At 36.3% G+C, this 54884-nt stretch overlaps 4 protein-coding genes across 4 annotated transcripts; 1 reads left to right on the forward strand and 3 right to left on the reverse strand.

Annotated features, from left to right (window-relative positions):
- Positions 1 to 1233: 1233 nt before the first annotated feature.
- Positions 1234 to 2013, reverse strand: LOC113274259 (bidirectional sugar transporter SWEET5-like). The gene has a single exon (XM_026523701.1). The coding sequence runs from the start codon at positions 2011 to 2013 to the stop codon at positions 1234 to 1236; it is 780 nt and encodes a 259-aa protein (XP_026379486.1).
- A 286-nt stretch (positions 2014 to 2299) lies between these two features.
- On the reverse strand, positions 2300 to 6589 carry LOC113321434 (WD repeat-containing protein WRAP73-like). Its single transcript, XM_026569346.1, has 6 exons — positions 6183 to 6589; positions 4282 to 4770; positions 3943 to 4164; positions 3768 to 3840; positions 3348 to 3458; positions 2300 to 3121 (listed from the first exon to the last, which is right to left on the reverse strand). The coding sequence occupies exons 1-6, from the start codon at positions 6297 to 6299 to the stop codon at positions 2703 to 2705; spliced, it is 1431 nt and encodes a 476-aa protein (XP_026425131.1). The 5' UTR covers positions 6300 to 6589; the 3' UTR covers positions 2300 to 2702.
- A 7608-nt stretch (positions 6590 to 14197) lies between these two features.
- LOC113321441 (ribose-phosphate pyrophosphokinase 1-like) lies at positions 14198 to 19412 on the reverse strand. The gene is made up of 9 exons (XM_026569353.1): positions 19169 to 19412; positions 18897 to 19076; positions 17580 to 17828; positions 16863 to 17006; positions 16377 to 16544; positions 16121 to 16190; positions 15542 to 15623; positions 15139 to 15298; positions 14198 to 14755 (listed from the first exon to the last, which is right to left on the reverse strand). The coding sequence occupies exons 1-9, from the start codon at positions 19295 to 19297 to the stop codon at positions 14717 to 14719; spliced, it is 1221 nt and encodes a 406-aa protein (XP_026425138.1). The 5' UTR covers positions 19298 to 19412; the 3' UTR covers positions 14198 to 14716.
- Positions 19413 to 24106: 4694 nt separating this feature from the next.
- On the forward strand, positions 24107 to 27064 carry LOC113274269. The gene is made up of 5 exons (XM_026523709.1): positions 24107 to 24121; positions 24220 to 24618; positions 24699 to 24993; positions 26227 to 26710; positions 26878 to 27064. Exons 1-5 carry the CDS (start codon positions 24107 to 24109, stop codon positions 27062 to 27064), a joined length of 1380 nt encoding a protein of 459 aa, XP_026379494.1.
- The last annotated feature ends 27820 nt before the right edge of the window (positions 27065 to 54884 follow it).

Consider the following 54884-nt stretch of genomic DNA (forward strand, 5'->3'; position numbering starts at 1 on the left):
ACGAACACATCCATAAATAATCAAAAAAAGAAAACACAAGAAAATTGGGAATTATCGTGCCAACATCGCATTGATGTTAATGGAAATCAAATTCTTCAGAGAGTCATTTCAAGTCGTTTTTCAACTTCAACAACACGCATCTCCGCCCGTTCATCAACTTCATTGCCAAACTCCATGAAAGACTCTTGATCATGATCAATGTCTTTCCAATTTTGAACATTGAGAAAGAAGATTTTCACATTCAAGAGCCAATTTCTGATTCGCCTCTCTTCACAGCGCTTCACACCGAGACATTGAAAGTATAAGCACAAAGATTTTAAGATCCGGAAACATAAACGGGGTATTTCTGGTAAAATGAAAAAATCCGATTTTCTGGATCGAGAGAAGTTTGGACTAACTCGTCCATATTTGGACTAAACTGTTGTGGGCGGGGATTATTTGGACTAGAGAGTACTAGGCCTGAGATGAGTGGACTAAAGCGTCCAAAGCCCAGTAACTTTGGGACTAAACGTCAATTTCTACTTTTTATTTTGGACAAGAAAAAGACTATGTTGGTGAAGTTTGTGAGGAAGAGGGGTGCTGCGGCGGACGGACATCCTGGTTTAGTCAACATTTGACTCCGCCCTGCTAATCTTAGTTGTATAAGTTGTTGGATAAATATCATTAACTGTTCTAGAAAATGTTGTGACAAGCTTGGATAGTGTAAGATCTTACATAATTATCAGAAAAAATTGGAAATAGCAAATATCACAATTTTTTATATTCAATCTTAAATTAAAATATTTTACAACCAGCATGGTATCTCGGGTGTTATTTTTCCGTAGCCAAAAACCGGAGGAAAACACCTAAAATTTTTGAGCTACGTACTATTTTTCACTATGTGAAGGAAGGGTTTTCATACCAATATATATAGTTCATGCGATTTATGAAAAAAAAATGACTACGAGTATGATATCTAAAAGTTTATCGAATCTGGAAAGATAATAGGACATATAGAAAATAAAACAAATAAACTCTAGTAATGTACTTTGGTTTAACAAAATAAAATAAATGCATTTATTAATATAAATTTGCAGGATGATCAAAACAGAATCCAACAGATAGAATTGTACATGAATCAAAAAGCAATAAAATCAATAACCTACTAGTAGAAAAAACAATGTAAATCCTAAATAAATAAAAAATACTAATTAATCAACCCTAAAGATAAATAAACAAAGTGATGACGCAGATTTAGACCATATCCGTGAGCTCTACTTTGCCACCTCCACCAGCCTTCTCATCGACAGTCTTGTTATTCATCTTGGATTTCAGGAACTTCCACCAGTTTGGCAAGTTTGGCCAGGAAATGTAATCTTTTGGTTGTGGGTACTTGAAAAAGTAGTACCCGATAACAATAATCTGAATTAGTCCCAAAACCAAACCAATACCATTGCTCGTAAGAATATATTTATCAAAACCTAGCAACGAATATGCTAACCAGCAGAGACCATTGAGAAAACAGGCTAACGAAAGCCAGAACGGCATGTACTCTAGACTCTTTGTCTTATAAACCTGGCGCATCGCCAAACATGGAATAGCATACATGCCGATGTTGACGGCGACACATAACCATCCAATTACCACACCTCTCCATGACTGTGGATTCGGGATCAAAGAGCACAAAAGCACCACCGCGACCAAAAAAACAATCTCAGCCAGACTCCAAATACATGGGCGCTTTCTTTGTTTGTTATCGGCATAGAAGAAATAGATGGCGACATAAATCAACTCGATCACAAGACCACCCCCATTGATCGTTATAACTAAAAGACTGTTGGGAGTTACGAAACCATAAAAAACCCATAAAGCACAGTTGAGGACGGTTACTATATAAGGGTAAGGAGAGAAATCCTCAACAGCACCTTTCTTATAAATACTGAAAAAGGTTGGTAAAGGAGAAAGAAACAGAAAGAACGAAATTACATTACCGACAATTCCAACAATTCTACGAGCTGCAGCTGCGCTAATCATCTTGAACGGCTAACTAGTAAATCAACTAAAAAAGAGCAGAGAAACTATGAAGAATTGGAGAAGAAGTTCACGAAGAAAGGTGTAAGTTGCAATCATATATCTATATATATATATATATAGATAGATATAGATTATCGGGGAAGTTATCCGAATCCAATTCTAAAACGGATATTTTAGAAAACTTCATAATGATAAAATTATATTCTTGCCATTTCACCGAAATTTGCCCTGGATACAGTTCAACTTGTAATTAAAGTCTGATTTACCAATTCTATTAAAAGGAAACTTCATAATAATAAAAGGAAACTTCATAATAATAATAAAAGGAATTATGATTTCGGATTACGAAACTCCTAAAAGGATATTTTGGTCCGACAGAAAACACAAAACTTGACTCACCATAGAATCGACCTAGTTAAAGAGTTAACTCGACGATTTTAGCTCTCCCTTTTAATGGCCTAAAAAGGAAGCCAATGACACAAGGTAATTTCTAAGGCTCTTAGACCGAATAAAGTACATAACAACTTTCAGTCACAGAAGCAGATCATAGTCTGGCCCTGAATTTGCCTCAGGTAATCTCATTGTATAGATTTTGAGGGAGTGCAACAGCAAGCAGTTGAAGGTACAAGTACCTCGTCAAAGGAAAACTTGTTCTGTTCTCCTACATAGCTAAAGAGGACAAAACAAGCTCAGTCAATGTCTGAGCTATCATCATCATAATCATCTTCATCTTCATCTTCATCATCTTCTTCTTCTTCGCCAGAATCTGGTACTAGGGGAGGGACAGCAGCACAACAAAATGAGTCTTTATCTTTGAGAAGAACACAACTTCCATCCAAATTCCATTTTAGATCAGTAATTGTAAACTGGGGCAATGGAATACTGACGCAATAAGCACCCGTTGGTGTCCACATGTACAAGTGGGAGCTACCAGTACACAAAATTACACGTGGACATGTAGGATCCCATGCCGCTGCGCGTATTGCTTCCTTCTGCACCAGTATCGCTGCAAGCTCCAGGCGCCTCATATCCCATATCCATAGAACAGTAGGCATGCTGTCATTACGAGTGAAGAGATATTGGCTGTCACTGCTCCATGACAACAGACCTGTGAACAGTTGGAATCATTATACACCGTCTACATGCATTTAGAGCAGCGTGGTTAAGTTCTATTTGACACCTAATGATGGTATTGGTTATATACTATACCAAGGGCACATACTTCCAGAGTTATGATTAGATTTGTAGATTGGGAGACAGAATAAAGAAGAGCTCAATATATGTTTACTTTATTATTCTTAGCTAACAAGAGGGAGGATATATAGTTTGCTTACCAACGCCCTGTTTTGGGTTTGGTTTGTCTACAAGAGGCTTTAACGAAGGCAAGCTAATAGGTAGTTCCATAATTTTGTATCTCACTGTAACAGGTGCCTCTGGATGATTATCTGAAACAGGACAACAAAAGGGAGTTAAGCGGAAAAAAGTTTGGACACTACCCAGGCATTATCATGACAATATCCATAAAAGAATGGCCTATGTAAAAAAGTACTGTATTAATGGAAGCATGGGCGACTTATATCACAATCAAAATGTGCTGAAATAGCAAAACCCGGCTGGGAAATTGAATTATGCAGCTACAGATGACTCGTACTAAGAGCCTGTAGATTTTAGTTAAAGCAATTTAGGCAGAAGTAGTAAACCTTCTCTAAATTTAGGTCCAAATAAAAACAGAGTGAAATGCCAAGGATATTCACCAGAATTCCCACGAATGAAATCATCGCTCAGACGTAATCCTGACATATCAAGCTGTAAAACTTCGTCAATCTCCTGTTACATTGAGACCCAAGCAAAAAATGTCATGTAAATGTTAATTGCGATACACATGCTAATAGGCAAGACTGTAAGAGTAATGGTTAAAACAATACTAACCTTAAACACGGTAGCAGCGCAAGGACCACGAACAGTGGATAGGTGTATGAATTCTGCAAAGTTTTTCCATGTTAAGTGATTCAGAACCCGCAACATCTGGTCATAGCTACCGACTGCTAGAAACTGACCACAAGGAGACCACACAATACTTTTCACACCCAATCCACTTTCATATGCTTGGAACTTAAATAGACACCTCCCATCTGGAGAATATACTAAAACCTGTATCAAGACAAGTCCATCTCAGTTTATTATTTGCAGGATTAGCTGGAGCCATCAATGTGGTCCGCATTGTTAAAATTAACGCAGAGAACAATGAATAAAACTAACAGTAAGTACCTTATATTCAAGAAAAGAATCCCAAACCACAATCGCACTATCATCAGGAGACCATTCGACATCCGCTAAGTCTAATGTGTCAACAGGAAAATCATCCATTATCTCCCATGTGTGACAAGACAGAAGGCTAATATAGTCTTTACAATCACGTCTTGTGCAGATTACAGCAAACTTCCCGTCCTTGGTAAATGAAACACCTTTAGAAGCATGCTTTGGCCATTGCACATGAACACAAGCTGTGTTTAACAGAGACCACACTGTTAGTCGCAACTGGAAGTCTGATGTGGTAAGAATGTGGCGACTATCAGGGCTCCATCTAGCATATGCGATCCCAGCTTGACCTTCATCTATCTTGCATGTCCACTCAGGCTGGGACAATGACCAGGCCTGGATCATTGGTCGCTTGTAAAGACCACATAATATGTACTCAGAATCGCGGGCCCATTCAATATAGCTTATCTTATCTAAGCAAGAAAACAGTTGCACAACCTGCAAAAGAAGAAAGACGTTAATACCCGCAACCATAACCAATGAATTTCGCATGTCAATGATACAAAGAGGTGGAATTGGTAGTTCATTTTACAACAAACATAAGCAAAAATTAAACACTCTTTGTCCTATAAACTGAATTATGTGAAGAGCAATCGCGTATTTACATAGTATCAGTTATAAGTGACATCATTCAAATCCTGGCAAATTGAAGTGAATAATTTCAATCATGTTAACATTCTGAAAGATTACAACAAACTAATTTAAAAATCCATTTACTATCACAGAGATCAGGAATTTCAGAATCACATTAAATAGCTCCTCATCCGAGACAACAACTTCAACTGAGTTCTCACAAAAGGGCTCTTGTTTGCCATTACTAGTACATCTGAAGTAACATAGTACATCTGAAATTGACCTCTAACTCAGTCTCACACCAATTCTTTAGTGTACCAGCTTTTAAAGCTAGGCAATTTGTATCCAAATCACATGGGACTATTTTACGGTTCAAGATGGCGAAAGAGGGGAGAACTACCTTAAGCACGTCCTGAAGTTAAATCATTGTACTCTAAAACATTAAAAAAAAACATTGCGTGCAGAAAAGAGTTCAAATTTTAACTCAGACTGGGTAGTTGTAACTCATACTCAAACAGTACCAGCTTTGAAAGCAGGATTCTCTATATATACATTATGTTGATGCATATCAAGGGAATACTATGGATTCCAATTAACCCAAATGAGAAGAAAATACTATCATCAGCATGACCTAGAGTGAAACGAAAGTCTTTAAGAAATCCACACAAGTGAATGTCAGTCATCCAAATCCCAGTAATTCTCTGCCCCCAACCCAAATCCAGTTGGTTCGAGCCGTGCCAAGGATGGGTTTACTTTACACTCTATACTGCTACTAGCTCAAACTAGCATTTCAATTTTCACCTAATATCTCTAAATTTCAATGGTGGTGGTGGGTGGTGGCGATGGGTGATAGTTGGACCTGCCTGGATCACCACCATCACCCATTAACACTCTACGCCGCCACCACCACCACCACCAATACCCACCACCAACAACATCAAACTTGTGGGTAAACTGAGGTGTTACTTTTATGACTATGGGGGAATGTTTCTTTTTTAACACCTACTAGCCCTAAATTTTAACGGTGGTGGTGGTGATGGTTGATAATCGGGCCTGCATTGACCGCCATCACCACCATGACCACTCATCAGCAACAACACCCATCAACACCACCAGCATTACCACTTACCCATTACTAATCTGGGTTTATCCGACATTGTGAGAAACCAATTTAGGGGAAAAATCTAAAATCCATTGAATATTCCACGAAATTGAAATTTATTTGGAAATGAAACCTAATTTCAAGAAAAAAAAATTTGAATAAAATGAATGATTACCTTAAGGGAGAAAGAATCCCTGATAACAAGTCGATAATCAACAGCAACAGCAAGATAACGAGAATTTGGTGAGAAACAACACGGACCTGTTTGTTTATACGACTCGGTAAACTCCATAACCCTAGATTTCTTCTCTTTAGAGGGGAAATCAGAAGAAAAAAATGAAATTCAGTGAGTTCTCTGCTACACTCGTTCTACTCACCTACATTTGTTGAAACCCTAGAAGATTTAGGGGTCAATTTGTTGAAAATCGAGAATCTAGAGTGAAATTCATAATTTAGGGAAAGAGAAAGGGATCGATCTGCGCGCCAAATGGTATTGAAATTCAGTCGAAAACTCAAGACTTGACACAAGAAAATAAAGTGAAGGGTGTTTACGGTAAATGAAATTCACTCGGTGGATTTCAAAACTCAGCCCTTGAACTCCCCTTGAAAGGTGCAAGGATAATACGGAGCCTAGTTAGCAATTCGGGATTCGTCAAACGTACGGAACGACAAACGTACGAGTATTATACGGTTTGGTAAAATCCATATTCGGTCCAAAATTCGGTCAACGGAACGTGATTTGTCATTAATTCGGAACGGCATACGTACGTGTATAATTCGATTTATAAATGTGAGTTCGGCTCTGAAAATTCGGTATCTATATATAACAAATAATTTGTATTTATAAGGTCATAGACCAATTTTTATGCATATGTGTGAGTTATTTAAGGAAAAAATAAACTCAATATGATGATATTAATAATATATACAACATTAGTTATCCAAGAGGACGTCGTATGGTGGTTTAGATGCTTGGTTAGTGAGTTTGAGATCTCTCTCACCTTTACCTTCAAATCTCTTCAGTCGTTTTGGTTTCATAAAAATTACAACACGTCTAATATTCGGTCGTGTATGTTCGGGAGGCAGTAAAGCCCAAAAAATGGAGTCTTTGAAAAGTAAAAGCTAAAGAATTTATGGCGAATTAAGCGGACGTATCATTCGGGATACGTAAAATTCGTGAACGATTCGCGAATAATCCGGGAATGCCACATAATACACGACTTGGGTTCGGAGTTGCAAATGTACACGAATAAGACGGTAAAATTCGTGATACGGAAAAATTCGCGAATGATTCGTGAATCATTCGCGAACTTACTAACTAGGATACGGAGTAGTACGGGTAGATTGTGTTAAGTAATACCAAATTTTTTTTAATCTTTTTTTGGAAAAAGAGGCAAGGCTCAAATATATTGACCACGAGCTGATTCCACATCAGAAGTGTTTACGTGACCGGCACGGTCTCAGTCTGTTACAACAAATTAAAAAGAAAAATAACAGACAGTAAGAACAATTGTACCTGTTTACGTCATAGTCCCGATCCCAAATATGAAAATTGATTCCTACCATTCCTAACCAGTTCCAAAGTATAAAAAGTAAAATAATAAGTTTAAATGGTCTTGGTTGGAGTAAGATTAAGTCATCCAAACCATATATCACCTCTACAAACTGTATAGATGTAAGGATCCAAAGATCCAACCATTTCTCAGGGCTTTTTTCAAAATCACAGTAACACAAGTGACAAAGGTATAATAGAATTCATAGATCCATCCTTTTGTAAGTGATCTTTTTCACAGGCAGTAACACAAGTAATAGGTATAGTGAGTAATTGTTTTGCTGAATCGGTCTGGAACGGTTAAGATTTTCTTCGAAATCAGTCTTGGTGTCTTTGGTGTCTTAGTAATTTTTCGTGTCTGAGTCTTTGGAATTGTTGTTGTTGTTGAAGGAGGGATAACTGGAACCTGAGTCATAGAGCCTGAAGATGCTGCTGAAGAGACTTTGTTGTTAAAATAAGTCCATACCGTATAAACGGTCAATTTAAACTATGACTATTGATCTCGGCCATTAAGAATTTTGGTCTTGTTATTATTTTTTTCTCTTGAAATGATATTGGCTATGGTTGAATGATGTTTATCTTTTGTTCAATTTGTAGTACCAACTCGATTCAAATATATTTATTTGGGTTTTAAAAGTACTTGAGCACCATTATTGTGTATTTGATATTTTCCGCCCAAATTTGAATGTTCTGTGGGATGTAATCCGCTTGCTCGACTATTAAAGAGTCGGTAGTTTTAAAAGATACGTTCAAATAAAATCACATGTATTCCAATTTTTTGTGGAAGAACTCACAAAAGATTATATGAGTTGGAAATTTTCCATTTATTTACTTCATCCATGATACAAACGAACCAGTATATGTTGAAGTATGGTAACAAGAGAACTATCTATAGTAATATATCAACCTAAAGTAAGTGGTTGACATGTGTTGTGAGATTCTCTTGTCCTGTTGAGATAAAGAAATTTCTCAAATTAAGCTAAATGTAGAAAAATTGGAAATGGAAAGAACCCCGAAGTAATGAGGGTTAGACGTACTGACTCATATAAAGCATGTGAAAAGGGACACATATATCATGAGACAAAGATGTACGTTTGTCTATGGTAGTAATAACACCAATACACAAGTATCAACCGAGTATGGGATCAGCTAAAATGTAATACTAGCTCTCATCATAAATGAAAGAATTGGAAATACACCTGGTCACAGATGTTGGTATATATGATGTAATGTATGTACCATAATAGCAACCAATTTTCACATCAACTTTAATGGCAACAAGAACTTTGCCGGGCCAATTGACTATCTTATTCAGTTGAACTAGATCCAATATCTACACCAATGGAATGAAAACACGAGACATAAATTCTCTAAAGTACTTGAGATATATTGGGTGAAAGGTAATATATATTCAATCTAAAGTACTTGAGTTGAATCCCATTTTTATTACGTAACAAGGTCACGCCACTTATTACGACTCTCAAGACCCAAATGTCTAACTCATAGTTATTTTTCTTCCACTAGCTTAAGGAACTTAAACTAATTGTTGAACTATTTCCTTATAATGTGACTACGAGGATTGGATCATTGAGCGCAACACTGCTCAAAATTTTGTTTTCAAGATAAAACAAAGACGTCACAAAATCTCTATATGTACCGAGAGATAATCACACCTTGTTAAATTCCAAAGAAACCCATGCAAATGGATATCATGTGAAACCTGACTGTAATGATAATGTAATTGATTGCATCTTTTATAGTCACTAATGTATTTGGAAAAAAACATACTTTAGAGAGACTAATGATTCAATTTAGTGAAATATAAATCACTATATTATTAATTTGGAATATTTAATCCATATTGACTCCGACGACGAAATGTTGGAAATTGACTCATACAGACTTTGACATAACCATAAATGCACTTTGGTTGTGACATGATGTTTCGTTTTGAAAGGACTCATACGTACATCGTTGTGTTTGAGTGGACGAGACAACGGGAAAAAGATTGACAGAATGCGAAGTAACGGCATATCTCTCAATAAGTGTTTTCTAAAGTACTAGATGCACAACCCCCTCCTCCCTCCCATTATGCTTTTAAGTAAGAGAGCATATCACTCATTTTATAAAGTCTTCAGTAAAACAGGATCGAGATCATCCTAAGATGCAAATGGTAAAAAATTCCATATTACAAAGAACACAAAGTGAAATTTAGAAAAATATTCATGAAGAATGCGGACCATTAAAGTGACTTATGGCTCTGGTGAATGTTTTAACATTTTGGACTAGTTATAGTTCCCAAGAAATTTGCGTTTAAAAACTCCTAGCATATATTACACAATACAAATTGCAAAGGCTCACCACCCTTATTAATGCTAGAGAATTTACATCAAAGGGACTTGATGAATATTGCATGTTTAATAGGATCAATATAGAGCATCTTATCCCAATGGTTTCGCAGAGGCTACCATCAAAGGTTATATATGGTGCCTAAGGAATAGGTTATGTGTACCAACTTATATTTTATTGCTTTGGGGATATGAAATATTACACGCATCTTACTTAATTCCTTTTTAGAATCCAATATTAGTCAACCTTTTCTGCATACCCGTTGGTAACTGGATTTAATCCTGACATTCATGTTCTTACGCATTTTTGGTTGCACTAAAACTGTTAAGTAGTTATGTTGGAAATGAGTTCCCAACAATTATCCGCGTTTTAAAACTTTTGGAAGGAGATCTCTTACCACTAGATTTGCGGGTTATCACTTTAATGAGACAGCCTTCCCGTCGTTAGGGGGAGATAAGAAAAAGTATTTTCTAAGGGAACGACAGGAATTATCGTGGTGTGTTCCCACTGTGTCTCATATTGATTCTTGTACTCCACAAATGTAAATGCGAAGTGATAAAGAATATTCGATTTTCAAAATGTACACTGATGTTGCTAAAGTGATGAGATCACACATACCAGCTGCAAACCTACCTGCAAAGTTACAAATCCTCAATACGGGATATACACCATAGACTAAGGTGTTGCAACTACACTCAGTGGAAGTGTGGTTGAGGCCGTGGCTCCATAAAGGAAGTTGGAAAGACCACTTGGTTCGATCAATCCTCACCTAGAAAGGAAGTAGGTGAGTAAGGCACAACTTATTTATATCATCAGAAATCATCTCATAAGATTTTCTCTGAATATGTCCATGAATCAAACTGGAGGACGCTCCGAAGTTTTAAATGATTCTAGAGAACAATGAAATCCTGACGGATTATGAGAATGCATATATGAGTCAATGAAAGGATCATGCGTGCACAACGATGATATAATCCATAAGTAGTTGCTCCGGAAGTAGAGCACAATGCGATCGAACCATGATTTATTTTGATTAATTTCAAATAAATAGCATATTTGTCCTACGCAATCCAGGTAGAACTTATTCTTTGACAAATATACGGGTATTTGGTGTGGTAGTGCTAACGAACCTAGTGTAAAGCCTGTGGGACATATGTGTTTATTTGTCACAAAGTGTAGTGAGAAGAATGAGGTCTTAAAGTATAAAGAATCACCTTGTGGCGCGAGGTTTCTCACAAACCCCTGGATCACTTACTTTTTTGAACATCATAATGTTCAGTTAATTAGTCTGCTTGGCCGTTTCAAAAGAACTTGACACATAGTAGATGCGGTTATAACTCTGGAGATTTAGGATCAAAGATATTTGCAAAAGTGCATGATGGACTTTTGCTTCCCAATTCGAATGACTATAAACGACGGAGTATGTTTCCAGTTACACTGGAACACTCGCTTATTGATTTAAACAATCAGGCGGATGTGGTATACCCGTCTAAGTGACTATTTGATTGGGAATGAATAAAAAAATAAGATTTTGTTTCATGCGTATTAAATAAATTCCTGATTCATAACTATAGCTATCTATGTCGACGGTATGGACATGATAAGTACTCTTAATGGAATAAGAGATCTTACAAGCTATTTAAAACATGAATTTGAGATGAAAACCCTGGAAAATCTCGATCTTATCTATGTTCTAAACTAGAAGACCGAGCTTGTGGTATATTATTCCACCAGTTTGCATATGTCCATTCTCAGGAAATTTAACAAGTACGTGCATGCTGCTAGCACTCCCATGATTAGTCGAGTTTCAAATGTATATAAATGATCAATTCGTCTAAAGGAAGATGACGAAGTTGGGTCGGGAGATGAACTTTCCTTATCTAAGTATAATAGACGCATTATTGTACTTAGCATAATGTACTCGACCAAATGTTACATCCTCAATGAACTTGTTAGCTAGATATATCTCAGCGCCTACGCAACGTCATTGGAATGGTATAGTGAATGTAATCATGTGCTTAAAAGTAACCATTGACATAAACTTGTTTTATCCCTGCAAAAACATAAAAGGAATGCTAATGAAAGTGTAATCCAAAAGTTGTTGATTATGAAGGAACAATAATCTCTTCTCCAACTAAAGTAATCAGGGGGAGATATGGTAGACTATTTTCTAAGTCATTACCGATATTCAGTTTCGAAAAATACGTGACTAAAGGAACTGTCTGGAACAACTCTGAAAGTAATCAGGGGGATATGCCGATATCAGGGGGAGGATCCAAGGATATGATGTCGACATATTTTACTTCGAAATTTAAGCTGTGTTGTACTCTTTTCCCTTCGATCGAGAATAGTTTTTTTCCAAAGGGTTTTGTTATTCGACAAGGTTTTTAGCGAGACAACACTAAAGACATCAAGTAGAACGTTGTAGACATAAAGATCGCGTTGATATTATTGAAAATATCTGAATCAAAGAAATGAAACACGATAGTCCGTTAAGCAATGTAACTTCCAGAATCAACAACATGGTCCTATAAACATTCAAGTCACCAAAGTTAAGTGTGATAAACTCCTTTTGACTGCATTAGACTAATGAAATTTTTCTGACATCAGGGGGAGCATCTAATGGTGTGGAACTATTTTCCTTCACTGAGGTTGCTTTTTCCCACATGGTTTTGTTACTCGGCAAGGTTTTTAATGAGACAACAACAAACACCAGGAATGTAATTTTCCATTTAATGCTATTGTCTTTCCCATGGGGATTTTCTACCTTAGGAGTTGTGAAGCAACTAATCAACTTCAACGAAGAAAAGTGACTTTCTGTCATGTTGTACTATTTCCCCTTCGCCAAGGTTTTGTCCCACTGGGTTTTTCCTTGTCAAAGTTTTAATGAGGCAACATATTCGAGTCCAACTATGTTCAAAGTTTGCTTAATATTGTACTCTTTTTCTTTAGTTCAGGTTTCGTCCCTCTGGGTTTCCCTGGCGAAGTTTTAACGAGGCAATTAACTTAGACTCGTCGATCTTTGAAGATTGTATTACATGTGATGAACTACATGTAAAGTACCAGACAACATGTGAAGTACTACATGTGAAGTTTTGTACCAAGGTTTTATCCCACTGGGTTTTTCCTTGTCAAAGTTTTAGTAAGACAATTGATCTCGGCACAAGTCATCAAGGAGAGAACGACATTTGAAGAACTACATTTAAAGCACTATATGTGAAGCACTATGTATAAAGTTTTGTTATTGAACCGCACAAGGGGAGTGTTATACAATGTAGTTAATATCGGATATCGGTTTATCTCGGCCAGGACCGATACACTGGTACGACTTTTTATCAGGGATATTATCGTTCAAATATCGGTTCCAAATTTAGAGACTATAATTTTATAGCTACCATCAATTTTATCAAAAAACACAAGAGTAACTTCAATAACTTTAAAGTTTACTACCTAAAATGATAAATAAACAAGTTTTAACTAGAAACAGGAGAGTAACTTCAACAACTTAAAAATTTACTGCCTAAAATGGCAATTAAACAAGTTAAAAGTTCAAACCAAAACAGGAGAGTAACTTCAACAATTTTAATGTTTACTACCTAAAATGGTAATTAAACAAGGATATTACAGTCTTATTCAAAATCATACGAGCCACTATTGATATCATCATCTTCAGTAACTCCATTAGCTCCATCAAGTAGTCCATAATCTGTGTCTAGCATCAATTGATCAGTATCATATCCATCATACTCAGAGTCGGTTGGGTAAGTAAACTTACTTCGAGAGCTACATGCACCTCTACTACCAACTGGCCGACTTTCTTTACCAATAATATCTTGCAAATCATCCAAAGTTACATTATCACCTTCTACCGCCAAGTCTTCCAAGTTTTGTGGATCCAACCATTCATCATTTTCATCATGCTCATCAAGAAAAATAGGATCACGAAATATCCCCGATATATCGGCTGATACGGCTAATATCGGACGATATTATCGCCAAGATATCGTATCGCCGATACAATGCTTATCCTACCGCTCCAAGGCCGATATCCGAAATATCCCCGATATATCGGCCGATACGGCCGATATTGACTACACTGGTGTTATAGGGCATGTGGCCCATGAATGTGTGGTCCATTAGATGAATAAGTCTTCCCTTTCCTGTATATAAGAGAACATTATATGTATGTAATAGTTTGATGCCTCTTTATCAATACCAAGTTCTTCTTCTTCTCTATCTCTTGCTTTAACCTAATTATTACTCCAAAACCATTTGCTTAATACTCGCTCTGAAAAATGACACCTTCATTTTTCCAATTTGGCCTATTTTCAGGCAAATAGTTAAGACAATCAACATTGCCCAGAAGTGCAACACCCTCTTCAAATGAAAAATACAACCGTCAAATTGACATTGTTTCTTACATAACTTCCTGACACTGTTTCATACAAACTTCCGAACGCCAGGCCCAAAAGGCTAATCAAGCAATAAAGTCAAAACACAAAACTTCCAAACAGTAAAGTCTGGCATTACACATCATATGCTATCTACAGAGTTTCAACTATTATACGGGGAAATGGAGAAATCTAGGAGACATAGAGGAGGCCTAACTGACACTAAGTGAACTCCCCATTAAGTATTAACCCTCAATCTTCATAAAGTTCAAGAACAAACTAGTAAAACTGTTGGTACATCACCTACCCGTTGCGTGGCAAACTGATTATCATTACAATCTGACATACTGAATTACAAAAAGTCTTTATATGATGGTAGTAAGTGGAGCTGGGAAGAACACCACCAAATGGATTGGATCAGTCAATGCCCAGGCTGGAATAGGGTTCAGAGGTACCCTGACAATAAGTAAAAAGCAGAATATGAAAACTACTCTCACTATGACTGTCAAGGCCATGTTTGATTAAAAACTAAGTTTATGTGGAGTGAACGTCAACCCCTAAGAGATATAAACCAATACTTCCCACAGAAACAACAAACACGGTGGCAAAAAATGGACCGCACAATTTGTAGGTTGGAATTATCTAGATAAAGAAAAGGTGAGACGACTGTTATAGAAGATAGTCTTCCTTAATTTTAGGCCTTCAGCGTATATCAGATAGAAACAAGGGAGCGATGAAAAAATGAGGGATATATTGAATATCAACAATTGTTTATAAACAAAAGCTAAAGCCACTAACATTTATAAATCAATTTAATTTTACTGAAAAATACTACTCACAGAACAGTCATCGTGAACACGCCAAATTGTCTCGCCCAACAGGTTAGCTACCGACAGAACTGTAAGCTGTGGAAAGTAATTCTTCTCCAACACTGGTATGGTGTTCGTGATGATCACTTCTTGAAAGAGACCGCTGGATAGCCTCTCTATCGCAGGAGGGCTGCCAATGATAAAAGAAGAGTAATTAAATGCCCGGATATCAGAACTATATGCAATGGAAAAATAAGAAGTCAACACTGAAAGGATAGTCAAATGGATCCATCTGTAAGTAATGCCCAAAGAAATTTAGTACAGTATTAAGAGCTCTGAGCTCTGAATAAAAAACCAGGATATTAATTATTTACCTTCTCAAGTAAACAAACTACAACAGAAGGAAAAAAGGAAATCCAAACAAGATTTGTACCTGAAAACAGCATGTGTACTGCAGGCATAGACTTCTCTGGCCCCCTCTTGATGCAATAAAGCTGCACCTTTTGAGATAGTACCTAAAGCAAAATTTTAAGCAGATCGCAAAATCCGAAATTAGATGAAGTCAAGATAGGTTACTGGATGGACTGTGTAATTGCAACAGGATAGAAAGGACGCCTAACAAATTCAATGAGCTCCACGAGGGATAAAATCAAATATAAAAATATTCATAAAATTCCATGTAAATAATTGGGCGGAGCTATGTAAATACACCAGGGTACCAATGACGCCATATAAGCATAATTAATTCTACAAGAACCAAAAACACATTCAACGACATTCATCAAAGTTTAGGTGGAACAGAGGCATTCATCAAAGTTTCAGTGGAACTAAAGCAGTAGATGGATCAAAATGTGGAAAACAATGCAATTAGTACCATGCACATTAAGCAGACTAATCCGTTAATGGTTGTCTGCTGTTATAACACGCAATACCTAAAACATCACTCTGTATGATGAGGAGATTTGCCTTTCTAACTAGTCAGTGGCATTTGGAAGGTTTAGACTTGGCTTACCGGCAGTATCTATCATGTCATCCACCATCACTGCAACTTTCCCTTTAACATCTCCGATCAGATTCATCACCTGCAAGATAACATTTGAGGCAGATGCTTAAAATGGCAACTCATATTTAAAAATAAATAAATAAAATAATATTCTCACTGCCAAGTAATGTAAATGGATGCAGCGTAATTGAGAGAAGGTAAGACATCATAGAAACAGGAAACGAAGTCTTAGAACCTATTACAGCAATGTGAAATTGAATCTTACCTCAGCAACATTGTGCCCATGACGCCTTTTATCAACAATGGCTAATGGCGCATCTGATAACTTCTTGGCAAATGCACGTGCTCTAGCAACTCCTCCAACATCAGGTGAAACCACTACCAAATCATCAGAACAAATATTTTTGCTGGCTAGGTAGTCGAGAACTACAGGCTACAGAAAAGGAAACAGATAAACTTATGCAAATCAGCAAAAGAGGGAAACCAAAAAGAAAAATAAGAAAAAAGAGGAAACAGGGTTAACCTATGCAAATCAGCAAAAAAAAAAAAAAAGCATATTTAGGGGTTACCAACCAATCTTTCGGTTTGTGAGTGAGGTTTTATTCAAGGGCATCAGTTTCTAGAGTCGATGGTACGAACAATTTTAGTTTTTAACACCTTGTACCTTGCAACAAGTATACTGTTGTTTATCCAGAAGATCAATATTGTAGCAACTAAGCTTGATAAATCAAAAGAACTACGAACTAGTTACCTGCCCATATACATGATCCACTGGAATATCAAAGTAACCCATTGATTGCCCAGAATGAAGATCACAAGCAAGAACACGGTTTGCACCTGCTTCTGTAATAAGGTTTGCTACAAGTTTGGCTGCAATGGACTCACGCCCTTGAGTCTGCAAAATGTAGGGTAATCATTCAACAACAATTCATAAAACGTTAAATATCGATTTCAGGTAGAAGGGATTGAGAAGAATAAAATTTTGCTAAAGTTAGGATGACAAGGGTCAAATCATCCCAGCTCATCCGTAGTAAGTGATGCACTCTGAACAAGAAGCGGTCTCAGAACTCCCACTACGAGACACAATGCCCTCCTTAGTGTCGAACAAGCATAGGAGGGATCCTAGAATTCGTCAGCTACATTACTCTGTCTTTATTTGTTTCCAACTGTAGTTCCAAAATATGACAGTGACTCTCATTAAACATAGAGATAATACAGACACCAGTATTGGTAGATGTCTGTTTTATAATCAGCTTCTAAGATATTTTTAGACGGACCATACGATATTGGTCTTACAGGTTTTACATGAGTCAGTGACACAAATAAAACTATAATAGAAATCAAGAGTTCACAATTACTTCACCATACCAAAATGCCTTGCTCTTTCCTAGATTTATCTTTACTTTCGAATATAAGGCAGAAAAGTGCTATCTGATTCATTGTATTTTTATGTAGGAGATAAGGTTACCTTTCTGTCAGCTCTAGCATACCCAAAATATGGAATCACTGCAGTAATGGTCTTAGCTGATGCTCTTCTGCAAGCATCAATCATTATCAGAAGCTCCATAAGATTCTCATTTGCTGGAGGGCATGTAGGTTGCACTAAAAATACATCACATCCCCTGACACTCTCTCGCAATTGAACATATATCTCTCCATCAGCAAACCGCTTTATCTTGATCTTTCCAAGCTCTAAACCCATGTAGCATGCAATTTCCTGCAATATAGAGAAACATATGGTTATACACAATATAAGCCATCACATGGTTTTCAGTGCCAAAGGAAAGGAGTTTGAGGTTTGAACTCTCTGTCCCATCATTTAACTAAACCGGCAAAACTATTCATCAAGGTACCAATAAATAAATTTGCCAGCAGTCATGTAAAACCAGCGGATCATAATATTCATACCCAGCTTGAAGCTTGTAACCATCAATGAGTAAACTATGGAATAAGATTTTAAACAGACAAGGCAACAGGGCATTGAGGTCTCTGTGTGTCAGTCCTGACATTACAATTTTCCAGGCAGTCATATAAACCTGGTACTATTTATAGCCTCCTTGACCCCAGCTTGTTAACCAGAAATAAGGCAACAATGGCATGAACTAGTAAAACACACGATGGGAAATATACTAATCTGGCAATGTGGGCTCTGTTTGTCCACCCTTCCCCAGATTCGAACCTAAGAAACCAAGTATTTCATATTATCAACCATTCAGAACCAATGAGTTCTTGAACTTATTTCGCAAGAACCCATATTATAACACACACACTGGTCATACAAAATCCCAAGATTTTGCAGTATCAAACAAAACGAACGAGTTAAATTTCTCAATCCATCATTCTACACACCAGGAACAACTATCCACCAAGTAAGTAAAGACCCAACACTTCAAAGTACCATTCAATCGTATAAACCCGACGTATCCACACTATTCACACCCTACTTGACCCAGAGCCAGCAATAAGCAAACAGTGAGACAAATCTTCAAACACAATCAAGATAATACAAAAATGTGGGGTATTCGTGTATCCCGGGACCCCAGTGCTGGTTAACAGAACCAGGTAAAAATAGCATCTCAAAACCCAATAAATCACACTACTCAATCCTGTGGTTGGCTCTACACTACAATCAATCTATTCCATATTATCTACCATTTCAAACCGATGAGTTCATGAACTAATTTCGCAAGAACCCATATCAAATTGCTAATCACCTACACTACTAATTACCCAAATCTAGCTAATTAACTTCAATAAATGAAAAAATTGAGCAGTAAAATTTCACCTGAGAAAGTGCAGGATTGGCGGTACCGGAGAAAATCCTGAGCCGCGTATCATTTTGATTAGCTAGAGTCTGTGGATATCTTGAATTTGATGCTAAGTAATTTGGTAATGACTGTTCATTAAGTACTGGTATGAATGGTTTCCCATTCTCAAATCCCAATGGCTCTATCAAATTACACCTCTTTAAACACAAATTTAATCGATATTAGTATCAGTAAATAGAACCCCAGATTATGAAGTGAAATGAAAACCCCTATGAATGAAATTACTTACCACAGAGTTATTATTACTACTACTACTTCGAGTAGAGATACTGAAACGAGGCTGCTCGTATGAGAATGATTTTGAAGAAGAGGGGAATACGAGTGAAGATGATGATGAGAATGATAGAGCAGCAGCCATTGAAATTGGGGAATCGATTTTCAGAGAGAGAGAGAGAAATCGGATTAGGGTTTTTTATTTGGGGGCGTCATTGTTATTTGGGGTTTGATGGGTTTCGGGGGTTTTACAGATAATTCTGATATTTTTGTTGGCCTTTGATTTTGTTGGCTTTTGACACTTTGACTTGTGGACCAATGAGAGAGGAGGTGGAAGCGGGTAGGGTGTGTATTTTCTTGCCGTATCGTATACTCTCACATGGGTGGCTGTCCACCACTTCCATATGGGGCAAGTAGTGTGGTCACATCCTTCTAAAGTAAAGTTGCAAAATTATGGTGGAAATAGACATATATGGATTATGGATACATTGGGTATTCAAAATTCAAAAAGAATTCTGTAGCTAGAGTCACCGTGGTAGGATATTGGTGATAATATAGTGGCGTGAGTTCGAAACTCGTTGCCACAAAAATTATATCGATCGAAAACTAAAGAAAGAGAATTTTTGGTTCAGTTCTCCGTCTTATGGAAAAGAAAAAAAAGGATTGATCAAATTATGTTGAATCATTTATTAAAGAATGACTCTGGTTATCAAATAGTTGAACAACTCGGATCGGTTTATTTATACAACACTTAGTTGACATGCATAAAAAAAAATACTATATGATAAATAATGAAATCAATAGATCATGTTTGGGCGAAATATATAATAAATTATGAAATCAACAGATCATGTTCGGCAGATATACGATATTCCTTACTCATTATCAGATCATAATTATTCACAAACCTCGTGTGAGCTAATAGTTTTCATTTCCTATCATGGAAAACCCTTTTCACTCCGCTTAGCCTATCCCCGTATAGGGGTATTTTAGCGATAGGTATTATAGGAACGGGATGTTCTATTTGGCCAAATACCTAATTAAAAAATCTTATGTTCCTTTTAATAGTCATTCATCGATGTTACAGTAGTACAGTGGTAAAGTCAACGAGTGATGATATCAGTCATCTGGATTCGAAACTCACTAGCACTAAACTCTTTACCGATCAACAAAAGATAATTGATGTGTAGAGTTTGAAACTCGTCAGCACCCAAAAATTTGTTGCTCAAAAGAAAATTGGAGTCCCATTGCAAGTTATCCTGTCGGGCCGGCTCCCAAGCCCATTTTACCTAATTTCCTTTAAGAATTAGTTTCCGAAGGCTAATTTTGTTTGTATGCCCACCCTTAAATACATTTGCCTCCCTGTACTCCTGTAGGTTATTTTCTTGCACCCTCATGTAGTCATGTTTTGCTTCATAGTATTTGCGTGTTTCCTTGTAATGCAATGTATCGCAGAGATTAATTAATTAGGTGGCAATCACATCAGTACCAAAGCATAAAACGTAGATTTTTGTCATGTTTTGCACAGTAAATACTCTTAAAAGTGTGTAACGTTAATTAACATTTTACTCTTGATGAATAACTCCTTCAAAATGCGTCTGCTGGGTAAAAATTATTTACAAGTTTTGGTTCTTTAACCAAATTGGGTTTATCACGTATTTTGGGTTTACGAACTTCTAAAAATTGTGTTTCCCTAAAGGATACTCGGGACAGTTTCGGGTTGTTTCCTAATTTAGGTAATTTTCCTTTCTCTAGTCCTATTCGTATTCGACAACTGAAGCCTCTATATTGAAGAATAAAACACACAATCTCAACATCCAACATTATATATTTAGTGATTTCTTTTCGTAGTTCTTGGGTTGTCTAGTTTAGCTATTGCTTTTGTGAATCTTATTGAATTTTAAATTGATCCAAATTATACGCTGTAAATGTTGGATTTACATAGAGTACGGATGGGTTTAAAAGCGGCCCTAAGAAGATTTTGCCTTTGGGATATATTAAACCCCGAGAAGAAGAAGAAGAACACAGAACATAAGCAGAAGATTATAAATTTTGTTTATCCACATGAAAGGAATTTGAATCCAGATTTGAACCTCCAGAAAATACCTATGGAATTCAAGGATCCACTTACATCAAACCCAATGAAAGATCCAGTTGTTCTTCCTTCAGGTGCTATAATGGATCGTGCCGTTATCCGAAACCATATTTCCAAGTTCCAAATTGATCCATTCACTGGAGATTATCTTACTGAAGATATGCTTGTCTCAGATGATAACCTCAAAGCAAGGATTCAAGAATTCATTAGTGGCATGGATCCGAACGACACTACTGGAGCTCAGAGCGATCCAGATGTTAAAATTTTTTATTATCCAAGACGAGCGGATTGGGATATAGATTTCAGCAATGTGGAAATACCTATGGAGTTCCGGGATGCACTTGAAAATACACTAATGAGAGAACCAGTTATTCTTCCTTCCGGTCGTACAGTGGATCGTTTGGTTATCTATGATCATCTTTGCGAGTCCTCTGTAGATCCATTCAGCGGAAGGTATCTTACTGAATATATGCTTGTCCCAGATAATGATTTGGAAAAAAGGATTTCAAAGTTCGCTAGTTCTGTACGAGAGGGAACCATGCAGATTGCAGAGTACCGTCAAAGGAAGAATGCAAACTGGCGGATCAGCCACTCTTAGTAAGAGTTAAAGTGTGGGGCTGAATTGGTGAAAATGCCACTCTTGTAATTGAGTTTCCAAAAGTGCCGCCCTAACCCCAAACCTACCAAAAATGCCACTATATGACATTTATGTCCCTGATAGTAGAGGATCATTAATTGTTTAATATTATTTCCAACTTTCAAAACTTAAAATAAGTATTTTTTTGTGTGGTTTTCAGTGCAAGGGTCCTGAAAAAGGGTCAGGACCCATTACCGGACCCTAACATGAATAAAAAAAATCTTATTCTTTGAATTGAAAATTTAGAAATAATTTTTTAATGGTATTTAAGTATTAGAGGTCCTTTAAAGAGGGTATGGACTCTCAACTACACCTTTTTGGACCCCACTCTAGTCTTCTAATAGAAATAAAAATATTAAAATAAGATAATTTTTGTTAATATTTTATTGTTATGGTCCAGGCCCCGTTACTGGATCCTTTACTGGACCTTGGGGTTAATAATAAAATAATTTTGTTAATGTAACTAAATAAGATTTCATGGGTCCGGATCCTCGGCATGTATGCCTGGACCATGTCGCTTCAGACTAAGGACATTTCTAACTTGACCACGTAGGCGCCATGTAGGTGACAGGTAGGATGAAGGAAGTGGGAACCTTTTTACCAGGGTCTGGACCATTTCCTTCTATATCGGGACCCTACGCTAAGGATCTTTCTCAACTCGACCACCTAAGCACCTCCGTTGTCAGATGTGTTTTATTTAAATAATTCTTTTAAGTATAATATTATAAAAGTCTTCTGTCATTGGTCAATATAAGCGGTGCTTTTCTATTGGTTAACTTGGGCGATAACTTTCTATTGGTTAATTTGTGCGGCACCTTTTAATAATTCTTTACCCTCATTTGCTCACTGTTCTTCTTCCTGCTCTTTCCTCTTCTTGAGGTTCTACTGCTCTATCAGGGACACCTCTTCTTATTATTCTATTTTGTTCTTCTTCTTTCACCATCTTATATATTTCTTGTCCTTTTTATCGTGTTCATATCATGGTAGCTGCTACACCATGAAAGCTAGGATTTTATATTTTACTAAGCATCCAACCGAGATAGAGAAGGAAGGAGGTATATACGGTGTTCAATAGGCGAGCTTAACTTCTAGCTCTTTAAAATTTGATATTAAATTTTGTTTAATTTCAATTAAAAACTCAAAGTTAGGGTTTCTAAATATGTACATTGCGGATTTAAAACCATGTTTATTTATATAGTTTACATTGAAATAAGGTATGTGTTATCTTTAATTTTGTGGTTTGGTTACTTAATTTATGTAGGATTTATGATGTAGGATGATCTTAATTTTGGCCTCTGTTTATTTAGGATGTGTTAACTGCGGCTAAATTCTTTTATGGTTAGGTTATAGGAAAATAGTTGGTTGAAATAGGCATGTGATCTAGTAGATCATCGGTATTTGTAATCAAGGGTTAAGTTGTGTGATTTCAATGTTCATTTAGGAATTGATTGGTAATTCACTTTTTGCTTAAGAAGTTTATATTGTATATAACTGATAGTATGTTTTGTGAAATGCAGTTTCTTTTGGAACCCTAAATTGTCGTCGCCATAATGATAAGAAAAGTTGTTCTCATCCACTACAATGGTGAATGGGTGCACAAAGAAGGTAATGATGACTACAAAGGTATGACACATCTTGCGGGGGTACCTGATAAGTACACTTTCGTGCACAAACCTTGTTTTGATCGTATGGCCTCATAGATGTCCCGGGAACCTCATTTAAGCAAAGATTAAGATTGTTAGTGAAAAAAATGTTGATTTTTTATGTTGGCCAGACATGTGGAGTCCCAAGCTTTTACACAATCAAATATGGAGAAGAAGTAAAAGTAGATATTCCTCCCGTAACTCTCAAAACAACTACTGGAGATTACAGTGGATCCAAGATGCTTCCCCACACTCCCTTGACCCCTCTTAACAATCTCACGTCGTGTTCCAGTAAGGATTATCAGTCCAAGAATGAAACCATCAAGGGAGATAGTGGTGTTAAAGGTACGTTTATGTCCCTCTTATTATTGTACTTTTGTATTATGTTTTTCCTGACCAAATAGTCACACTAATGTTAAATGTTTTATTTTTTCAGCGAGTAATAGTGGCCAAAGGCTAGGAGATGTCTTGAACCAGTAATGACTCCATCAGCCAAGAAACTCCGATGTCTTCATGATGCGCCAGCAACTCCAGCGCCGGTTCTGGATATTCCTAAACCCCCGAAGGATATGAAGTACAATGATCTACGTATGGGTAACACTTTCAAAAGCAAGGGGGAGATGAAACTTATACTTGCAATAGCCAAAGTAGAAAGAAAATTTTAGTACAAAGCTTTTAAATCCGACAACCAGAGGTTTATTGCCAAATGCAAAGACAAGACATGCGAGTGGCGTCTGCGAGCAGTTCCCTTAGATTCTTGTGGGTGGTGGAAACTCACAGTTGCAAACGATGTGCATACTTGTGAAAGCAACAAAAGGACTGACCCTGAATTAAAAACCAAAGCGGCCGCTACTGGAATTGCAGAGCTTTTAAAGCACAAATTCAAAGAACTAGATGCGGCCTTTACGCCCAAACAACTGGTTAAGGACGTAAAAAGGGATTATGGAGTGGTTATCAATTACCGGCAGGGATACAACGCTTGCAAGCATGGTATTGAGATGATCAAAGGTAGCCCCGATGAATCGTACCAACACCTCGTTGGTTATAGTCACATGCTTGGTGCTCGTAACAAGGGTACTGTTACCGAGATTGTAACTGATTCGGATGATTCTTTTCTATATTATTTCTTTGCTTTTGGAGTATGTATTGAAGGATTCAAAAACTGTTTCAGACCCGCATTCGCGTTGATGGTACACATCTTACAGGGCCACGCCAAGGAGTTCTACTGTCAACCGTTGGAATGGATCCCGACGAGTCGATCTATCCTATTGCTTTTTCTGTTGTTGATTCAAAGAATAATGAATCTTGGGAATGGTTTATGAGAAAGTTAGTCGAAGTACTTGGCAATAAGTATGCTATGAGTGAAGAAGTTGTTGTGGCAACAGACATGCACCCATCGATTGGTAGAGCCATAAGGTTGGCATTTCCTTGTGCTAATCAAGTATACTGCATCCACCATCTTTCAGGTATTTAACAAGACTTTATATACTATAAACACACGAGTTTTGTGTTTAAATAGATTTGATGTTAGTTATCTGAATGGATACAACGTTAACCTTGATTTGTGTTTAGTGTAACTTATCAGACTGTAGGTCTTTATATGTGCGTATCTAGATAGAGTTATGAAGTCAATGACAATAGCATCATATTGCATATAATGTACTTGGTATGGAATTCAGGTCCATGACAGTATTACGAGGACCGACCCTGAGTTTTTGCTGCCCGGAAGCCTGAGAAAAATTGTTGCCCCATTAGAGTGTCTCCTTCTCATTGATCGTTTAATCTGATGGAGCTTTGTATTGCATATCCACAGCGTAATTTGACATCAAATAAGGATGATTTAACACTTCAAAATTTTATATTTTCAAAACACTGACATGCCATACAGTTCACTAATCCCAACCTATCAAATACTACATGGGAAACTAAACTAAATCCCTTGTACATTACCTGCAAATGCAACTCTTCCATCTGAGAAAGAAGTGTTATATTTGCATCAAGTAAAATATTTTTGCGTACTTGAAGTTCAGCTAGTTTTAATTGTTCATCAAGTAAACCATGATAGGACACTTGAAGATAGTTACCATGGACATTAAATTTTAAAAGGATTCACACAAAAAGTATATGTTTAACTGCATGATTGGTGGACTCAAAATGACGACATCATTAGGATTTCGGAATTGGTTTTCTAAAGTAGCATGAGACAGCATTAGCAGCAAGCAACAAGTCTATCAAAAGTAGTATAACAAATTGATAAAAATTGAGAGTATTAACAACTAATAGAAAATAGTTCATGATTTTAATTACCTATATGTTATATAAATGATGATAATCTATGATATTTTTAGAGTGATTTCAATCACCATCAAATTAGATTGGGATGTGTTGAGTGTTCAAGAGCAGGAAGGAAGAAAGAGTGTCCTTGGGATAAAACGATGTATGAAATATTTTTGAGTTTTTGTCTTCTTTTTTTGGTAGTTACTAAATATTTATCGTGAACCACTAAAATCTATTCTCTATTTGCATCATGCCCCTTAATCTCTTAGAAATATGTCCAATAGTGGCCACATATATATGTACAGTCCAAACAAGTTTTGTTGTCCACCCTGTTGCATGATACATTTCAGAAACATATATATATATATATGCATTCTTCATGTTATACTTATACGTCAGTCCTGTAATGTTTGACCTTGCAGAAAATATCAAACAGACCTACCACAGCGCCGCTGCTTCGGTGGCATTTACAAGAGCTGCAAAAGCGTTTAGCAATGATGAGTATGAACTTTCTATGAGAGACCTAGGTTTAGTGAGCCCCGCTGATTTAAAATCTGTAGTGGATCTTGGACCGGAAATGTGGGCCAGGGCGAAGGCTAGAACAGGTCGTTTTACTCTCATGACTACAAACGCCTGTGAAACTTTCAATTCAAGAATAGATGATTTTAAAGGTCTTCCAATATGCCATTTAGTCAATTACATTCGCAGGTTCCTTATGGAATGGTTCTGCGAACTTAGACAACTAGCTCGTGATCGGCAAGATCCTTTGAGTCAATATGCACGGGATATAATCAAAGAACGGTGGGCTGTTTCAAAAAGGTTTGTGGCTTTCCATGTCGATGGGGACGAATATGAAGTGGACGAGGGTGACTATGAAGAGAAGCACACCGTTTATCTTGACCAAAGGTCTTGCACGTGCAAAGTGTTTGATTATCAGCATCTTCCGTGTCCCCACGTACTTGCAGTGTGTGAGACATATAAGATAAAAGAAGAAGGCCTTTGTGGGGAATATTATAAAACATCGGTTTGGAGATCTATGTATGAACCTAAAATCTATGGTGTGCTGAGCCCAGAACTTGGGATGTCCCAGCGGAGGTGGCAGAACGGGTGGTGCTTCCTCCAAAAATTACACCGGAAGTTGGTCGTCAGAACATCAAGAAGAAAAGGTCTGCCATTGAAAAACCTAGAAAGAAAAGAGCTTGTTCAAGGTGTCACCAGACAGGGCATTATGCTAACAGCAAACGTTGTCCCAAGGCTTAGAATTGAAGTGATTTTGGTTGATGACATTGCTTACCTTGTTATGTTTGTTTGAAATAGTTTAGGCGGCATCATTAGTAGAGTGGTTTTAGTCATATTTTCATCCTCGGGGTAAATTAGTTTTTCTCAGACTTGATATTAAACCTTAAATTTCGGAAAGTAGGTCTTCTGTAATTGAATTTGGGAATTACCCTTTGAAAATGAATTCCTTAGTTTTCTTATGTTTATTAATTGTAAGTTCTACTGGCATGTTTCATGTGAACTGATTACAAGAATCAAAAATCATTTATTACCATGTTGTTTTAGTGATTGGTACCTAGGTGATGCACTCTTTTAAACGTGTTAATTTTCATTTACTTTTCTTATTGAAACAACAAAAATTATATAGTCATAATTAGGACAACCTAGCAGTAAAAACATTTTCATCGTACCTAATAAAAAGGACTTCAAATATAAAATAAACTAATCAGACATTATCTTAAACCATTTTTCATCACTTTTCTTTTCAAGTTCTGCGTTCTTGTGCCTTCGGATATCGCTCTTCATTGCACCATTCATCAGCTCAACAAGGGCAAGATCTTGAAACAAACTCTATCCAAAATTCTCTTCCTTGATCCATACGCCACTGCCATGATAAGGAATGATACATGATTCCGGGACTGAGATCCTTAACCTATTGCATTCTTCACGTAACTGGCGATCCTCCTTTACTAACTCAAACCACTCCTTATACAATTGGCTACCGTTTTCTGTTGTGTAGAAATTAGTTACTACACGCTTAGCAATAGGTTTTTTAGAGTCAACAAACTCATCACCATCCGACGCAACACCATTCCTACCATATATGGTAGTATATTGATTTCTTGGTCGGGCAATTGAATTAAGGGAGGTTCCTTCAGACTGTTGAGAGGATCCTTCCATTGTTTTCGGATGATTTGAGATAAAAACTTGTAAAAAAATGTACCTAATAACAATGATTTTCTTTACCCTAGAGATTATTAAGCACAAACGAATCTTAATTATGTCTATTTATACTTATGTTGGCAAACATGTACTCCCTCTGTTTGTGAAAGACCGTCCTCTATTCCATTTTGGTCTGTTTCAAAATTGTGTCCAGCTTCTGTTTATAGTCATATTTTTCCAATAAACTCTCTAATATACCCTTAAAGTTTTGTATTCATAATTCTTTCTTAATGGCCCAATCTAAAATATTAATGAGATTTGTATAATTAAGGAAACAAATATATCCTTCATTCCTTTTAGTTTTCTTTTTTTATTTTCTATTTACAATCACATAACAATTTTTGGTAGTTTTATTACTAACATTTTTATCCAAATAAATTAGGCAAGTAACTAAGGGTATGCATGTAAACTACTACGGTCTCCTTAATATTTTGACAAAGTCAAAGCGGACTGTCTTTTGGAAACGGAGGGAGTAGAATTTAATGTCAACTAAATATAGCTGGCGCCTCTCATGTTCACCTCTTATGTGTAACTGAAAAGAAAAAAGCAAGCTGTTTTTGACTAATTACAATTAGTCAAAAAGTTTTTTTTTTGTTTCTTTTTTTCACGTTTCCCAATTAGTCTTCTGTTGGCAGCTTATGGGTTGTGTTACCTTTCAAAAACAAAAGAGATAAGGAAGAGAAAAAAGAAAATTTAAAGCTTGTCCCATTCTTGGGTAATGTACACACATTGACAACATTCCCTTCAAATCCTCTCATCTGTACCTGAAAAGTGATGAAAAAGGTCCAATAAAGGACAAACTTTTGCCTATTTGACTAATAAAGAATGTGCAGAGGAAGATCCAATACGGGGACAAACGGGACAAACTACTGCCTCTGACTAATAAATTAAAGAGAGTCCAGATGGTCATTGTGGTGGTCGGTAGTTTATTTTAAGTCAAAGCAGGTGGGAGTGTGGGAGTTGGGAAGTAAATGCTTATTCAAATTTCAAAGCAAATGGGTGAGTCATTTAACATAACAAAGAAAAAAAAATATAAGCAAAAGGAAAATCAAACAACTTAGATATGAGTGAGGTAGGAAGATGCTTTCTCAGTCTACAATTCTATACATACATACATATATATATATATATGTATGACATCCAACCCTTAGGAGTGATTCCTTACAATTTAAACTACTCACTTCGATCACATGGGTTCAAGATCAGACAACAAATCATGTTTGGATAATTTTTTTTCTAAAATTCCTTCAAAAAGAAGACGTCAAAGCAACCAACAAACCAACAACCTACCAAAACCAACGGATGAGGGTTCTTCAAGTATGTCTTTAACAAATCTGGATACTTCTGCCAATGGAGTTATGTCTTGTGAGGAATGATATGATGCGATTGAATAAGGTCGTAGATTAAGAAAGGAAACAACTGAGTTGGGTTTTCCAGTTACGCCGTTGCCACCTCTTGGAGATCTATCACACCATACATACAATGATCTGGTCAAATGTGTTAATTCTATAAGAGCTGAGAATAACACACTTAATAGGAGATTGATTAATCGGAAGAAGTATTCTGCTCTACAGGGGACTAATATGTAACTGGAATGATAGTAAAATCAATCATTTTCTCTTGCAGTATTATGGTAAAAAAAAAGTTTATTTAGAGCAATGCTATGTATGAGTGGTAATTTAGTATACCTTTTATCTTATGTTCAGTTTACTTGGTAGTAACTGAAGTTGTTGTACAAGTGCAATGCAGCAGGATAGTACTTCAGAGTATAAATTTACGAACAATATCGCAGTTCTCCAAACAACCCATTAGATTACGACGATAGTGATCAGTTTAATATCTAACACCATTAACAACCTTTAATATCCATTACTACTTTGTTGCTCTCCCTTTGTATTCAGCGAGCTTCATACTGCACAATTGCGACAAACAAAACCATCAGCTTAGGTTTGATCCAGAACAAAACTATCAAAATACATCCCGAATCAGACGAACATACATTTTCATAAAATATAGAAAGGTATTTATCTACCATAATTCAACTTCTTCAACATAGTTTTCTAAGAAAACTAATGCATACATAATGTTCAAAATGTTACCATCTCAAAGGGGGTCAAACACCCATCAAATTTATATTTAGATATCCCTTTGTTAGCAGAAAAACCATAGTATCTTTTCTATAATTCATATATTGGGGTCATTTAACCCTTAAGTGGAGTTCAGAATCACCAGGCATTAAATCGCTATTATAAAGAGTCACATAAAGAACTCTTCAGGAGTTTCAACTTCTTTCCTTACATTCTCAACCTGCAAAAATAACAAACAAACAAAAAATATATATCATCAACACCAATCCACAACTTCCATATCAATTTTTCAGCTTCAGTTGAAGTCCTTACATTCACTAGCTTCAAATTGGAGTCCTTCAATTTCTTCTCAGCTTCAGTTGGGCGTGTTTCCATGTTCCTAACTTAGTTCTCTATTCAGCTTCAGATTCATTTTCTTTCTTTAGTTTCTCAACCTGCAAAAACAACAAAATAAATAAATAAATCACACCAATACATAACTTCCATATCAAATTAAATTTCAAGTCATTCAATTTAAGTAACTAACCTATCAAAAAACCGATAAATCCCATATTAAAACCTAACTCCATGCATCTGCATAAAAATACAAAAAAAAAAAAATTGGTTAAAATCAACAAGCCAAACTTAACATCAGTATTATACAAAAGGTAAAAATCACCTAAATCGAATAAAATCAAGTATACCCGATATGAACTGCGACTAAAGATGTTGAGATCTACCTGTAGAAGATCTGAACTGCAACTTAAGCTTTTCCATCTACTGGAAACCAACCAGAAAAAATAATTATTAAACCCCCATTAAGAAAATCGACCAGTAAGAAATCAAGAAGAGAAAAAAAAATTAAATAAAAACCCTAACTGTACCTGCTGATTTTGTAAAATCAAACATAACTGCTGCACAATTGAGAGATGTTGAAGGTTAATAATCATAATGAATTTTAATGAGGTTTTGTCATATAGTACTTAAATGGTTGGTAATGGTAGAGTTCAAAGAGAGGAGGAGATATTTTGGCTGGTCTGGTTCTCGTTTGCAAATGAACTGATGAAGAGAGAGGGGATACAGCAGGTAAAAGTGATAATTAGGGTTATGGTTTGGTTATATTGGTGGCAATAGTTGTAATTACTGTGAATCTTTAGGGAAAATTCGTGACATTTAGGGTTTCTCCCTAAATCGATGGTCAATAACCATCTATTGTGTCTCATACGGATTAAGAATCCAATAGTTTACATAAACCTATTTTGTTCATACATATCATGAAGTTTGTGTTTCTTTTCTAAATTGTGTTTCTTTGTGTTTCTTTGCTTAACTCAATTCGTGTTTTCGGGGTATTAACAACCTTCATTATGACCAAGTATATTAATAAATGTCATGTATATTTTAGTCCACGTCTAGATATGGATCATATTTCACATTGTCAGATTTCGAATTAATAGAGATGAAATATATCATATTTCAACATCTCAGGTTCAAAGATTACTAGAGTTAAAACAAAGGTTCTCATTTCGATGAACTGAATATGAAATATATCAGATTTCGACATCTCGGGTTCAAAGATTACTAGAGTTAGACACGAGGTTCTCATTTGGATGAACTGGGGATGGATTATATGAGTTCTTATCATCCCGGTTTCGTATATTACATGAATGAGACTAGAGTCTCTCACTCGGATGAACTGAGGATGGATCATATGAGTTCTTATCATCCCGGTTTCGTATATTACATGATTTAGACCCGAGTCTCTCACTCACATGAACTGAGGATGGATTATGAGTTCTTATCATCCCGGGTTCATATATTACATGAGTTAGACTCGTGTCTCTCCCTCGGATGAACTGAGGATGGATTATGAGTTCTTATCATCCCGGGTTCGTATATTGCACGAGTTAGACCCTAGTCTCTGACGCAGCGGTAACGATAAGAACTAGCCTTGAATCCACAAGGTGTGTTTTGAATCCACAGAACACTGTTCTGAATCCACATAACAAGGTATAATCTCAAGAGATTTGTGTTGTTGATCCATAAGAACAACAAATAGAACACTTGAAAATACACAAACAGAAAACAAGTTCCTTTTCAAACAACAAATAGAACTTGATCATAGTCAGGTGATAAGAATCTATACTCAAAGAAACGCTCTACTTCATTCAACCAATCAAGGAATTATTCTATGTGTAACTGGCCATTAAAAGGTGGAAGATCAACTCTCATCTTGAAACCACCATGGTTGTCTTCTTGTTCTCCTCCATTTTGTCTGCCTCCTTCATGTCCTACACCACAATTGTGCGGAACCATATCAATAATTTCCTTCATCACTGGAATCATCACGATTATGTTGTCCATGTAAATCACGAAGAGGAAGTTTTCTATCACGTATTTGATTTCGAACCATCATCTTTGTCAAACGAGTCATGGAAGTCAGTAACGTCTCTACGGACCTCATCATTTGTGCTTGAGTGTTAGCAATCTTCCCTAACGTCGCAGCACTCTCCCGAACATCTTCAGTCGAGCGGTTGCCACCATCTCCATCATTGTTAGAAGCTATGAAACAAGGATAAAACCTTGCTCTGAATCCAGTTGAAGCAGCGGTAACGATAAGAAATAGCCTTGAATCCACAAGGTGTATTTTGAATCCACAAAACACTGTTCTGAATCCTTCACACAAGGTATAATCTCAAGAGATTTGTGTTTTGAATCCACAAGAACAACAAATAGAACACTTAAAAATACACAAACAGAAAACTAGTTCCTCTTAAAATAACAATCATCAATAACGTTTTACAAATCAGGATCCTAAGATTAAATACTAGTAGGTAGTTATAGGAAGTTAACACACACATTAGACACACAAGATAAGAAACTGAAACTAGGAACTTAAAATAACTATTAGATATTTTCTGAAAGTTGTAACTGTCAGGTGTGACTATCCTTGTTCTGCATCAGTCTCTCACTCGGATGAGCTGAAGATGGATTATACGAGTTCTTATCGTCCCGGGTTCTTATATTCTTGAAAATACACAAACAGAAATCCAGTTATCCTCCCATATATTAACTTTCATTCCATCACCTATTTCCAAAATATTGTTTTGTTCAACTAAAATGATTCCTTTGTAGATACATTTCCACATCCAAGAGCTAGAGGAAAGGATTTTATCTCTAAGAGCAGAGTTTCTTTGTGTTCCATTTTTTCTATTATGCTTTTAAACAGTTTTATTTGGGTTTTATCTACAAATAGAGGTGTTCCTAGATAAGAATATTTCAGGGCTCACTGGAACAAAAGGTGAAATTAGGGATTCAAGAGAATCCCCCCAAAAAGGCGAAGAGAAAGATAGTCTTCTTGCAATAGAGATATTATTATCAGATAAAGACGGGGAATCAGTATTTGGTACCGGGTCTGGAGAGTCCGACCCGGATCCGACTTCAAGAGTAGTCATGGGACCCGCATAAGCTTGGTTTTGTGTTTTATTTATTTTTATTTTTTTTTGAAAAGACCACCAGGGAAGGGATAGAAAGCCACAATTAATTTTGACAAATCAAGACAAAACTAGGTTGCATGCAAAACATATCATTCTGCCGCACGTCCTAGGTTAATTAAGACTGAGAGACTAGGAAGAGGTAGAGGAAGCTCAGACAACAAAAGAAAGAGAAAAATCAGCAAAAAAAGATTATAGGATCCTGAGATGGTCTCTCTCAGGATAGAGATAGAGACGAACTAAGCATGTTGAAAAGAAAAAGAGATTATAGGATATGCATGATGAAAATATGATTTACTATTCGGGAATGATTCGGGGAATTACTAACTAGGTTCTGTTGGATATTTTTACTACCTATGTATTCTATATTGTTTTTAAACTTTAGTGGAATTTTTATACACATTTTTCCTACCTGTGTATTCTTAGTTTTTAAATTTCAAGTAAACCAAACCAGTGATCTTTAGCTGACACTAAGCTGCTAACTCCCTTCAAAGAACATGGAGTAGATGAAATATCTAAGCATCAATTTTTAGAAGTAGACACGTTTAAAAGCAGAGACAAGCCGCTATACATACATAACTGAAGGATCATAACATGATCAATAAAATATAAACAGATATATCCAGGGTATAAGAGTCCATCACCACTAACTTAGATTTAGAACTACAGCTGACATCTTTTTCAACTATACACATCCAAAAAACAGGGACCAACATGCTGGCCAGGAATTATACTACAAGATCGTATGATTACAGGTTACTATTCACCACTTGTGCCATTCACCTCTATGAATTGTTTCTTGAATAGCTGCACCGCAAGTTCGCATCGATAACGAGTAGCGAAAGCAGGTTCGACTTCACAAACAGGAATCTTCTTGACCATACGCTCGATAAACTTGAAAGCAAACACCCCACAACTGCATAAATAGTATATGGATAAATTCTCCAAATATAAGGTTAAAAATTCAAGGTTAAAAATAGATTTCAAGTAAGACTCACGTATCATTTTGCTTAGGGGTTTTTAAGTCATATCTACATCACCATGGACCGCGGTTGTATGTTTTCTCCAAATAATCACGAATTTGACCGACTTTCTGGTGAATTTTGCTTGAGCGATTATTACGATTCGGTCTAAGAGAATCATAAATTATAATTGTCTTCTTCTTTACTTGAATGGAGACTGCGACCCAGTGAATATTTTGAATACAAACTACACCATATACGACATCAACCTTATCCCGTGAGGGTAAATGCTCACTAGGTAGTGAACCACGGCGTCCTGCTAACCCTAATCTGAATCTGTCAACTTGGGCAAAATCAACATTCACAAAATGTTGTTGTTTCACGAGAAAGGCAGCTCAGTCACAATGTATTCATGCAATAATATAAATAAGTAGAAAATATCCAACCTATTCTGCACAAAAACTTACCGGTAAGTGAGTTTCAAAGTATGACCAGGTACCAGTCAATTTGTTAGAAGGATAAAACTTGTGCAAAAGCAGCAATGCACTGTCAATAATCTGCAGGCAGACCAATAAACATATAACTTCTCACAACCCAAATAATGTTCTCATTATTATATTTAATCGTCAATATCAAATGATGCAATCTGACACACTTTACCGCTTAACCAACCAGTTGAACGTAGTAGTAGTTTATACTTAGAGCAATACAACAATGATGTACCATCACCATTATAGTTATCGCCATGTTCCTTTCTGTGGTAAATTAAGATCCATTACAAGGCAACACCATGATTGTTAGTTTACACATATACAACAAGACAGAGAAACAAAAGTGTATACTAGGGAGGAGAAACAACAAGACACGAAAACAAAAGGGTATACTAGGGAGGAGGCTAACCCAAGGTTTATGAATCTGTTCACATCATCTATATCCTGCTTCGTTATTCTATGATCCAATACGTATTCTTCAAAATAATTCGTGATAACAGGCTCTTCGTTTATCGGAACCTTTTTTGCGTACTTTTTCGCCACTTTCCATGTAGGAGTATACGGGGGAAACAGAGAAGGTGCAGGGTTTACTTTCCTCTAGCCCTTCCCTGACCTTTTGTAACATCATCAGAAAGAACGATAATGGGTGCAACAGGGCCAGTGCAGGGTTTATTTTTCCGATGCTTTCTTTTTTACCCATTGAGCTGTTACAAATGTTTTCTTCCTACGTATCAGACACAGTCAAAAAGTCATACAATGATAGTCTTATGAAAAAAGTACGAAAGATATACGTGCTAATGTAGAAACAAAACTAGAGATGAAACAAATACTTACAACAGGTCGTCTCACATCAACTTCGTTATTTGGAGGATTGTATGGAAATCGTGGACTTAACTCAGTACTGTTGGATCCATTTCCAGGAGTCAAATCTGGCTCCTGCATTGCCGCACCATCGAAACCTCCTTCTTCGTTATGTCCTCCAGGTGGAGTCCCCTGTTAAAACAACATAAATATCAATAAAGCTTCAATATCAGAATAGATGTGACATCCTATCTATCTTAATACAAAGAATTTCCAATTAACTCACCGTTTTTATCTTTGAAAATGCGTTGTACGTATGGGTTTCACCAATATTGTCCTTTATTGATTTGATCTCGGCAGTTAAACACTCCACATGATTCAACATTGTTTTATGGCTACTTCTTACCTGGACGCTTAACTCCTCCAACTGACCCTTCACTGCACTTTTAAGTACCTCCATTTACCAATCACTGTCTTTTTCAAATCCTCCGTATGACCAATCATTGCATTTTTGACAAAAGACTCGAAAAAAGCAATAACTGAAGTTGATGTCCTAGAACAAAGAGCATCAGGTTGGGAGCTATGAGGTGCCGCACGTGTTATGTCCTCCACCACATTTTCATTCCCTAACAGATCTTCTTCTTCCTCATCATCATCCATGCTGCTCTCCTCCGGAACCTTTTCATCCACAAAAACATTTTCAGACTCTAACATATTTGCTTCCTCACCCTTCTCAAACAGATCTTCTTTCTCCACCGCATTTTCATTATTTAACGAATCTTCTTCTTCGTCATCTACCAAGGGACCTTCACATAACCCCAACATTACCAACCGCTTTTCATCTTCTTTATGCCACATAATGTCATTACACACTTCATCCAGTAATTTTATGAAGTCACTCGACCAAATTAATAATACAGCAAACAAAAAAATAAAGTAACTAAGGTAGTTGTTACTTCATACCTTTGAGTCCTCCAAAACCTTAAGTAGATCAACATGGTGTATTACTGAATTGCATGTAATACTATGCATATGGGGGCGCCAATTTGCAAAAATAGTCTTTTTTCCAAACCCGCTAAGCAATCTCGGCAACACTTCCAGACCCCAAACCTTGGTGAAAAAAGGAAAAACTATAAAACAACAATCGCAAAAAATTAAACTAGAAAATATCAACCCAACTGACTCTTACCACCAAGACATGGGCCATTCCTTGACACTTGTAAGTCACCTCGCTACCAACAGGCTTGTCGGCCTCAATCTGATAAACTAAGGCAGCATTGCTGCTATCAAAAGTTCTGTTGAACGCTATTTCACCCCAAGGATAAGAGTTGAAGTCGACGAGGTTATCCACCAGGTACCAGTGATCATACTCAACTACTTTGTCATCTCCCTTTCCCAAGACATACCTGTGGACAACGTATAGTAACGACAATTTCACCTTGTCATCAGAATTCCAGTGGGATTCTGACATTTTCACATTCAACATTAGAGTTGCTTGATTGGTGACATGATTAATATTTTTGAATGATGTTGTAGTAATGAGGTTCAAACTCTCGGACTTGTGAAGATTAAATTTAAATATTTAATAAAATTATATACAAAAATATTAACAAAGTGGGCGAGAGGTATGAGAAAACAACCAAGACATTGATTCCACTATTACACGTGAATTATTGATGGTAAATAATCCAAAACTCTAATTATCTTTTAAGTCCTTTATATCTTAACTCACTAATAATCAAGCAAATTCTCAAACATCAATTGTATCCCTTAAGCATATATTATCTAAACAAAGCATAACCTATCTAATTGAATCACAACTGATTAGGAAAATTACGCAAATAATTTAAAACTCTGCAAAAGCAGTGATTGAGTGAATTATAATTAAATATTAGAGAAAATAAAATAGTTACCAATTATTCATGCGTAAATAGCTTCCTCATTGCCTTGGTTGTGGGAGAATTAGTCGCTCATCATGTTGGAAACACGCTCAAAAATCATTATTATTGCTCAAAGGGTGTTTACATATGATGAAAATGGATAAATAATTCAAAACCGGGTTTGTAAAAATTATATTTGTTACAAACTAGAGAACTACGACCCTCGGAAAATAAGACTGTCCGGCGACAGTAACAAATAAGACTGTCACTGTAACAAATAAGACTGTCAGACGATAGTCGCTGACACTGTAGCAAAATAAGACTGCTCCTTGTGGGTCTTATGTTCTTCGTGTTCTTGGTACAACTGCAGCAACAGCAGAAACCGAGTTTGGGAAAACTCGAATTTCTTCTTCTCTGGCTCTCCTCAGCCCCCCAGACTCTCGACACCCTCTCTAGGACTCCCAGGGAATCTATTTAAAGAAAAAACACGCATTGAATCTTCTCCATTAATCCCAAATAATCTTCTTTTACTCGGGATATTTTCTTTCTTTTTTTATCAATGATTTTGATTTTTACGCATCTGTAGCTGGATTAAATTCCTTATAAATCTTCTTCACGTTCCAAAGTGTTGATTAAGGCTTCGAAACACATGCAGTACACGTTTAGATTCACCACAACTCGTGTAAGCTCATGTTTTTCGTCCAACTCCCTGTTTGGATTAAACCAAGTTATCTAGACAAATTTGATCGAAACAAACACCCATACTAGCTTTGTTAGGACATATCACAACTACCCATTAAGTTTCAGCCCCTTAGTCTACCCGGAACTCCTTCAAGAATCGATCGAAAGTTACACAGTTGAGAATAAAATTTTCCCGCAAAAAACGAATTTTTGAAATGTTGAAGATGGTGTCCCCCTAACCAAACTGGGGGTGCGAATAGCAGGTGCCCAACTGAGGTGCCCCTTATCCAAATTGAGGGTGCCTTTAGTACTTTTCTTCGGGAGTCCAAATAACACTTTTTGAGCAACTTTTTCCACAAAGATGTATTTCTCCAAAAACACCTACAAACACACAAAGCATCAAAATTAGTACAAAAATCGAGCACTAACAATAGAGACATTGAGTACAATTTAGACACAAAAATGTGTCTATCATGACATTCACGCAATTTTTCGTCCTCCTTTTTGCTTGATCGGTGACATTTCCTCGATTTTTTTTCGTCGTCCTCCTCCTCCTCCTCCACCTCTTTTCAAAAAGAAATAATTTCAAACATTTTCCAGTTACTAGTTTTCCTTCATTGGGGAAATACTTCATCTTAAGGCAGGGCTTCGTGGCGGGACGAGAATTTTTTTTTGTTTGACTTCCTAAAACTAAGACCTGAAATCAATGCAAACTATTTCTTTTCATAGGAGAGTTCCTTTCCGCAAACCATTACCCGCATTTCTTCACGGTTACCGCTATCACCTTCATCACCCGTGGAGATCTGACTAGCCAATAAGAAATGAAATAAGAAACCAGACCACTTTTGCGTGGGAGCTGCAGTAAGGGGCCAATTGCAGTTGACATAAATTTATCTTTCGCAGCAGGAGCCAGCAGGTTACGCACCCACTTCAAAACCTTCGGTCTTAAGTATGTTTTTACATTGCACGTATGAGCCCGGTACCTGGCAGGGTGAAGAAACATCCTACAATACAGAAATAAATAGTTACACCAATAACAACATACAAGTTCTTAGAATAAAGTATTTGTGAGCGGCAAGCACGAACATTCAAAAAAGATAAATAGTTGTACATTCAACCTAATCCAATAACCACCTATATTCAAGTTGTAAAAGTGACTCAAGGAATGACCGGCCTAGTTCCCGTTTACAAGTGGCTTATACCAAATACACCTAGAAAGAACAATGCAACAACATGGAAAAAATAGGATTCGCATAGAGGCATCTAACTTTCTTTTATATATAAATAACTAAACTATTGTTATTGTTCAAATTTAACTTATAGGCTATTAATGCATACATTTCAGCATTTGACAGGGAATGCTCAACGTTGGCACAATTACAGTATATCATACAATCATCTATTAGAACAAGTAGATTCAAAACTATATCTCAAAGTAAGTATTCAGCTCCTCGAGCTTTACTGATTATTATTCTCAGGAAATATCTTATGTGAATCTCCAGCAATTAAAAAAAAAAGTGACCAGACACAACACATAAAATGAATGGTTAGCCTTAATAAGCTAAATGTCACATATCTACCTTTCAACACCATCTGTAGATACCACTCTTTTGTCCTCAATAGTGACATCCAACACTGTTTTATCCACATGAACAACAGATTTCACTTTTCGAGAACACTTCTTATTCTTCCCTCTTGCACCCATAACTTGGAACCTACAAAAATAATATAGTCGAGATTAGTAATAACATAATAGTAATTCAAATTCTTTAGTTACTCAAAGTACACTCCGGACACAAAGTTATAGTGATTAAGAAAAACTAAGTTCCTATCTACCTAAAACTACGTGCAACACACACATACCAGCACCAACATAAATAATCTGAAAGGTCTATTGACCAAAACAAGCTAACAAAGAAACAAGACTAAAAGTTGATGAAATGCATTATACATGTTAGATGTATTTAGTAGAAAAAACATGACTGAATTAAACGTGTTATCTGTGGATATCACATCCCTACGGTTTTCTGGCCGCTACCAATTAAAAAATCAACTAGTTTTTACTGTGAGCATCATTGGTACACACCAGTGGAAGGATAGATCCTTCACACTCAACAAGACAAATAAATGCAATCTTAAATTACAACAGGAGGAACAACTTATGGATCAAATTTTAAAATAGGTACATGCCAGTGTTTTAAGTTGCAAAAGAATCATAGTTTATGGCCATACATCAGAGGAAAAAAGATACTATGACAGCGTTTAATCCTACCACCAAGAGCCAATGTCATAAGCACCATACACAATTTAGTCATATAATGCCCTAATTCTTTAATCTAAATCATGTTATAAACCCTCATTTCCCAGAGTCTTTTGTAAATTCTAAAATTTAATCCCCACATACCCATTGATTTGTAAAGATTAAACCACAAGTTTTTCATTACAATAAGCATAACTGAAGCATCATTTACACATCTTATCACAAAACATAAAAGATAAGCATGTTGTAACATCAGAATAACAAAACCAGAAAATGATAATCTATGGTAATACCACAAACTAACATTACAACAAGTTTTAAGAATGTTGTAACAGCAAAATAACAAAATGATAATATATGATAATACCAGAAACTAACATAAAAACATGATAAACAAACTAAGATTCAGTTTCAGAAACCCCAAAAATTTAAAGACAAAATCTCATCTTCAATTAACCAAATAAAGTTTCAGAAAACCAGTTGTCATTCAAAATCTTAAACACCTAACCACAAATTGCCGACTTTCATTTCATATCCAACAAAATTGAATCCTAGTTTCAGATTGATGACAAATAATTTTAAGCCCTAAATCATACCTTTTTTTTTCTTCTGCTGGTTTTGAAGTTGGGGTTATATCTTTCTATCCTGCACTCTCTTCGCTCTCCGTTTATCCAAATCTTCTTCCCTAATCTCTTCTTTCAAATACCTAATTTCTATATGTATTTATTAATTCTTCATAGACGGCGAATTGGGTATGTAAAAATATAGGGTTTTTCTGGTTTTTCAGTTATGGGGTATTGGTGTTTTGCTGTGAATCGTCCACTGTTTGTCCTGTATATCAATAAAAGATTCAATCTTGTAGCGGATTGAATCTGAGAAGAAACTGAGAGAAAAGTAAGATAAAATGAGGCAAGGGTTTGAGAGGGTTAGGGATGAAATAAATAAAATTCAATCTTGCAGCGGATTGAATCTTCTGAAACTGAGAGAGAACTGGAGAAGAATAATGGAAGAGTTGGAGAGGGAGATGAAAGGAGAGAACTGAAAATGACGAGAGATTTGTCTCGGTGACATCTATGCTGAGGTGTTAGCTGACTCATTCGAAATTTTTGCTGAGGTGATAACTGACTCAGTCAAGAGGATGTGGACCTTTTCTAAACAAGGGTATAAAAGTCCATAAAACTCCAAAAAAAAATATTATCTGTATATTTTATTTAAGGTGGCAGTTTTGGAAACTTGTTTCCGGAGGGGTTATTTTTACACATTAAAGTGTGATGAAACGACGATTAGGCAGTTAACCAATATTCACACATTAATTTAGTTTGCCGGATTATGTTAATTTCATACTCCAGCTGTTTTAAAAATAGATTGGTATATATTATGTGTAATCTGAACATTGAACAACCTTTTTTTCTTATTATTTTTGAAACGGGGTAGTAATTTACAAGTAAATAATAATGTCAGTGACTCTATGTCTTCATATATACTGAACGTTCCAATCTATCTTTCTGGCTTTAATTGAATCGACGCCGGCTCCACCATTATCGCGATAATCATTAACATCATTCTTTAGCTTCTTCAAGTAGTATCAGGGTCTCTTCTATAACTAGCTAGACAAAGTGCATCCAAAGCAACAATAGTTGATCATATTAATATGGTCTTTCCTTATAAACGTTTTAACGAGGCCACAATGCGCGTCCAATACCAGACCACTCGAGGGGTTATTTTTTTCTTTTGTTTTTTCTTTTGTTTTTTGTTCTCCAAATCCAATGTAACTCCAATTTTCTTTAAAAAAATCTTGCAACTCTTTCGTTTGGACTAACAATTTTTATTTTATTTGAAAAATGGATCATTTGTCCAAATATTTTTAAAACATGGTTCACATAGACGAGTAAAAATTAATATGGGTGAAATTGACACAAAAAAAATAGTAAGGATGAAAATAATAATTTTATGTATTTTATTATCATGGTTGAAAATAGCAGCCAACAGTAGACTTTGAATGGCCAAGACCTACATAGCCACAATAAAATACGGACAAATCCATAGAGCCATAGATAAGTGATGCTTGTTCACTACAAGACCCGGTTATAACATATTTTCTCTTTTTGATGCTTGTTTCCTACAAGACCAAGGTCATAATACAGATTAATTATTTTATTTTATTTTTTGATTTAAGAAGGTTAAATTCAATGATAAAAGGAGGAAAAAAAAACGAGATAAAAACGCCTAAGCGATTCCAGAGGTGAGGGTAAATCCAGCTCCATAATACGAAGAAAGCAAACCAAAAGGGCTGCAAAGCCAACACCCAAAACAATCCACACAATAGAAAATTATAAGCAAATTTTTGCATACACACCACGAGCTACATAACCAAATTGCTTATGCTTCCTTGCAGCTCATCTTTGACCTTACCAGGATTCTCCTTAGGAAGACTGCCATTCCATTTGAGCCTTGAGAGTTTTTTCTCAGTTTTCTTGGCAGTTTTGTCTTCATAAGTCATGTAATGATTATACTTGTTAGATCACACATCCTGAGTAGTAGGATCATTCTCATTGCTCAACAATCTGAAGGTGTTATTAGTACTCACCTTGGCAGAACTGACACTCCTCCCAGCAACATTGTTCTTGCTTTTTACAACATTTCAAGTTGTATTGTAATCTGGAACTGAGATCTTGGAGCTGCCATTCTTGACAATATATCATCTCCTGCAGAAACCTTCCTACTATCTATTGGAAATCGACTTTGAAGGGAAAATCACTGAGCATTAGGATAGGGTTGTGTTCCAAAGACTCCAAAGAGTCCTTTTATATTTCCCTCTTTTCCCACGATTTCAGGCGAGCTTACATTCTTCCTGACGAGCTTCAACTGTTCTCTTGGAGTGGATTTGAGCAGTAACCCATTTCCCTTTAAGTTTTCGTTAGTTATTCTTAGTTTTAGTTAAGTTTTAATGCTTTTTAGGTTTAGATTGGGGTACAAAATCTCCCTTGCTGGCGGCAAGTTTTATGCATCATTATGATGTTTCTTTATATTCTCTTAGAGCTTCTTTTATCGACTTTAATGGTTGTTCTCTGTTGGGGATTTTAGTTTGTAACTACATCAAAGGTGATCGTCGGCGACCAAAATATACGTCGGAATCTTCATCACTCCGGAAGCAAATCACTCCTATTTTGGAAAATCTCTTTCTCTAAAAGAAGATAATCAACAAAACTGGTTAATTTTTTATCCGAAAACCATTTCTCCTCCAATTCAATCTGTTCTCTACTCATACACGTGTCTAGTCTTTTTTTGGGTGTTCTTTTATTTTTCTTGTTAGGACACTTGATGTTGTAGTAGTGTTGTATGGTATTTTTCTATGGTTCTTAAAATTTGATGTACTTGAACTTTTTGTAACCTTAACTTTGAATTATCAATGAAGAAGTAGAGTTTTATGGAAAAAAAGAAAAAAAAATACAGATTCTGGAAAAATATTTGCAGACATCCATTTCTTGCGAGTCTCTTTGTTTTCCACATAACCAGTGATATCGTTGGTTCAAGTCATACCCAATCCCACGAGACTTCATGCGTAAAGAACATCCAAAGCAAATTAATAATGGCGAAGTGCATAACCATATTTTATTTATGATGGACATCTTCCACAGTTCATTAAGCAAATTAATAAATACGAAGAACATCGTGTACTTATCTTTAATTATGTTTTTATTTATGAGCTAGTCCAACTTATTTATAGCGAAATTTGGAGAAGGACGAACATCAATAGGGAAAAAAACAGAAGCGACAAGCTCGGATGTTGGTTCGGAAATGACTACATGCTTGTTTTTTTTTAGAAAGGAGCTTCATTAGATACAAAATAAGTACCAACAGTCTTTCACTAAGATCACATTTTCCATTCAATTGAACAACACACCTGCATCTAAGTATGACACATTTTGAGGACAGGGTGTAAAAGTACTTTTGTAAAAAAAGAAAAACATAAAATATTCAACTAAGAAAAGAACATAAGAAAGAAATTATCTGGCTTTAAATCAGAAAACCGCATCTTCATAAAGTATAACAGATAGCATCTCATCATCAAAGATGTCCGCAAACCTCATATCTTTTTCTGAACTGAGGTTAGCAAGGAGCTCAGCAGCCTTGTTATCTATGCTTAGCACAGGTTGCACTTTGAAGAGGGAAATACCTCTATAGCGAAGCTGGTCAAGATCAGAGATTATACTTCTGGTGAGTGAATAGATCTTTTGAAAATCTAACATGTCTTCAGGACGCAACAGCTCACTCACAAAGTGCTTTCCTATACAATTAGACCTCTTCCCGCTTCCATTCGGATCCCAAGATGAAAAGAAGGGACATAAATGAAAAAGCGCGACAATTTACAATCAAGAGCAATTTTTACCCCAAGTGCAACTCCATTCAACCTAGCATAGAATGTGGAAACCTTGCAGTTATGATCAGAGAGACATTTGGACCTAGCAACTATTGGGAGGAAGTGGGAGTCACGTAAGATTTCCCCATATCCTTTACCTGAGATACCACATGTGTGAATAGATAATTCCCCCTTTTCAGATTCTAAACGAGACCTAATAAGATCATCATCACCAAGATCCCAAACCTTTGACTTCTCAATCCAATCTTTTTCTGAAAGAAGATTAGGGTCGAGTACAAGTGCATCGACTTCACGTTCCATGTTAGCTACACGGTGCCGCTGATCTTTTACATCATCAGGTGATTCATCATTAATGGCAACTGCAAGATGAAACTTAGCTTATATAAAGACTTCTCTTTATTGATGTTTAGAAAATCTCTCAAAACTAAACACAAGCTCTAATCTTGCTCATATGATCAACTACAATTTTGGTGATCATATTTATATAGAACTATGAATTCCTTTTCCTAGTCCTATTACCTTATTACATGTCTTTCCTTTTCTTAGAACTAGATGACTTCTAATTCCCTTAGGATTACATCAATTTCCTAATCTTGTCCTAACCAGCTTGTTAGTGACTTCTATGTTGAAGTTAATCCAACATTCTCCCCCTTAAGCTTCAACTGTGCCTGTGAGAAATCTTGTACTCCTATTAATTTCCTCATTTCTTCAAACTTGATCCGAGCTAATGCCTTTGTCAATATATCTGCGTTCTTCTCAGTTCCTGGTATGTGTTCAACGTTGATGATCTCCTTCTCGATACATTCTCGTATGAAATGATACCTTTTGTGAATGTGTTTCGTCTTCCCATGAAACACTGGATTTTTAGTGAGTGCAATTGCAGACTTATTATCAATCTTGATGAGAACTTTTTTAGGTTCTCTTCCTTTGATTTCACCCAACAGTTCTTGAAGCCATATTGATTGTTTAGCTGCTTCTATTGCGGCCATAAACTCAGCTTCACAGGATGAGAGGGCTACAGTGTCTTGCTTCTGTGAACACCATGTAATAGGTGCTTCTCTTAGATAAAATATATGACCAGTTGTACCTTTTCCATCATCTTGGTCAATATTATGACTGTTTTCACTATACCCAACAATTCCTTTTGATCATCCTCGACCATACTTCAATCCACAACTGATTGTTCCTCTTAGATATCTCAATATCTGCTTTATTACATCAGCATGAGACTTGCGTGGACTCTGCATATAACGACTTGCTACTCCCACAGAGAAAGCCAAATCTGGTCTTGTGTGTAATAAGTATCTTAGGCATCCAACATTTCTTCTATAACTCGTTGGATCAATCTCAGGCTCCTCTTGTGCTTTTGAAATTTTCAGTCCAAATTCCATTGGAATTCTTGTTGGATTACATGTTTCGAGTCCTGCTTCTTTCAGAATTCTCCTTGCATAAGCTTCTTGTTTAATCTGAATCCCATCTACTCCTTGATGAACTTCTATGACAAGGTAATAAGTGAGTTTTCCGAGGTCTGACATCTCAAACTTTGATGACATTTCTCTCTTGAACCCATTGATCACCCTAAGGGAGTTGCCAGTCAAAAATAGATCATCTACATAGACTGCAATCACAAAAAGCGTTCCCTTTTCTTCTCTTCTCTATACAGAAGTTTCTTTAGAACACTTTATGAATCTCATTCCCTTTAAGATTTGATCTAACTTTGTATTCCAGGCTCGAGGGGCTTGTCTTAGACCATAGAGAGCTTTTGTCAACTTGTAAACTCTATGTTCTTGTACCTTTACTTCGAAACCTTCTGGTTGTTCAACATACAGATCTTCACTTAGTTCGTCATGCAAGAATGCCGTCTTTACGTCTAAATGATGTATTTCCCAAGAGTTTGATGCAGCTTCTGCTATTAAGAGACGAATTGTCTCTAGTCTAGCAACTGGTGCGAAAACTTCATCAAAGTCTATGCCCGATTCTTGAACGTATCCCTTAGCTACAAGTCTTGCCTTATATTTGTTAATAGTTCCATCAGCATTTCTTTTAACCTTGAAGATCCACTTGAGGCCAATCACTTTTACCCCACCTGGTTTATCAACTAGAAACCAAGTCTTGTTTCTGTTGATTGAAATAATTTCTTCTCTACATGCTTGTGTCCATTTAATCGAGACCTTTGCTTCCTGAAAATTCCTTGGTTCATCAGAAAGTAGCATAATCTCACATTCTTCTGCAGCTTGAAGAACATAATCCTCCAGATACTGTGGCTTTTGTATCTGTCTTGTTGATTTTCGCAGTGGAATGGGTTGAGGTATTTCATCGATTTCTTCTTCTTCTTCTTCTTCTTCTTCTACTTCTTCGTTATTCTCAGTGTTTTAATTATTCTATTCTTCTTCTTGATTAACATCATTGTTTCCATTGGTATTGATGATTATGGGTCCTTCGCCTTCATCAATTACTTGACCCCATCTCATGTGAAACATTCCTGGATCCCTACTTGGTCCATCATTAGTTTCTTTCCAGTTCCAGTTTGCTTTTTCATCGAATACCACATCTCGACTCACTATTACTCTTTTCGTTGTTGGATTGAATAATCTGTAAGCTTTGAATCTGTCAAATGCTTCACTCTTTTCTTTCATAAGAATAGACCACATATATCTTGAGAAGTCATCTTTAATAACAAATATGTATTTGTTATTTGCAAGGGTTTGTGGTGTAATAGGACCACATAAATCAGCATGAAGAAGCTCTAATGGCTTTGAGGCTCTGAATTTTGTTGCTTTTGGAAAACCTTGACGCGTTTGTTTCCCAACTAAACATGATTCACAGATCCTTGATTCATCGTTTATCTGTGGTAGCCCTCGAACCATCTTGTTCTGAGACATTTCCTTTAAAGTTCTAAAGCTTATGTGTCCTAATCTTGCATGCCACTTCCATGTCTGATCTTCCAGTCTCATATTCAGACACAATGGCCTTCCAATCATGAGACTTATCTTGTAGAGTCTGTTCTGTGAGCGTGAGACTCTAACTAAAAGTCTTCCACTTGGGTCATGAACTGTTAAATAATCTTGTCGCATTCTAACATCACATCCAACTTCTGTAGCTTGTCCTAAACTTAGAATGTTGCTTTGTAAGTTTCGGATGAAGTAGATGTTTGTGACAAGTTCTGTTCTCCTGTCTTGCTCTGAAATAGAATTGATCCTTTCCCTTGAATTTCTACAGAAGATCCATCCCCAAACTTCACTTGTCCTTTGATTTTCTCATTGAGTTCAGAAAAGTAGTGTCTCTTACCAGTCATGTGATTGCTGGCTCCATTATCTAAATACCAGATTCCTTCTTCTCCATCCTTTGATTCGTAGTTCTTTGGTATTAGTTTCCCTTCGTTTAAGAATACAACTTCGTGCATGAAAAGAGCTGTATCTGCTTCCCTTGTTTCATTCTTGTTTGCTTCTTCCATCTTTTGTATTCTTTCAGGGCATACAGAGGAGAAGTGTCCTGGTTTATCACATCTGTAACAAATAATGTTTGATCTATCCTTCTTTTCTTTCCCTTGGTTTTGATCATTCTGACTTGTTGTTCTATCTTGTGAGTTAAACCTTCCTCCCCTTCCTCGGCCTCTGTTTACTCTACCACCTCTTCCACGACCTCTTCCTCTTGTCGCAGAGTTTTGTTGGTAAGAGTTTGTGTACAAGAGTTTTCCTTGAGTTTCTCCATTGTTTTCTTCATCAAGGATTCTCTCTTCATATGATTTCAATCTTCCAATTATAAATTCATAGCTAGTCTTCTTTAAATCTAAGACTTGTTCGAGAGAAGCTATGATATGAATATACTTGGATATTGGTAAACTATTGAGAAACTTGTTTACCAGTTTATCTTCATCAATGGATTGTCCAAGTGACACAAATTTTGAGGCTATCTCTGATAGCTTTCCTGCAAAGTTATCAATAGTATCAATGTCTTTTATCTTCACTCTTTCAAATTCAGACATTAAGGTTTACAGACGGGCTTCTTTAACTCGATCAGCTCCGAGATTACGTGCCTTTATTGCATCCCAAATTTTCTTTGAAGTTTCCAATTCACCAACTTGTAGAACAAGACATTCTGGTATTGCTTGAAAGAGTAATCCAATGGCAACATTGTTTTTGTCTGGGTCCAATGTACCAGGATCAATTGTTTCCCAAACTTTGTAGATTTTCATCAGTACCTTCGTTCTCATGGCCCATACTGTGTAGTTTGTGGCGTTGAGGATTGGAACTTGTATTGATGGTGGCGTGAACTGTTTTGCACCCACAATGGTGGTTTCGTTTTCCATGGCTCAGAAACAAGCTCTGATACCAATTAATGGCAACTGCAAGATGAAAGTTAGCTTATATAAAGACAACTCTCTTTATTGATGTTTAGAAAATCTCTCAAAACTAAAAACAAGCTCTAATCTTGCTCATATGATCAACCACAACTTTGGTGATCATATTTATATAGAACTATGAATTCCTTTTCCTAGTCCTATTACCTTATTACATGTTTTTCCGTTTCTTAGAACTAGATGACTTCTAATTCCCTTAGGATTACATCAATTTCCTAATCTTGTCCTAACCAGCTTGTTAGTGACTTCTATATTGAAGTTAATCCAGCAATCATCGTAGGAAATCTCCTCAACTTGCAGCATAGAATCATCTTTAGGATTTATAATTTCGAGATCATCCATGGTCAGGAACACTGTTGTTGGTGGAGTCGTGACTCTACTAAGTTTTGCTCTTACTATAGGCTCCATGCCTAAAACCTCTTCCAAAGAGTGATCGTTTATCTCAATATATAGGCATGCCTCCGATGGTAACCGAAACCTATTAAAAAAAATCTTCCAAAACGGACCAAATTACCCCAACTTGATAGCAAATTGATCGTTTATGGGAAGACAACGGGCTCGTTAATCAGACTAGTGATTGGGCAATAATTTATTTTGTTTCCTTATTTTGATTTGTTTCCTAGCTAGTTTAGATGATTTTCCTTTTCTAGTCTTATTCCTATTAGGAATCATTGAAGCCTGTATAAGGCATAGTTAATGATTTCCTTTTCATAGTTATTGTTATAGAGTTTTGCTATGTATCGATTTTCAATTCCGAGATCCAGTTGTTAAATTTATAATAGAATCAAAGAAACAAGAGCAGAGCATTACAACCACCTAGGATACACTTAGAACATGATATTTGGTAGAATATCTTCCACACTTTATATGTGGAGATAGCAGTCTTATTTATACTAAAAAGATTCTACAGAACAGTTACATATTTGTTACAGAGCTTGAATAGATTCAAAAGACTGACTAACAACTCTTGAACAGAAGAGTAAATATAGCCTAAGGACTCTAGCTATTTACTTGCTCTGCTGACTGAATGACTTAGTTGAGAGTCTCTAAGAACTTTAACTGTGTTATCCTTAACACCTCCCTTCAAGTTGTACTTGAGTTGACGAATGTGCAAATTGCTTCTAATGTACTGGAACAGTGGTGAAGATAGCCCTTTTGTATGAGAAAATTGGTGTTTCTCTTCAAATTCATAGTGTGAGATAGTCAAAATACATCTTCAAATGGTTGTGTGAGATAGTCGAAATACCTCTTCAATTGGTAGTATTGATCTGTGTTGGTTAACAGATATGATTGGTAATGGTAATGATTTGTTTTGGTATTGTTGTTGAAAGGTATTGAAATTTGTTTATAACTGGTTTTTAAGAATGTTTTTAGTACCAGATCTAAAGTGTTGATACATCAAACAAAAAACTCTGTCCAGTTGCCTTGCTACTAGCAGAGACATTCAAACAAGCTTTCTTTGCAACAAACGATGTTAATGGTGGTGGTGAATGGTTATGATCTAGTGATAGAAATTTCTGTTGTAGGTAAAATGCATGGATGATGTGAGTAAAGTAGGTGATGGAACTGGTGATATGGGTTAAAAACAAACACCTATATTTGTTAACACAGCGGAAGAGTGAGGGATCGAACCCTCCTGATACCAACTTAGAACATGATATTAGGTAGAATATCTTCCACACTTTATCTATGGAGATAACAGTCTTAGAGCATCTCCAATGGAACATGGGTCTCTAAAAATATTGAAGCCACCTAGGATTTTAGAAACTTTAAACAAAGAAAACCTCTCCAGTGGTGGTTGGATATTAAAAATTTGATCTAATGTGGAAGTTTGAGTTTGGAAGAGAGTATGGGTTTTTAGAGACTCTCATCCATACCCAAGTCATCACTATTTGTTTTTATTTTATTTATTTTGTTAGATTTTGTGGATTAACTTTCTACAAATAAGTGACAAGTGTTTCAAAATAGGTATGGATACAACTACCACTGGAGATGCTTATCAAAACCAAAAAAATTATTTGATTCTATACTATTAAATACCTCTTTTTTAGGTCTCCACATGGGATAAATATCCATACACCATTGGAGATGCTCTTATTTATACTAAAAAGATTCTGCAGAACAGTTACAGATTTGTTACAGAGTTTGAATAGATTCAAAAGACTGACTAACAACTCTTAAACAGATGAGTAAATATAGCCTAAGGACTCTAGCTATTTACTTGCTCTGCTGACTGACTGACTTAGTTGAGAGTCTCTAGGAACTGTAACTGTGTTATCCTTAACAGATACAATAATACAAAGCGGAAAAGGCAGTAGTAGGGATGTGCATACAATCCGTAACCGCGGATTTCATCCTCAATAGTCCGCAAAATTGCGGGTGAAAACCAATCCGCAAGAGTCTATGGGCCGATCACGAATGAATTCTCAAATTCGCAAGGTTTAGCGGTTTGGTTGCGGTTGGTTTTGTAAATCCACGAATTTATCCGCACCATAGGATAGGATAGTGAAGGAATTTCATAAAAAAACAAACCATTCAATAAGTTATAAACATCGAGTAAAATATCAAGTAGCAGTGGAACCAAAGTTGAATGATTGACACTTCGATACTAAATTCACGAAGTTGAATGGTCAAAAGGACACCATTGTTCAAAAATAAGCTAATAACGAGGATAAGCACCACAAAATTGACATAAACATAACAATGAACAAGCACAAGCTTGTTTCTCTATCACGGAAACAAAGATATCTACACATGGCACTATAGGCATCATCAGATTACTAAGTGAAACAATGCTTCTATCAGGCGCATTTGAAAAAGGAGATGCTCATAGTACAACTTGGCGTAGCAGTTAAAGCTAACTGATGCACTAAGTTATGATGCCGTAAAATTGCTTTATTCTAATCATGTCCATACTAGTAATTTGAACAAAACATTGAACAGTCAATGTACTGAAATAATAAAATGTATGAATAAGATCTTTCTATGGTAAGAAGAACAAAAACCTGAATGGCATCCTTCGACCAGTAACGACCATCACCAGAAACAACGATTATAGCACCTGCAAAAACCAGTGATCGGTTTTTTTTCTTTGACTAAATCCGAGGTTAATCCGCACCCGTCCGTACAATCCGTTGATCCGCAGAGGTCAAATCCACGGGTGGTTGGGCCGGTCACGGTTCAATTTTTCAAATCCGCAACTTTGACGGTTTGGTTGTGGGTGACCCTTAATCCGCAACCGTCCGTTCGTTGCACACCCCTAACCAGTAGTCCAGGAGCTGCTGATTAGGGCGTAGGCAGTGACCCAGAACATAAGCAGAAGACTAGAAGATCTGTTTATCCACATGAAAAGAATTTGAACACAGATTTGAACCTCGAGAAAATACCTACAGAATTCCTCGATCCACTCACGTTAGAACCAATGGAAGATCCAGTTATTCTTCCTTCAGATGCCAGAATGGATCGTGTCGATATCCAAAACCATATTTCCAAGTTCCAAATTGATCCATTCACCCGAGATTATCTTACCGAAGATATGATTGTCTCAGATGATAACCTCAAAGCAAGGATTCAAGAGTTCATTAGTGGCATGGACCCGAACGACAGTACTGGAGCTCAGAGCGATCCAGATACGGAAATTGTTTATTATCCAAGACGAGTGGAATGGTATAGATTTCAGCAATGTAGATATACCTATGGAATTCCGGGATGCACTTGAAAATACACTAATGAGAGACCCAGTTGTTCTTCCTTCCGGTCGCACAGTGGATCGTTTGGTTATCTGGGATCATATTTGCGAGTCCTCTGTCGATCCATTCGTTAAGAATGATAAGTCAAGGTGTTTTGGTCAAGTCAGTATGACTTGAAAGTCTAGTCAAGGTTACAGTCAAGTTTGTAATAATTGGGAATTAAAGTTGTCTGAAAGAGTCTTGTCCTGTATCGTTTTGAGAAACATCAATACAATAATTTTCTTTCACAAAAACCTTCTTCTGATATTTCTCATGGTATCAGATAGGTTTCGATCACAGTAAATCTAAATCATAAATTCTCAATTAAAAATTACAACAACTTAATACCTTTTACAATATCTTTTATAGCTGATTTCTTAAATCTGAATCTTATTTCAGATTCTTTTTGTTATTCACATCAGAAAAAAATATATTTTCATCAACTTTTTTAATCAAGATCAGAATTTGTGACTTGATTCTGGTGTTGAATTCTTGGGTGTGCAATTTTATGGTTCGAAGAAGCAATCGTCTCAATCCAAATTCTGAAGTCAATCTTGAAGCTTCCAACACAATAATAATGTCTTCCGCTGGAATATCTGATGGTAACTCATCTACTTTCACTCTTCCTTTCACCAACATCTCCAATTTTGTCTCATTGAAGTTGGATAATACAATATTTATTTTGTGGCGTGATCAATTTGAGTCGGTTTTGATTACAACTGATATGTATGGACATGTTAATGGTGAAATTCAAGAACCAGAAGAAAGATAATGATTAATGGTGTCCTTAGTTTAAATCCAAAATGGGTTTCTTGGAGAAAGATGGATAGATTTGTGATTAGTTGTTTAAAAGCTACATTTACTTCTACTATATCTGGGGATGTTCTAGGTTTAACCACAACAAGAGAAATTTGGGATTTCCTAGAATCTAGTTTTAAAACTCAGTATAAAGCAAGAAAGAATATGTTAAGAGCACAAATGTTTGCAATGAAGAAAATTAATTTGAATGTCTTAGTCTACATACAAAAGATCAAAACCATTGCAGATTCTTTGGCTGCTATTGGAGAGAAACTTAGTGATTCTGATTTAATAATGCATGTTCTAAATGGCTTTGGAAGGGAGTATGATAATTTTGTTGTCTCAGCTCAAAACAGAGATACTCCTTATACTTTTGGTGAATTAAAGGCAAGATTGCTTACTTATGAACAATGGTTATTTGATCAAGATCAAAATATGTCAGAATGAGATTTGGCAAAAATCCTCTATTTTTTGAATTTTGGTGGAGCCTATAATCCGTAGTAAATAAAGTTATCTTGACTCCCGATTATACAATAGACCTTTGGAAAAAATGGTACCATAATCGATAGTGAATTTAGGTTATTTAACTCCCGAATATAGAGTCGCCTCAAAGTGAGATTTTGCGAAAATCCTCTATTTTTGAATTTTGGTGGAGCCTATAATCGGTAGCAAATGAAGTTATCTTGACTTCCGATTATACAGTGGCTCTCTTTGCAAAATCTCACTACCGATTATAGGCTCCACCAAAATTCAAAAATAGAGGATTTTTGCAAAATCGGTAGTCAAGATAGTTCATATAACTACCGAGTATAGAGTAGCCCCAAAATCCTAACATAATCGGTTGTTTCGTGATGTTATTTATCTGCCGATTGTGGTAGATAAAAAAAAATACATGGTCACAATCGGAATATAAAAAAAACTAAGCTACCGATTATGAAGGGATATATAATTATTTTCAACA

This window comes from Papaver somniferum, chromosome 1 (genome assembly GCF_003573695.1).
Source record: "Papaver somniferum cultivar HN1 chromosome 1, ASM357369v1, whole genome shotgun sequence".
NCBI classification, from domain to species: domain Eukaryota; kingdom Viridiplantae; phylum Streptophyta; class Magnoliopsida; order Ranunculales; family Papaveraceae; genus Papaver; species Papaver somniferum.

What these genes read in the sequence shown, in the direction of transcription:
- LOC113274269 (XM_026523709.1), top strand. An exon ending in AGGGTACTGTTACCGAGATT is followed by an intron (nt 24,619 to 24,698) that starts GTAACTGATTCG and finishes AAACTGTTTCAG; the next exon opens with ACCCGCATTCGCGTTGATGG. An exon ending in ACCGTTTATCTTGACCAAAG is followed by an intron (nt 26,711 to 26,877) that starts GTCTTGCACGTG and finishes TGCTGAGCCCAG; the next exon opens with AACTTGGGATGTCCCAGCGG.
- LOC113274259 (XM_026523701.1), bottom strand. Translation starts at nt 2,013, where the DNA reads ATGATTAGCGCAGCTGCAGCTCGTAGAATTGTTGGAATTGTCGGTAAT.
- LOC113321441 (XM_026569353.1), bottom strand. Translation starts at nt 19,297, where the DNA reads ATGGCTGCTGCTCTATCATTCTCATCATCATCTTCACTCGTATTCCCC. An exon ending in ATGCTAGAGCTGACAGAAAG is followed by an intron (nt 17,007 to 17,579) that starts GTAACCTTATCT and finishes TACATTTTGCAG; the next exon opens with ACTCAAGGGCGTGAGTCCAT. An exon ending in GTGTTCACGATGACTGTTCT is followed by an intron (nt 14,756 to 15,138) that starts GTGAGTAGTATT and finishes ACTTATTGTCAG; the next exon opens with GGTACCTCTGAACCCTATTC.
- LOC113321434 (XM_026569346.1), bottom strand. Translation starts at nt 6,299, where the DNA reads ATGGAGTTTACCGAGTCGTATAAACAAACAGGTCCGTGTTGTTTCTCA. An exon ending in GCGCTGCTACCGTGTTTAAG is followed by an intron (nt 3,841 to 3,942) that starts GTTAGTATTGTT and finishes TCAATGTAACAG; the next exon opens with GAGATTGACGAAGTTTTACA. An exon ending in TTTCATTCGTGGGAATTCTG is followed by an intron (nt 3,459 to 3,767) that starts GTGAATATCCTT and finishes GTCCTGTTTCAG; the next exon opens with ATAATCATCCAGAGGCACCT.